Raw genomic sequence first — 72,089 nt, 5'->3', positions numbered from 1 at the left:
CTTGGTCTTTCTTATTAGAATACCCCGACAAGCTCTTAAGGACCTGTGCAATATTTATGTAGTTCATAGAATCATTGAATCATTGAGTTGGAAGAGACCTTGTGGGCCATCCAGTCCAACCCCCTGCCAAGAAGCAGGAAAATCACATTCAAAGCACCCCTAACAGATGGCCATCCAGCCTCTGTTTAAAAGTCTCCAAGGAGCCTTCCCCACACTCTGGGGCAGAGAGTTCCACTGCTGAACAGCTCTTCACCATTAGAAAGTTCTTCCTAATGTTCAGGTGGGATCTCCTTTCCTGTAGTTTGAAGCCATTGCTCCTCATCCTAGTCTCCAGGACAACAGAAAACAAGCTTGCTCCCTCCTCCTTATGACTTCCCCTGACATATTTATTCATGGCCTTAAATATATTCACCTTAAATATTTTTAGGATGAAGCAATCAAGGAAGTTTGGCCACTTTAAATATTTTTGATATAATGTAATTGAGAAAATTTGGCCAACTTAAATATTTTTAGCATAATGCAATTGAGGAAGTTTGGTCACCTTAAATACTTTTAGTATGATGCAATCAAGAAAGTTTGGTAATGTCACTGAAAAATATCTTACACTATTAATAAGACACATATATTGTTATGTATTTATTGTGTCAGAAGCAAATTGAGGGTACAGTTATACACCTATATTGTTGATTTAACAGTAATGTCTGAGCATTACACCAATATCCTTCGGTTTCCTGGGAAAAGGATTTCCTTAATTCTTTCATATATGTCTATAGAGTAATTTTGCTTCAGGAAAAGAGTCAGGCAGGGGGCTGAATGCTATGTAGCAAATTCATTTCCCATAATGTAGAGCCCTTAAGCAATTATCTTTTCATATTCAAACTTCTTTAATAATGTTTTTAAAAGACTGCAGTTTATTCACCGAATTCCGATCTATAATGTGCATGTGATTTTATGTTCATGTTCTCGGAATAGAAATAAAGTGCTTTTTAAAATACTGTGTGTGTGTGTGTGTGTGTGTGTATATATATATATATACATACATACATATATACACATACAAAGGCAAAAAATGATACATAAGATGTGTAATTCCAGCATCATACACCAGGGAGCAGATATGTGTTACTACAAATAGGATAAATGTTCATTTCTCCACTAAGAATGGAGGTCAGTGTTCCTTGGTTTGCAATTCTCATATTCTCATACTTTGGGGGTGCACTTTATATTTATATAATGGAGTCCAAGAAAGGAGAATATTGTATATACACAACATGCACACACATACAGTCATTGTTCAATTCAACACAAAAGTTATGTACTCCGACCTCAGTGGCTTCAAGTGTATTTAACTCAAGTTGCCTATGAACCTCAGCCCTATCAACATTTCTTAATGGTTTTATGCCTGAACTCCTACCACATTTTGTTTTGTGTTATCTAAATTTTATGTACGTGCACACAGAACAACAAACATTGAGAGGTAAAGACTATTTGGCCAGTCCAAATCCTAGGAAATTTCTTTTGGACTACAAGATCCAGAGTCCTCAGCCAACATGGTCATACTGGATGGCAATTACAAGGCCAGGATGTAGTAGTGGTATTGTGCTCCTGCATCCTCTAGTTGTGTAAATTGCTGTATCTTTTGAAAACATGTGCAAAAAGGTCTCCATGGGGGATGATGTGCCACCCCCAGCCTTTCACGATTCCTCTATTCCATGTCCAAACTCCAAACACAACAGAAACACTGTAGAACTCACACCTCAGAGATTTCCATTATGCTTCCATTACCCTGCCTGACCGCACCTATATTGCTTTGTTTGGATGAGGGCGAGCAAATTGAAGTTGAATCCAGACAAGACAGAGGTCCTCCTGGTCAGTCGCAAGGCCGAACAGGGTATAGGGTTACAGCTTGTGTTGGATGGGGTTATACTTCCTCAGAAGGCACAGGTTAGCAGCTTGGGAGTTCTGGACTCATGGCTGAGCCTGGAATCCCAGGTTACAGCAGTGGCTAGGGGAGCTTTCACACAATTAAAATTGGTGCGCCAGCTGCACCCGTACCTTGGGAAGTCAGACTTGGCCACAGTGGTCCATGCTCTTGTCACATCTAGGATAGACTACTGCAACACACTCTATGTGGGGTTGCCTTTGAAGACTTTTCAGAAGCTTCAAATAATCCAACGAGAGGCAGCCAGGTTAGTAACTTGGGTCCCATAACTCCCATGCAACATCAGCTCCACTGGTTGCCAATTTGCTACCAAGCACAATTCAAAGTGCTGGCTTTGGCCTATAAAGCCCTAAATGGCCCTGGCCCAATATACCTGTCTTAGCGCATCTCCCTCTATGAACCATCACAGAGATTAAGATCCTCCAGGGAGGCCCTGCTCTCCGTCCCACCACTGTCACAGGCACGATTGGCAGGGATGAGTTAGAGGGCCTTCTCAGTTATTGCCCCTCGGCTATGGAACTCCCTTCCAGGTGAGATTCAATCAGCGCCCTGTCCTTTAGAAGAATGGTAAAAACCTGGCCGTGGGACCAAGCTTTTGGGACAGTGCAATAAGGCAGCAACAGGAAACTTCACCATGCCAACTAGACTGAATCCGGATGATCGAGACGGTGAAACAGTGGATTTAAATGTCAAGATAAATGTTTTTAATGCTTATGTATGTGTAGAATCTATTTATGCACCGGCATTGAATGTTTGCCGTTTGTATGTTGTGATCCGCCCTTTGGGATGAGAAGGGTGGAATATAAATGTTTTAAATAAATAAATAAAGCAGGAAATATTCATGATGTTTCAATTACACTTAATGGTTGTCTGATTTTTGACCTCTATGGGTACATCTGCAGCATAAAATCAATGCAATTTGACACCCCTTTAAGTGCTATCGAATCCTAAGATTGGTAACTTTAAAATGTCTTAAGCCTCGTCTGTCAGAGTGTTGGTACCTCAATAAGCTGTAAACCCCAGACTTACACAGCATTTATCCATGGCAATCAATGTGATATTAAACTGCCTTAATACTACAGTGTAGATTACTCTTAGTCTGATGCTCTATTTTGATATTGTGTGTATGACTTTCAAAGTATATATTATGGTTCTTGTGTGTGAGTTGCCATTTTATATAATAAAAGTTCAGTTTTTTAAGTTAATATTTACAAAGGGCATTACCATGTTAATTAAAAAAATTAAAAAATGTTATAAATTGAGCTACACAATCCTGAATTTTAAGGAAACTCTGCTTTTTACCATCTTATTAAGCTCAGGTAAAAAGTGCTCAAAACAGAAGAAACCATCTACATTGTCAAACAAAGAAAATTGTTTTGTCTCCTCTGGTCTTTCATAGTATCAAGCAAACAAAATATTAATTAACACAAAAAGCCCTGAAAAAAAGTTAGGAATAGCAATGACCAGATAATGGACAATGTGTTGCAAAACAATCTGACAAAAATACCATAAATTTTAGAAATAATTTTGGTGGAGTAAATATTTTATTTAGTATTCTAAAATAAAATACTAATAAACTTTTTTATTCTTTGGAAAAAAAGGTTTTTTCCCCCCAAAATAGTTCATCTTTTACTTTGGGCATTCACATTTTTAGCCAAAACATGAAGAACTATTTGCTCCCTGAACTGCTGCCATTACAAAAGTTTCCATCCCACCTACTCCACAGTCTTGGCAGCCACTGATAAGGGCAATGAGACCTCTTAACACAGCTCATAAGATTACTTCCAAGTGGAAGATCACTCCTCAAGGGAAAGATATTTTCAGCAACATCACTATGGTGATTGTAGCATTTGCTTCAACCTTTGGTTAGCCAAGGAAACCTAGCCTTCTAAAAATGTCAGCTTATTTACTGCAAGCCTTAGTACAACACAACACCTGACCTTGGTTGAGATAAGCAGAAACAATTTTCAACATATCTCACCTAATTTGAAAACTTCTAGAGCTGAAACACTATATGTCATATGTTATATTTTAATGAATAACAGCAGTGTATCTTACAGTGGAGGAGGGCAAATTTGGTGGTTTAGGGGAGAAAAGAAGAAGCAGACACAGCCCCATCTTATCTAGGCCCAGAAGCAGATGAAAGGACTTCCATCCATTCCATCCCAGCTAACACTGCTCTGACGAGAACAAGAACAAGTGAGCGAGAGAGAGAGAGAGAAAGTGAAAGAGAGATAGGGGAAGAAGTTGGCACAGGTTGTTGTTTATTCGTTAAGTCTCTTCCGACTCTTTGTGACCTCATGGACCAGCCCACGACAGAGCTCCCTGTCAGCCGTGGCCACCCCCAGTTCCTTCAAAGTCAAGCCAGTCACTTCAAGGATATCATCCATCCATCTTGCTCTTGGTTGGCCCCTCTTCCTTTTTCCTTCCATTTTCCCCAGCATCATTGTCTTCTCCAAGCTTTCCTGTCTTCTCATTATGTGGCCAAAGTACTTCATCTTTGCCTCTAATATCCTTCTCTCCAGTGAGCAGTTGGCCTTTATTTCCTGTAAGGACTGGTTTAATCTTCTTGCAGTCCAAGGCACTCTCAGAATTTTCCTCCAGGACCAAAGTTCAAAAGTGTCTATCTTCCTTTGCTCAGCCTTCCTTATGGTCCAGCTCTCTCATCCATAGGTTACTATGGGGAATTCCATTTCTTTAACTATGCGGTTCTTCATTGCCAGTGTGATGTCTCTACTCTTCACTATTTTATCGAGATTGGTCATTGCTCTCCTCCCAAGAAATAAATGTCTTCTGATTTCCTGGCTGCAGTTTGCGTCTGCAGTAATCTTTGCACCTAGAAATACAAAGTCTGTCACTGCCTCCACATTTTCTCCCTCTATTTGCCAGTTATCAATCAGTCTAGTTGCCATAATCTTGGGTTTTTTTGATATTTAACTGCAACCCAGCTTTTGCATTTTCTTCTTTCACCTTGGTTAGAAGGCTTCTCAGCTCCTCCTTGCTTTTGGCCATCAAAGTGGTATCATCTGCATGTCTAAGGTTGTTAATGTTTCTTCCAGTAATTCGTCAAGCCCCACATGTTGTATGATGTCTTCTGCATACAAGTTGAATAGGTTGGATGAGAATATACAGCCCTGCTGAATTCCTTTCCCAATCTTGAACCAGTCGGTTGTTCTGTGGTCTGTTCTGACTGTTGCTACTTGGTCATTATACTTGGGTGTTGGTGGGACAGGACATCATTCCTAAGCACAGAACCAGGTAAAAGACCCCCTCTCCATCCTATCTGCCACTGCTTTGGAATCAGAAGGAAAGAAGGAGAGGCAGGCATAGCTCCATATCTATGTCCAGAAGCAGATGAAAAGCCCTTCATCCTAACTGCCACTACCCTGACTTTCAGGTAGAAAGACAAAAGCACAACTCTATATTTCCTATGTCCAGAAGCAGATAAAAAACCCTTCCTGCATCCCAATAATGACTGCCATGGCCTCAGAAGAAAAGAAGAAGCAGGCACCGCTCAATCATACCTAGATCTGGAAGCAGATGAAAGGCTCTGCCCTGGCTGTGGAGAGAGGGAAGAATACAGTCATTTCCTTTTCCTTGTGTGCCATGTCTTATTTAGACTGTAAGTCTAAGGACAGGGAATTGTTAAGTTAACAATTTAGAAACCACCCTGAAAACTTTTCTGGCTGAAAAGCTGGATAGACTTACTCTAAATTAGGGATCGCCAAACTAAGGCCTGTGGGCCAGATGTGACCTAATCAAAAGCTGAATTTCCACTTCTGGAAGTTTCCAGGGGGAAAAAAACTTTTTTTTTAAAAAAAAATTCTTTTTGCAAGAAAAAGGTGTCTGGAACTTCAAGGGTTTTTTCAAAGAAGGCTGAAGGCCACATTTTGTTCACCCTTACTTTACAGTGGCACACATGAGAAATCATAAAAGGTTAATACAGAGCATTTGACCCCTTGCTATAGTCTAATTACATATAATGTTGTATACGCACACAAACCAAAGCCTGCAGGTCTGTTCAGTAGATGCAGAATAATATTCTGTGTCTCCATGTCAAATGTATGTGGGTATCTAAGTAGTTTAACATTGAACTAATCTGTTCACCTGATTATTATGCACAAAATCATATATTTAAGGATACAGATCGGTGTTAGGAATCCATCTGTGAAATAGGAATGTTCAAATTCAAAACCTGTATTTCCCAAATTTCCAGTTACAAACTAGCAAGCAGGAAAAGCAATCAAGACAAGCAGACTCATACATTGCAACAGAAAAAACTGATAGATTTTCTGTAAAGCAGATGGACTGCAACTGACCAGTCATATTGTTTGTTTTAATAAAAAACTAGAATCAGACAAATGTCCCTGTTAGATTCTTACAAGATATATAAAACAATTTCTGTTTGGGTAGGATTCCAGCAAATTCTACATGCTTGTGTAATAATTTTATCATCATCATTATTATTCAGTTCTTGTGGGTTTTTTCGGGCTATATGGCCATGTTCTAGAGGCATTTCTCCTGACGTTTCGCCTGCATCTATGGCAAGCATCCTCAGAGGTGAGGTCTGCTGGAAATGGGAAAAAGGGGGTTTATATATCTGTGGAATGACCAGGGTGAGACAAAGGGCTTTTGTAAGTTGGGCTGGGTGTGAGTCTTTCCACTGACCACCTTGATTAGCATACAATGGGCTGACAGTGCCTGGAGCAAACTCTTCTTGAAAGGTGATTAGCTGTCCCTGCCTGATTTTCTCCCTGCTGTTTTGCTGTTGCAATTTTAGAATTTTTTAATACTGGTAGCCAGATTTTGTTCATTTTCATGGTTTCTTCCTTTCTGTTGAAATTGTCTACATGTTTGTGGATTTCAATGGCTTCTCTGCTTAGTCTGACATGGTGGTTGTGAGAGTGGTCCAGCATTTTTGTGTTCTCAAATAAAATGCTGTGTCCAGGTTGGTTCATCAGGTGCTCTGCTATGGCTGATTTCTCTGGTTGAAGTAGTCTGCAGTGCCTTTCATGTTCCTGGATTCTTGTTTGGGTGCTGCGTTTGGTGGTCCCTATGTAGACTTGTCCACAGCTGCATGGAATACGGTAGGCTCCTGCAGAAGTGAGAGGATCCCTCTTGTCCTTTGCTGAACGTAGCATTTGTTGGATTTTCTTGGTGGGTTTGTAGATTGTTTGTATGTTGTGTTTCCTCATCAGCTTCCCTATGCGGTCAGTGGTTCCCTTGATGTATGGCAGGAACACTTTTCCTCTGGGTGGATCTTCATCTTTACTCTCGTGGCTTGTTCTTGGTCTTGAAGCTCTTCTGATGTCTGAGGTGGAGTATCCATTGGACAGGAGAACCACCTCAACCACCAGTTGAGGTGGTTCAGTTCATCTTGGAGGAGGTGGGGTTCGCAGATTCTTTTTGCACAGTCTGCCAAGGCTTTAATGGTGCTTCTTTTTTGACTTGGGTGATGATTGGAGTTTTTATGTAGATATCTATCTGTGTGTTGGGTTTTCTGTAAACGGTGTGACCCAATTGTTGATCTGGTTTACGGATGACTAGGACATCTAGAAAAGGCAGTCTTCCTTCCTTTTCTTTTTCCATAGTGAACTGGATGTTTGGGTGGATGCTGTTAAGATGTTCCAGGAACCTGTTGAGTTCTTCTTCTCCATGGCTCCAAATGGAGACTCACACCCAGCCCAACTTACAAAAGCCCTTTGTCTCACCCTGGTCATTCCACAGATATATAAACCCCTTTTTTCCCATTTCCAGCAGACCTCACCTCTGAGGATGCTTGCCATAGATGCAGGCAAAACGTCAGGAGAAATGCCTCTAGAACATGGCCATATAGCCCGAAAAAACCCACAAGAACTGAGTGATTCCAGCCATGAAAGCCTTCAACAATACATCATTATTATTGTTATTATCGTCATATTTATTTATATCCTGCCTTTCTCCCCATGGAGACTCAAGGCAGCTAGTATCTATCCACAGTTTAAAAAGAGCAATACAAAAGTTAAAATAATATAGTATAATATAATAATATATAATAATGGTCTATTATATATTACATGCAATATTACTAATAATATTGCAGTGTAGTGGTACAGTACATTATAGTAATATGTAATACTAATATTGTGCTGTACTAATAATATAATATATTGTATACACCTATAATATTGATAATACAATATAATACAACACAATACTAATGATAATACAATATAATAATTTCATATTTCATATTGCATGTAATATTACTAATAATATTACAGTTTAGTGGTATATAGTACAATATAATAATATCTAATAATATAATAATGGTCTATTATATATTACATGTAATATTACTAATAATATTGCAGTATAGTGGTATAGTACATTATAGTAATATATAATACTAATATTGTGCTATGCTAATAATATAATGTATATACATATAATATTGATATTATAATGTAATACAATATAATAATACAATATAATATATAATAATATTTTAATATAGTTATGCTAATATATATAATTACTACTGATAATATATAATATTATAAGTTTTCAACTTGTTAGCCGTTCTGAGTCCCTCCACAGAGGTAGAGAAAAACAGGATATAAAAGTTCTAAATAATATAATATAATATAATATAATGATATACTATTTTATTATTGTATATTTGTATATTTTAAGTTGTAATGTTTTTTTATTGTGAGTTGTTTTGGAGAGATAAAGTGGGATATAAATAAATAAATACCATTAAATACACTAAAATGGCCTTTGAAAGTTATATCCTCCTCAATACCACTCAACCTCCTCAATAGGGCAATCATTTTTAATAAGTTACACTTGTCTATCATAATATATACATATATATTGATTCATAACAATAGCCATTATATCAGCAAAAGAGAAACCATAAAATGTGTCATACCAAGTGATGAAAATGAAAACCTCTAAGCAGTCCTGGCACCAGTGCTATTAATAGGGCTCAATTGTCAGCACGTTAAAAGACCCAGCGCGTCTCATGGATCTGAGTCACTCCCACTGAAGAGATAGTATCTGCCAGAGCTAAAAATGACAAGCTACCTCAGCTGATAAGCTACTTTATATGTGGACATACAACTGGAAAGGGTGTGGATTGTCCCAACTGGTGGACTGAACTCTTCCTACTAAAGAAAATAAAGCAGCAGATTATCAACATTATTTCAGCAATGGAGGGAGTAGTTATACGGCACTGGGTGGAAACTCCCATACGTTATCAGGAGTATTTTACTAATAAAGATCTGGAATCATGCAAGTTAAACCATTCTCTCTACGCCTTGCCGGGCCCAGCAGTGGCTGCACAGACAAAGGATGGGGGTGAAGTGGAAACAGCACAGAACAGCACAAATGAAGAAAAACCCAAATTTCAAGTCCTACTAGATGTTGTGCAGTTTCGTCCTGAAGATGTTATCATTCAAACCTTTGAAGGCTGGCTGCTAATCAAAGCTCAACATGGACCCAGGATGGATGAACATGGCTTTATAGCCAGAAGCTTTACTAGACAATACAAATTGCCTGATGGAGTTGAAACAAAAGATCTGACTGCTCTCTTCTGCCACGATGGCATTTTGGTTATTGAAACCAAGGCATTTGGCAGGATATGAACTGTAGACGTTTTGTTATGGGTGAGACAACATTGTGCCTACTTTAACTAGAACAATCGTGAATGGTGGTGATATGCATGCAGAGCTGTGTTCACAATGAAGATAAAGGCAAGCTTTTGCATATTTTACGCAGTGTGTTGAACTTGATTGTTTTGATGTCAAAGACAATACTTGCTCCTGTGAACTGCATGCACCCACACATTCATAACAAAACAATCTGACAAAGCTGAGAGAATGCTGTAAAACATGGATGGAGAAGAATGTGTGAAAGGAAGGTTCTATATATGGGAAAGGGTGTAAATGGGAAGTTGCATTCAGAATTTCATGTCACTTGAATTCAAGGATAAAGGCTGCTTTTCACTGATGTGTAATACTGAATTGTGAAACTGTTGGATTTATCGGCATTATGACTGTGATCAAAATAAATCCTTTACGCACAAGTAAACCAACAGGTGGAACTCCCTACTTCTAAAGAACAAGACAAGGCATTTAAAAAACTGAAATATATGACTGTTCAGTTCCAGATAAATTAGTATATTGCATAGCGGTATGTAAGGATATTTTTTTATAAGTATGTAACAACTGATCTTCAAAGTGTCCTTTTATTCTCCCAACAAAGATCTGCTACATGTGGTATTCAAAATATTTCAGCAGTCTTCTTTTGGGAAAAGAGCAGCTGTTTAAGTTTAGGATGTCTCCTTTCACGTCTTGTGAACTGTGAGCATGACTGCAGAGCTATGTATAGTAAAGGAATTCAGAGGAGAAGGAGCCAAACTAAATACAGGCTCTTGTTGCCATTTGGACACATTAAAAGAAAGAATGTGACTGTAATAAATGTATTCGCATGACTAAATGATGATCAAAACATTTTTTAAAAGCATGACCTCTATCTAAACATATGGACTCTCTTTTCAAAGAGAAGTTTTCAACTTGTCCATATTGTTTTTGTTTTAATCTAACTATATGATATAGGTTAAAAATATGGATGTTAAAATGCCAGAATCAAAGTATTATCTCAATAACTTTTGTTGCTGTCAGAGGGCATATTAGGGAGCTTGTGAAGTGAAAAAGACTGCCCAAAAAGGGTCGCTAAACCTATATTTCTTCAGCTTACAGATGGGAAATATTGGCCCCCATCTACACATGCTGTAAAATTCCAGAATTATGTAGATTATAGGGGGGCTTCAAAATGCACACCCCTAATGCACACTGCAACACACATCCACATGAAAACATGTAAAAAAAAGGTCAGGAGTAAGTCCAAAACTGGCAATAAATGTGCTGCAGCTGATCAGTGTATGGTTTCTGCTGAGCAGAAACTTGAGAGGAACATGTGCAGCCCTCATGTAAACAGCGCAACTGCTTGAAAATTCGAATAAAGGAACCAGATATGGTGCTCTCAGGAAGGTAAACAAGCACCTTTTTCCTTCCTTCCCAAGAAGAAATCACTTTCCACTTCTTGTATTTGAGTTGGAAGGTGATGATTCCCATCCGATGGGCTGCTGCTGTTCAGCACATTTCTCCAAACAGGGTAAGAAAACAAATTATGTCATTCTGTTAGATCGATTTAACACAAAGGGAGCTTTGTGGATGCTGCAGTAGTTTTTTCACTGTTCCCAGGGTGCATGTAGACTCTCTGGGGCAGAACTGGATTTCTTTAATTCACATTCAGATTTGGATTATGTGGCTGTGTAGAAGCAGCTATTGTGACAGGTGCCAATTTCAAGTATGCTTGGTATGAATAATACCGGGATGTTGAGCTGAAGTAATCATCTGTCATCCATATCTACCTACCCAGACTATCGCCTCATTTGTCATGTACTGTATATACTCGAGTATAAGCCTAGTTTTTCAGCCCATTTTTAAGGCTAAAAAAGTCCCCCTTGTCTTATACTCGAGTCAAGTTATTTATTATTTTACTCTGTTTATTATTATTATTTTAATTTCATTTATTACTTTATTCTATTTGTTATTATTACATTTATCATTTTACTCTATTATTATACATTTATTATTTTACTGTATAATTGTTATTGCTACATTCATTATTTTACTCTTTTTATTATTGTTGTTATTACATTCATTAAGTTACTCTATTATTATTGGAAGGATACGTAAGCACATTTATACTGAAGAAGCTAAATAATAATTTAATCAAAGTTGGACAGTCTTATCTTAAATTACCATTTTTGTAAATATTCAAAAATATATAACCTACTGATTCCTCAATTATAGAATCATAGAATCAAAGAGTTGGAAGAGACCTCATGGGCCATCCAGTCCAACCCCCTGCCAGGAAGCAGGAATATTGCATTCAAATCACCCCTGACAGATGGCCATCAAGCCTCTGTTTAAAAGCTTCCAAAGAAGGAGCCTCCACCACACTCCGGGGCAGAGAGTTCCACTGCTGAATGGCTCTCATAGTCAGGAAGTTCTTTCTCACGTTCAGATGGAATCTCCTCTCTTGTAGTTTGAAGCCATTGTTCCGCGTCCTAGTCTCCAGGGAAGCAGAAAACAAGCTTGCTCCCTCCTCCCTGTGGCTTCCTCTCACATATTTATATATGGCTATCATATCTCCTCTCAGCCTTCTTAAATTAAATGTAATTTAATTGGTATCTATTTTTATTTTGCAATTTACCAGTAGCTGCTGTATTTCCCACCCTAGGCTTATACTCGAGCCAATCCGTTTTCTCAGTTTTTTTATGGTAAAATTAGGTGCCTCAGTTTATATTTGGGTCAGCTTATACTCGAGTATATACGGTATATATTGAAGATGGATCAGGCCTACAGTAACCATAAACACACATGGTCATTCTATATATTTGCTAATCAGGGTAAAGATGCACACAGATTAACGAAACAGCTACTACTTACAATAAAACAACTGGTAGGGAAAGGATGTCTCTTTCTCCTAACTTTTCACCTTTAAATTTCTTTCTTTGCACTGGTTTTGCTCTCTAAAATGTAGCACTGGCATCTCTGAAATCATAAATATGTGTACTATATACTGTATCAATACTGTGGACCACCAATGGTTCCCAAGAGCTAAAATATGGTCTGCGGCCTCACCGTTACTACACCATTGCAATGAGAGCGACTGGTCTCACAAAACCCTCTTAGAGTGCTGAGGCAATGGGCATATCAGGAGGGGAGAAGCTGACTACCCACGAAAGGCATGACAACAAGCCTCCTGACTGATGCTTCTCCTCTTCCTCCCTCCCCCTGAGCGGAGTCATTCCATGTGGCACCTGAGGTTATTTGGGGTGCTGATTCAGAAAATTGCATTGGATAGACCACATCATCTCTAGATAATAAAATATGGTTTTCTGTGGGCGAACAGATGGCGACTACTGGATAGCATGTGTTCTGTATCAGAAACTTGAGCTGATGTGGTCTAGCCAATGCAATTTTTCTGAATGAGCACCCCAAATAACCAAACCGAATCTAAAGTTGACCAAAAACTGATTTGTAACCCTTTTGGTACTAATATTGAAGAGTGGCCTCTGGTCAAATTGTACCCTGGTCAAAATGGTCCCTGGTCCAAAAAAAAAAAAAAAAAAACAGGTTGGGAACCACTGCTCTATATCAGTAGATTAAAAATGGCTAAGAAAATAATATTTAGAAACATAATTCCAATTCTTGATTATTTTTTTTACTATGGACAAAATAGCCACACATAAGGAAAATCAAATCTCCAACAAAACCTTTCTTATTAGATGAATGGTAATAAGTTATGAGCAATGCTATTTTATTGACCAAAAAGTACTCATTTTCTGATGGCGATAGTTCTACTGACATTTTTATTCTAGTTCTTTTTTTTGCTCTCTTTCATATAATTAATTTCATAATTAATACATTAAACATATATATTTATTTATTTTATTTATTTATTTGCTGCATTTGTTGACCGCCGTTCTCAGCCCTAGGGCGACTCACGGCGGTGTACAACATATAAAAACAATTTACAATAAAGCAATATCACTAATACACAATAATATAATTACACTAAATGATCCGCTCCGTCTTATCGTAGAATCATAACCAATCTCGTAAACCATATTCCGTTCCAGTTGTCGTTACCAGTTAATGTAGCACTCAGTTAAATGCCTTCTCAAACAGCCATGTCTTTAGGCTCTTACGGAAAGACATAAGGGAGGGCGCTTGTCTGATGTCAACAGGGAGGGTGTTCCATAGCCGGGGGGCCACCACCGAATGATGACATGGTAATGTTTTGTGAAATATTTGCCAATGGAATTCCAAGGGCTGATACACTGCAAAGAGTGTAGAGAATAGCAACATGTCTGAAACATTTCTGAAATTAACAATATGAAAATAGGTAAATAGTGTTCCTGAACTGAATTTTGAGCGTGTTATGTTTGTCATCTAACTGAGTAAAATAAATGACTTAAGGCATGGCTGGAAACATTTGTATACTGTGAATTGTGTGTGTCTGTTGTGTCTACATTCTTTCTAGGCCATGAATACAAACAGATACTATCCAAAAAAAAAACTTCAAAGCAGATGTTATGTAGCAATATCAAAGTGTGGTATCTCTACAATCACAAAAACTGCTCTTAGTGGTTCTAAGATTATATCCTCGACTGATACAAAGCAAGTTGAAAACGTTTTCTTTTGAAGACACAATATGGCAACTTCTAAAGAATCATAATGCTCCCCATCCAAGGATTGTCACCTTGCAAGTGCCAGCAACCTTTCAAATACTAATAAAAAAACCCTTCATGTTTAGCAGTAAAATTAAACCTTGTTTCCACAACAAGTCATTTTGTTGTGGAGGGTGTTAACCCTTCCTTATGCTATCCAAAGCTTGAACATATATACATTTGGATTGAGTTACACTTAAAATAGGTACCTGTTCCGGTTTACATGCAAATTCAACTTAAGAACAAACCTACAGAATTTATTTATTTATTTACTATATTTATATACTGCTCTTCTCAGTCCTCGGGCGACTCAGAGTGGTTAACAGTAGCAAAATTCGTAATTTGGGGACTGCCTGTGCTTGAAAAATCCCAACTTACCTTTTTTAGTTCTTTCTCCTAAGAGACAAGTTTACTCTATCAGAAGTTTAGGACTTTATTGCACAAAGAAGGAAACAGCACAACACAGTAGCAGGACCATAACTTCTGGTGATTGTAGCTATCAGACAATGTAATGCAATATCCATTGCCAATCTGCCACCTTCCCACAATAAAGCCATCAGGGATATGTTTCTAACCATGCCACCATCCTGGAATTTATCTCATGTGATGAATCTAGACACATCTGTAGCATCATCTTCTGCTCTCCTAGGTGGAATTTAAAAGATTTTTTTTAATCCAGCACTATACAATTGCCCTGGCAGAAGCTGCACTTCTAGGTGTGCAGTGTAATTTCAGGGGAGCTGATATCGCAAAGTGCCTACATTAAAACTAAACACACAAATGGGGAACCAGCACAGTGGGGGGTTGGAGTTGTGCCACTCATCCAGAAGTGCGGCTTTGCACTGCTGAGGCATTGCAGTAATGCAATGCCAGTGCCTGTGCAGTGTCACCCCCATCATGCTGGTAATTGCTATCCTGTGTTGTTCAAACATTGCAAGATAGGGACTCTTGTGCAATAATATCCTTAATAAAATATTTTTTACACAAAACATAATTTTTCATTACATAGATCTAGAACTTCAAACTGAATGATTTTATTTATTGTATCAGGAGCGAACCAAGGATACAGCTGTAAAAAACACAAAGCTTAAAAACTTGTCATTATATTAAATGTCCTTTGACCAGTAGCTGGCCACTTGGAGTGCCTCTGGTGTTGCTACAAGAAGGTCCTCCATTGTGCATGTGGCAGGGTTCAGACTGCATTGTAATAGGTGGTCTGGTTTGCTCTTCCCACATTTGTATGTTGTGGACTCCATTTTTTTGGCCCCATATCTTAAACTGAATGATGACTTACTTAATAATGAGATGTGAGGTAATCCAACACGTATTTATACATAAACACAAGTCCTGGGATTAGCAAGTGTTGCCATCTAAGTAATTCACACACTGTACTGTTTTGCATGGAAAAGAAACAGCCTTTATGCGTTTTATATATCCAAATCATTTGGCCTTTTGACTTCAGGTCATTTATAATAAAATAAATATTCTGACATATTTTATCACAATACAATTGCTTTATTTTGGAGTGTTAAATAGTAATCCTTGCCTATTTGAGGACAAATGAATGATTCACATTTCCTCAGCAAAGCTGCACAATATAATTTATAATTTGTTTGATTCATGAGTAATAGCAATAATTAAGTGATAATTTAGAGGCAAAGGAAAAAGAGATCTTATAAAGAATGTATTACCTTGTAGCAGTGTACTCCTGAAATTGAACTGTATGTTTCTCCACAGTGTTTCATCAGGAAAAAAAATCAAATCTGTTGGAGAGAATGAATGCACCAACATAAATGTCATACGTTTTAAATTGACCTGTTAATGTTAATTAATACCTAATATTTAAAATCAACATTAGTCTCCCTCTAATCACCATTAGATTTGCTTTAAAAACATATCATGCTTTCCTGTACACTGAAATTCATTTCATAAAATATTTTTGAATCAATCCAAACTTATGAAAAACTCACACGTGTGCACACAAAAAATCATTTAACAATTGGGCCAGTTCATCTGCATACAATTCTATGAGATTTCAGAACCAAAATCTAGCAAAACCTCTGGATCAGATGATAAGGAGAGGGACTACAAAGGGAATCTGTTTAGAACCTAGCTAACCAAGTACAGGCAGTCCCCAAGTTACAAACAAGATGAGTTCTGTAGGTTTGTTCTTAAGTTAAATTTGCATGTAAGTCGGAACAGGTACATTTTTAAAGCGTAACTCCACATCATCTATCTATATAAGCTATGGATAGCATAGGGAAGGGCTAACACCCATGTTTGTTTTGCCCTATGTGCCCCTGTTCAGAAGATGTCACCTCACTTTCTGTCCCTGTGATAATTGGATTTTGAAAAGAAAAAAAACAGGTTTGTTGTGGAAAAATGAATTGGCGATAAAGCTTCAGTTGAGACACCTTTCCCCCATGATAACTTTCAGGACTGATTTTTCCTTTCTAGGGGTATATTTCTTTCACTTTCTGTTGTCTCACACTCATTCTTGACTATGAGTTATTTGTAAGTCGGATGTGGGGAATGCAGAAACCACTGTGTGCTGACTACTGTACTGTACATGAAGCAAAATGCATAAACAGCTGCAATGTTTAATGCTGTGATGATGATGATGATGATGACGATGATGATGATGAAACAATAGATCACATCTTCAGCTGCTACAAGAAGATCTGCAGACAGACTACAAGCAGAGGCATAACACCGTTGCTCAGATGATTCATTGGAACTTGTGCCACAAATACCATCTGCCTGTGATAAAGAACTGGTGGGATCACAAGCCGGAAAACGTTACAGAGAACAAACACATCAAGCTACTCTGGGACTTCTGAATTCAGACAGAGTTTTGGAGCACAATACTTCTGATCTCACGATCGTGTTAAAAAACAAAGGATGGATTGTCGATGTTGCAATCCCAGGTGACAGCAGGATTGAAGAGAAACAACTGGAAAAGCTGACACGATATGAGGATTTAAAGATCAAACTGCAAAGACTCTGGCACAAGCCAGTCAAGGTGGTCCCAGTGGTGATTGGCACACTGGGTACAGTGCCTAAAGTCCTTGGCCTGCACTTAAACACAATCGGCGCTGACAAAATTACCATCTGCCAGCTGCAGAAGGCCACCTTACTGGGATCTGCCCGCATTATTCGCCGATATATCACACACTCCTAGACACTTGGGAAGTGTCCGACGTGTGATCCAATACAACAGCCAGCAGAGTGTCTGCTGTGGACTCATCTTGTTGAATTTCTAATAATAATAATAATAATTATTATTATTATTATTATTTATGTATATCCCGCTTTTCTCCCACAAATGTACCCAAAGCAGTTTCCAACGTATTAAATGCAGTACTCAAATTTTGCATCCCATGCAGTCTTCCCTATAGCAGATATGAGACACAGAGATTTTTCAAGCCCAGTGTTGCAGTTGAAGTTAGCAGAAGTCTCACTGCAGATTAAAATGCACTTTAGACTACACTTCATAAGCCACACCACCAGACAGACCTGCTAAAGGAAACATAAACTGGGATCTAAACACCCTATTTGTAATCTCTGTAATCCATCACTTTTGAAACTGCAAATCTAGTGGGATCTGAACAGTATTTAAACACAGACACACAGCCCTTTACATCCAACGATATTCTTTATAGTGCCAGGTATTTTTCCACTCATACAAATTTTTTGGAAGAGAATTATTTCATGTTAAACAAAACTCTTCATGCAGTTCTGTATCCATAGATTCTGCATCCACCAATTCAAGTATTCACGATATGAAAAAAAAATTAAAATGAAAAAAGGAAAACTTTATTTTACTGTTCAATATAAGTGACATCATGTTACTATGCCATTGTATATAATGGGACTTGGGCATCCGTGGAATTTAGTACCCACAGGGGGTCCTGGAAGCAAATAGCAGAAGATACCAAGAACCCACTATAACAAAATAAACCCCTGATTTATCACACATGGCTTACTTGGGTGGGTAGCAATTATATGAAAACTGTAACCATGTTTAGCAAATGTAACCTGTCTGAAAAATTGAGTACATATATATCCTATGGTAAAGATCTGAGGATATATGTTTTGTTTTGAACTGAGCTAAATGATCATTGAATTTCAGTATGCAAAGGTATATTGTAGCTTAGAGAGAACAAAGTTGGTAACATAATCTTTTGTACATTCAGGGCAGATGGACACTGACTCATTACTCCAGGGCCATTCCAACATGATGTATACTGGACTGGACCTGGGATGGTTTACACCCCCTGCTAAGCTGCTGCAGAGGCAGGAGGGAATCCTGACTGCCCAATGGAGCTGAATTTGGTTCAGCATCACCAGATGGCCACCCTTTATTATCAGCTCCCACTCCTTGTCTCAGAGGTTTCTGGGCGCAAAATCCTGCCAGTTGGCCATCATCTACAGTGATGTCAGCCAAAGCAACAAGAAAGAACCATTATACGGTCAGTGTGGACTAGGCATGAGCAAACTTCAGCTTTCCAGGTGTTTTGGACTTCAACTCCCACAGTTCTTAACAGCCAGTTAAAGAATTGTGGAAGTTGAAGTCCAAAACACCTGGAGGGATGAAGTTTGCCCATGCCTGGTGTAGACTCGTATAATGCAGTTCAGTGCAGTTACACTGTATTATATGGGTTTACATTGACTAAATAGGTCATTGTTATATTTTCAGTCCGAGAAAATCTGCATTAAAGTGAACACACTCCAACTTCTTTAAACCCTTCTTAATTTGAAATGAAAATACCACACACAGTTCCAAGAAAATGATTACACAGCCCAACAAAAAACATTTATTGGTGCCTTAGTTCCTGGGATCATTTGGGGTGCTGACTCAGAAAATTGCATTGGATAAACAGCGTCAGCTCTAGTTTCTTAGATATGGTTACTCTGATTTTCTATGGATGAACAGATTACGAGTGGTAGATGGCATATGTTTTATATCTCAAAATCTAGAACTGATAGGGGGAAACTGGTGCCATTTTTGGAATTAGCAGGTCAAATGTACCCAGGGCTAAAATGTAAGGAACCAAAATGTGTTTTGGCCAGTGTATCCATGTTTGAAATAATACCTGCAGAACTCATATGGTTTCCAAGGTGATGGTCTGTTAACATTCTTTCAATATTCTAAAACATGCTGCTGGAACTAAACAACTCACCTTCCACAATGCACAGTGGGATTTACAGTAAGAATTGGGAACTTCTGACTCTCCAGATGGTACTAAAACTTTAACTTGCCAACATAGCCAACAATTAAAAAAAATAATTGAGTTACAGTTCAATGCCTAGAATGAAAGTGTACTGAGGATGCACAGTGAAGATGTACTTGCATATACCCTATTTCCCCAAAATAAAATCTAACTGAAAAATAAGTCCTGGCATGATTTTTCAGGATGCTCATAATATTAGCCCTACCCCAAAAATAAGCCTGTAAAGATCACCAGCCAGAAGGATGCATTTAGTATGTCTGTTGCAAAACCCGACAGACATATTGAATTAGAAAAAATAATATATTATTAAATATTTAAAAATAATATTATTGACACTAATACTTAAAATAAATGATCATATAAATTATAATTGAGTATTTGTAAATACCCAAGTAGGTGCCTTTGGATGAGAGGTAAGTGCCTATGTAAACAGATGAACTTATTACCAAATGACCAATTATACAGACACAACGCACAAATAATGTGAACACTTGATAATGAACAGACGTGGTTGTGTCTAATATGATTTTTTGTAATTCAATACATTGTGTATTGTAACGGATGTACTTAATCACTGATATCTGTGTTACCAATGCACTACAAGTAGGCTACATGGACAAGAAGTGTCCATTTAAGGATTACCTGGTGGCACAGCTGGTTAAACTGCTGAGCTGCTGAACTTGCTGATTGAAAGGTTGGTGGTTCGAATCTGGAGAGCAGGGTGAGCTCCAGCTGTTAGGCCCAGCTTCTGCCAACCTAGCAGTTTGAAAATATGCATATATAAGTAGATCAATAGGTAGTGCTCCGGCAGGAAGGTAACGGCGTTCCATGCAGTCATGCTGGCCAGATGACTTTGGAGGTGTCTATGGGCAAAGCAGGCTCTTTGGCTTAGAAATGGAGGTGAGCAACCCCCCCCCCCCCCCACTAAGTCGAACACAACTAGACTTAATGTCAGGGAAAACCTTTACCTTTACTTATAGCTGGATTTAATAATAATAATAAACTTAATTTATATTCAACTTTATCTCCCCGGAGGGACTCAGAGAGGATTATAATATACACACATGAGGCAAACATTCAATGCCTTTTACACACAGTGAACAATGACATACAACACAGACAAAGGTAAAGGCCTTCCCCTTTTTCCATCTCCGGCATCTGGAGGTAATGCTCAACTCTAGCCATGGGGAGATGCTCTTGTTCCATTTTTCCATGCCAAGGAGCGTGTTGTCCATAGACATCTCCAATTGTGTTGACGGCAAGTCTGCATATCTGCATGAGGCGCCCTTTTCCCTTCCCGCCAAAGAAGTACCTATTGATCTACTTGCATTGCATGATTTTGAATTGCTAGGTTGGCAGGAGCTGGGCTGAGAGTTGGAAGCTCACCCCAACTTGTGGCTTCGAACTGCCAACCTTCCGGTCAGCAGATTTCCTGCAGCTAGTGGTTTAACCTGCTGTACTACCGGGACATGAGAAATTAGGACTAATGGCTCTACAGGAAATGGAGTCACAACAAATTTAGGTCAGAATTTGGAGTTTGGAGAGTTATGATGATGTGCCAAAAGATGACATGACTGTACATGAATAAATGTAGATAGTTTTACATGGCATCCCTTGAAAATAAGCCCCAATGAGCCTTATGGAGCAAAAATTAATACAAACCCTATTCTTATTTTTGAGGAAACATGACAGTAAGCAAAACATCTTTATTTGTTAAACTCACAATCCCATCTTTAGACATTTCAGAGAGTAAATGTGGAGCAGAGAGGCTTCAGATTCCTGTTACCTTGACAGTCAAATTGCACCTGATGCTAAGTGCTCTCTTAGCGTCAGGTGCAATTTGCATGGCACTTTCAAGAAATGCAGCTGCAGGAGAGCAAGCCAACAGGCTCAGATCTGTGGTGAAAAGGAAGAAGAATCTTCTGATTTAATGAAAAATGCTGCTTCAGAATTGCTGTTGGCATTCAAAAGTATTGTCTATAAACACCAACTCTTTTCATTATATCAAGTCATATTGGAAACAGCTGCGGCTGTTATTATCAAAGCAAAACTGAAATATAAGTAAAAAGGGAGGCTAGAGATGAGCACTCTGATTCTTTCCTTGAACTAGAAAATCATATTTTCTGTATAACATCTCCATCATCTCATAACCTTTTGACATGTAAAGAAAGGAAAGTATTGAAATCTGCAAGATCTTGTGTCATCTGTTTCCATATCAAGCACTTCTAGTAATGTTACTAGGATCTTTCTTTACAGGGTTCATTTCAGATTTGAAAAAAACAGCAATTCTGTCTGTATCTCTCATAACCAAGTCCTTTCTATTTCAGATCCCTCACCCCCCATAACACTGTAAACCATGTTATTAAAAGTTCTTTTATCTCAGAAGCATTTTTCAAAACGACCCACTGCCCTCTAGTGATATTACATATTAGGAGTTGTTGCTACCATTTTAATTAGAAAGAGAGTATTTTAAAGCACAGCAGTGATAGATTGAAAGTTTCCTCTGGTTCTCAAGAAAGGAAGGAAGGAAGGAAGGAAGGAAAGGAGGAAGGAAGGAAGGAGGGAGGGAAGGAGGGAGGGATGTTTTAATTTCATTTTTTGAAATAAGAAAATGGCATCAACATCTTAACGTATTAGGCCATGCAACAAAAATAATTTGATTCAGTTTCTTTGGGGGGGAAGCAGATTAATTATATTGGTGGGGTTAAGAATGCTCTTTGATTGTAAGTAAACTATAAATCCCAGAAAATACAACTCCCAAATGTCAAGTCTATTTTCCCCAAACTCCACCAATGTTCACATTTGGTCACTGAAATGGAGAAAAGATCAAGGTCATTACTCTTTAGTAATGAGTGTGCAAGTACATGATCACAACAAAAATGGTTGTTATCATGTAATGAGTGTTTGAGCGAATTAATCCATTTTAGTCCGCATCTCTCAACCTGGGGGTCGCGACCCCTGGGCAGGGGTCGCCAAAGACCATCATAAAACACATATTTCTGATGTTCTTAGGAACCAAGTTTAGTCCAGATCCATCATTGTTTGAGTCCACGGTGCTCTCTGGATATAGGTGAACTACAACTCCAAAACACAAGGTCAATCCCCACCAAACACTTGCAGTGTTTTCTGTTGGTCATGGGAGTTCTGTGTGCCAAATTTGGTTCAATTCCATTGTCGGTGAAGTTCAGAATGCTCTTTGATTGTAGGTGAACTATAAATGACAGCAACTACAACTCCCAAATGAAAAAATCAATCCACCCCCCCCCCCCCCAATCTCCCCCCACCAGCACCAGTTTTCAAATTTGCGCGTATCGGGTATTTGTGCCAAATGTGATCCAATGAATGAAAATAGATCCTGCATATCACATATTTACATTACAATTCATAACAGTAGCAAAATTACAGTTATGAAGTAGCAATGAAAATAATTTTATGTTTGGGAGTCATCACAACATGAGGGACTCTATTTAGGGGCCGCAGCATTAGGAAGGTTGAGAACCACTGGCTTATACAGTATATCTATAGACCTAACCTGCTTACCCCATATTCGGACTGCATTGTTAGCTCTCTCCTGACCTCTGGTGACAAAAATACATTTCAACAGGATAGAGTGAAATGCAGCAAAATCTACTACAAGTTGACAACAAAGGCCTCTATTAAGTCTGGGATTCAAACTCCCAAAGGGACAAGGGGTGTGCGTGAAGGTGGACTCAACTCCCACCTAAAACTTAAGTTAGGAACAGTGAGCCCTCCACCCTGAAATAATCAGGCAATCATTAGATTATTGTGATACTTAATTAGTTGAAACCTTTCAGGAAGTGTACTAAATGATAATTATTTTGCAATTGCTTTCATGGTACTCAACTTTGTACCAGCTTCAGCTGTATTGTGATGCTGATGAATGCTTTAATACAACGTATTTGGTGTTTTCATTGTTTTGTTAAAACATACCTGTCAACAGTCAGAATAACCTGCCTTGCCAATGTTCAATCCTTGCCACCTAAATAATAATAATATAAGACTGTCCAGGATAAAGGAGAACTTTTGTAAATCCAATCCAATCTGATGTCATTCTCTCAGATACTCCCAATCCAGGTCCATTAACTTGACCAGCCAAGGAGTCTGCACAGCAGTAACATGCCAACAAAGATTGGCATGTGGTTGAAGAAGTGGTAAAGTTGGATATGCAGGTGCTTATCCTCACTGGCACCCTCTCAAGGAGAGTTCAGAAATTTGTATTGATCCATATCAACAAACCAGACGTAATTGTTTTAATTTCTACCCGGAACAAGTCTCTTGTAAATGAAAGGATTTCATTGCTCATTGAAGGCCATTCCTACCAAAATACTTTACACAAAGAAGAAAGGAATTGTTCCAGTTGTTGTGTACTTTCAAGTTATTTATGACTTCAGATGACCCTAAGGCAAATATCATAGGTTTTTCCTGGCAACGTTTGTTCAGGGGTGTTTGCCTTTGCCTTTCTCTGAGGCTGACAGTATGTGGCTGGAATAACACCCCCCAAAAATGAATTTTATGCACCTAATGTGAGAATTCTAGATAAACTCAGAAGGAACAGGGTGGTTTGAATGGAATGGCAGATTATACTATTATCCCTTCTCATTAAAAAAAAAGTCCCCGTGCTTCCACCACTATACCACTGGGGAGGAGATACTTCATTTCACTCTTCCCTGCCTTAACTTCAGATTCCACTGTTGATTCTTTAAAAAAAACAACACAATTATTAGACCTAACCTGGGCATCATCTACACCAGGCATGGGGAACCTTCGGCCCTCCAGGTGTGGTGGACTTCAACTCCCACAATTCCTTGAGGCTCGGCATTTGCCCCAAAGGCTTACCTTGGCCCAAGGAATTGTGGGAGTTGAAGTCCACCACACCTGGAGGGCCGAAGGTTCCTGACCCCTGATCTACACTATTTCTTTTTTCATGTCAGGAGCAATTTGAGAAAGTGCAGGTTGCTTCTGGTGTGAGAAAATTGGCAGTTTGCAAGGATGTTGCCCAGGGGATTCCTGGATGTTTTGATGTTTTACCTTCCTTGTGGGAGACTCTGTCATGTCCCCCCATGAAAAGCTGGAGCTGAGAAAGGGAGCTCAACCCACTCACCCTGGATTTGAACCGCTGACCTATCGGTCAGCAGTCCTGCTGGCACAAGAGTTTAACCCATTGCGCCACTGGGGGCTCCATCTACACTGATAATTTCATAAAGTTCGGAGCTAACTTCAAACTGGCAGCCAGACAACAAAATCCCACAAAAACGTCATGTGCATCAGTGCTCTGTAGTCTGTGGGCCCTTTCACACAGCCATATAATCCAGAATAGCAAGGTAGATAATCCACAATATCTGCTTTGAACTGGATTATCTGAGTCCACACTGCCATATAATCCAGTTCAATGTAGATTTTATACAGCTGTGTGGAAGGGGCCTGTGTAATCACTAGGCCTGGGTAACAATGCAAAAATTTGTTTCTAAAATCGATTTGTATTTGGGGGTTTTTTTTGTTTCGATATTTAAAATAATTACAAAATTTTCCCTTAAAAAAGTTCGGTATTTACGAAATTTCGTTAATATTTACAAAACATTTTGTAAAGATGGCGCCCTTTTTTTCAATATTTTAAAATATTTTTTAATTTAATTATTAATTTAGTAGAATAGGGAGGAGAAATTATTATTAAGGAGGGAAGGCAGGCACTCACTCTGGCGGGCCCTCAAGCGCTGCCGCCGAGTTGGGCCCGGCTCCTCCGAAGCAATGCGAAATTGGGAGAAGGGCTCCCCAAAGGCCATCTAGCCCAGCCCTCCGCTAAGGAATTGGGAGAACGAAGCACACCCACCGCAAAGGTGAGGAAGGAGGGACGTATCGTGTGTATCATGGAGGACCCCCTAAACCGAATTGAGGAATTGTGACATGCTATAGAAACTTTTGGCTCAGTCTCCGGCTTCAAAATAAACAAAGACAAAACACAAATGCTAACAATGAACATCTCCCAAAAGAAAAAAGAAGAACTGCAAGCAAAGACGGAGGTGCAAATAGTCAAGAAAGTTAAATATCTAGGGATTATTCTAACAACTAAAAACATCCAACTATTCCAAAATAATTACGAGAAAAAATGGACTCTAATCAAAGAGAAACTCAAGAGATGGGAACCTCTGAATCTCTCCCTCTTGGGTAGGATTGCTGCAGTCCAGATGAATATCCTACCCGAGATGTTATATCTATTTCGAACCCTACCAATAATAAAAACCAAGACAATATTTAGAACATGGCAAAAAGATATCATGAGATTTATATGGATGGGGGGAAGACATAGGATAAGCTATACGAACATGTGTGACAGCAGAAAGAGAGGTGGCCTTGCCCTCCCCAACCTTCAACTTTACCACGACGACGCCGCCCTCTGCTGGGTCAAAGACTGGATCAGTCTGAAAGAGAAAAAATTACTGGCCCTAGAAGGATTCGATCTTATGCGAGGATGGCATGGATATCTATGGAGAGGGAAGGCGAAAATAGAGAAAAAATTTTCAAATCACTTTGTGAGAGCTCCTCTCATTCGAATATGGGACAACTATAAAACAAGATTCTACCAAAAAAAACCCCTATGGTTTTCACCGAATGAGGCCAGCCAGATAAAGGGAACATCAAGAGAGGTATGGCTGACCTATAAAGAAATACTAAAAGGGAAAATAAGCGAACCAACTCTAGAGTCACAAGAGGAACTCAAAACATACGACACCTCGATCTCCTGGTATCAATACTATCAAATAAAAGAGAGCTACGAGAAGGACAGCAAAATAGGCTTTGAAAATGGGAAATCCCTCTGGACCCAACTAATCAACTCGGAGGGGAAATGTATAAGGAAAATCTACCAACAACTCCTACAGTGGGAAACAGAGAAAGAACAAGTGAAAGAAAATATGATAAAATGGGCCAGGGACATCGGTCGCCTGATAAACTTAAAGGAATGGGAAGAAATTTGGTGTAAAAAACTTAAATATACATACTCAATAGAATACAAAGAGAACTGGTACAAGATCTTTTTTAGATGGTACCTCACACCAAACCAGCTAGCGAAATTCAATAAAAACAACCCAGACGGGAGATGTTGGAAATGTAGGAAATCAATTGGAGTCTACAAACACATGTGGTGGGGGTGTAAAAAGGCCAAAGCGTACTGGCTACGGATACACAAAGAAGTGGGAAACATTCTGTGTAAACCATTCCCCCTAAGAATAGAATACTACTTACTAGGTTTAATAGACTTTGACCTAGATGTAAATGAGAGTAAGCTTTTCTTTTATCTTTCTACAGCTGCCAGGATCAAATGGGCGCAATACTGGAAATCTAGAGAAGTCCCAACTATAGAACAGTGGATTTTAAAGGTCTATGATATTATGAATATGGATCTCCTGACACAGAGAATATCCGAAAATAACACCAAGACAACAGACTGGAGCAGCTTCCTAAATTACCTTGATAGTAGGAAAAAAGAATAAATGACATTGCTAAGGACAAGAAATCTCCTATAGATATAGAAATATGGACATATATCTTCTCAAAAAGAGGTCCGACAGGCCCACTAAGTAACAACTACAGAAGGCCAAGGACTACGTGGACTACGTGGACTACGTAGACCATACTGAATCAAGTGGAAAAGACTTACCCCACAGCACTGGCGCACCGGGAAGCACTTTTCTCTCACTTCCCCCCCCCCCCCTCCCCAACTCACCTCCCCCTGTTCTAACTCTCCCCCTTCTCATTCCTCTTGTTTGAATGATACATGGTTATTGAAGTAAGTTACGTACGCTTGGTTAGAGTGAGAGAGCCCCTCTCCCTTCCCCCCTTCGCTCCCCATCCCGCATTCCCCCCACTCTCGCTTTTGAGAGACTCTCTTTTTCTACTTCCCCTCTGTTTTTTAATGTATATGGAAAAATCAATAAACAGATATTTTTTTTAAAAAAACCTCATGTTCATCAGTGCTCTGTAGTCTGTGGGCCCTTTCACACAGCCATATAATCCAGAATAGCAAGGTAGATAATCCACAATATCTGCTTTGAACTGGATTATCTGAGTCCACACTGCCATATAATCCAGTTCAATGTGGATTTTATACAGCTGTGTGGAAGGGGCCTGTGTAATCACTAGGCCTGGGTAACAACGCAAAAATTTGTTTCTAAAATCGATTTGTATTTGGGGGTTTTTTTTGTTTCGATATTTAAAATAATTACAAAATTTTCCCTTAAAAAAGTTCGGTATTTACGAAATTTCGTTAATATTTACAAAACATTTTGTAAAGATGGCGCCCTTTTTTTCAATATTTTTAAAATATTTTTTAATTTAATTATTAATTTAGTAGAATAGGGAGGAGAAATTATTATTAAGGAGGGAAGGCAGGCACTCACTCTGGCGGGCCCTCAAGCGCTGCCGCCGAGTTGGGCCCGGCTCCTCCGAAGCAATGCGAAATTGGGAGAAGGGCTCCCCAAAGGCCATCTAGCCCAGCCCTCCGCTAAGGAATTGGGAGAACGAAGCACACCCACCGCAAAGGTGAGGAAGGAGGGACGGGCCGCCTTCCTGCTGAGGGTCGCTCGCCCTCTCGCTCGCCCTCTCGCTCGCTTGCTCAGCCGGCGCCTTCCCCGCCCTCTCCTCCTCCTCCTCCTCCTCCTCTTTCAGGCTCTGCCTCTGACTGGCTAAGAGAGGAGAGAGAGGAGAGCTCCCAGCAAGCATCTAGCCAGGCCATCTTATGTATTTCCGAAATGGACGGAAATACAAAATTTTTTGGCGCCTGCCGTTTTGATATTTAAAAACACTTCCGGGTTTAAAAATAAGTTTTGTAATCGTTTTGTAATTGCTAAAATTAACGAATATTTAACGAATTACAAAATTAATGAACGAAACCGCCCAGGCCTAGTAATCACCACCTGGGCCTCTTAACTGGTTTTATGATTTCCTATATTATCATCTTCACATGAAACCACTTTCTTCAGAACTGGTTTGGAACTGTATTAAACAGTCAGTATAGATGGTGTCTTAAAATAAATATATTTATGCTATTCTACTAGCCATAAGGCTAAAGATAGGAGACGTGAGTGATATATTCTCCTCTCTTTTATAATCTTCATAGCAAATTTGTTCTGTAGGTGAAGATCAAAGCTTGGAATGTTACTCTTTAAAATGAACTAGTTATTTACTTATTACTAAGTAAATATAAGTTATTGCAGTCCTGAAAAGTAACCCATTACTGGTACATTGTTGTTTCTGTTGTAGTGCTTTTGGAAAATATAGAAAAATGATATCTACTTCCCCCATGTGGCCATATCAGATGTTGCACCTTTACAATCCTAAAAAAAATAAAAAAATAAAATATGGGTTACAAAGCAAGGCTTCCCAGTTGCAATGTAAGGCAGCCAACTATGTGAGTCTTTCTCCCCATCTGCTCCAATTACTCTGGTTGAATGCTTATAGATACCAGTAATGGGTAACAGATGCACAATCCATTCCTCTTCCACTAAAAAGAAAGGAATTGCAGCCCTGTTATTACAGGCAACTCTCCTCCCCATTCCAGTTCATTACCACAAACAGAAAGGAACTAGTTAACCAAGTTCACCCCTCAAAAAGTAGTTAAGTTTTGGTTAGGCTGATATATGGCCAAAGTCTTGGTCAAAGGCCCCATCTGCACTGCCATATGAAATCCTGATTATCTGCATTGAACTGGATTATATGGCAGTGTAGACTTAGGGCCAGGCTTTAGCACAGCAGATTAACTGCCAGCTGCAGCAATAAATCTTGCCAAGCGAAAGGTTGACAGATCGAAGCCCAGGTTGGGATGAGCTCCTGACCTTCAGCCCAGCATCTGCCTACCTAACAGATCAAAAACAATTGTGAGTAGATATATAGGTACCACTTTAAGCAGGGAGGTATTTAAAGGCACCCATAAGGAAATGCCAGAAAAGTGCCACCAATTTGACCAAGAAGGAAGTTCATGAACAAAAGCTCTTTGGCAGGGAAGATGAAGCGACAGCACGCTCCTGTGACCATAACCAAGCTGTCTCCAAGATGCCAAAGATGGGAAAGCCTATATACATCTATCTATGTACAGTTGTCTGTCTTGACATTATATAACAACATTGGATGTTTGCCATATATGTGTTCTGTGATCCACTCTGAGTTCCCTTCTGGGTGAGAAGGGCGGAATAAAAATACTGTAAATAAATAAATATAATGCAGTTCAAAGAAAATAACCTGGATTATCTTCTTTGATAATCTGGAGTATATGATAATGTAGAAGGGACCACCACTAAAGATACCAGACTGACAATTGTAAAAACAATAATAGAAGGAACTGTCTGGTTTTATTATAGTTTTCTCTAGGATATTAATAGATGGGCTGGGGAGGGAAGAAGAAAGAGGCAGTGATGAAAAATGGGGAATACGCTCAAGTGGAGATAACAAGGCTTAATCATTACTAGGTCCAGGTCCCTTCTACACTGACATATAATCCACATTATCTACTTTGAACTGGCTTACATGTGTCTGACAATCTGGGTTTTATATGGCAATGTAGAAGGGGCTCCAGATAGTCTTGTACAAACGACAACCTAATAATCACAAGAAATGCAAAACTATAGATTATGAGCCCTTCCAGACAGCCCCTTTATTGTGGAAACTTCTAAAATAAAAAAGGAGCTGTCCAGATGATGTTCTGAGCAACCTGCAACTAATTTGCCACAAACCAGGAAAACCACGAAAACCCTGGTTTGTGGTGAATTAATTAGATAGTCGATTTATTCCGCGTCTTCTTGGAAAGCGAGGGATAAACCCACTACTTCTGGTGTCTACTTCCATTCCCACAGTTTTCCGGATTACTACTTCTATTCCCACAGTTTTCCGGATTAAATTAGTTTGAAAAACTGTGGGAATCCCTCCCCCCAAGACCCAAACCCCTTTAAAAAGTAAAATAAACTTACCTGGCCTCTATTACAGTCTTGCTAGAACTCTCCCGGTGCATAGAAATGATTTTCCTCCCCCTCAGAAAATAAGTAGAAAATTATGTCTTCGTACCTATATTACTATTATCAACCTCTTAGAAAATGTGATCTTAAAACTGAAAGAGAAAACATTATTTGATTAACAATTAATTTACATGAACGGCAAGAAGCCTCTGGTAGCGCAGAGGGTTAAACCGCGGAGCTGCTAAACTTGCTGACCGAAAGGTCAGTGATTTGAATCCAGGGAGTGGGGCGAGCTCCTGCTGTTAGCCCCAGCTTCTGCCAACCTAGCAGTTCAAAACATGCAAATGTGAGTACATCAATAGGTACCACTTCAGCAGGAAGGTAATAGCTCTCCATGCAGTCACGCCAGCCACATGACCTTGGAGGTGTCTATGGACAACAGTGGCTCTTTGTCTTAAAAATGGAGATGTGCACCACCCCCCAGAGTCAGACATGGCTAGACTGGCAAGAGTTACCTTCACTTTTATGAATGAGACAGGATTGTGGCATGTATCTAAGTGGAACCCCATGTTACATATTTTACTGGTCATAAATCTATGTTCTGTATTTCTAAGCAAATAAAAACATCAAAGAAAAGGGCAGAAGCATAGCGCAAGCAAGACAGGAATGGACTCCAGATTCCATATAAAAATATTATGCCAGAAGCAGGATCAAAGTCTACGTCACTAGACTCATAATCTAGGTCACAATCTATGATAGCAGTCAATAAAAGGGAGGAAGAGCTGTTAATACAAACAGCCCTCCTACTTCAAATAAGAGCAGTTCTCACACCATTGAGAAACAAGCTTTGAGGTCAGGCTTTTTAAGTCTTTGAGAATTGGTCTGTGGCTCACAGGGGGTGCATCTACATTGCAGAATTAATGCAGTTTGATCTTGCTTTAATTGCCATGGCTCAATGTTATGGAATCTAACCAAATCAATGTCAACAGGGAGAATGTGAGGTACTACAATTAGGCAATAGAAATGAAATGCACCTGGCTTCAAAACAGTACATGCGAAAGGGGTGTAGGAGTCTTAGGGCCCTTCCACACAGCCATATAACCCATATAAACCATATATCAAGGCAGAAAATCCCACAATATCTGCTTTGAACTGGGGGCCCATCCAGACAGTACCTTTATCCCAGGAGCTCCTGCTGCAAACGGGAGGGTGGCCAGATGCCATTCCCTGTAAACCTGGAAGCAATCTCTACAAAAGTAAAAAAACATGAGATTTCTAGGAGCGGGAATATCACGTTTTTGAGCCGAATATGCGGATCTTTGCATGTCTGTATGTCCCTGAAATCTGAAATAATGGGCTTTTTTTATCTGGGTTTGTTCCCAGGTTTTAGATTGGTTGATTCCTAAAAAGAAGGTGACACTTTGTTTGTGTGCCAGAAACTTCATGAAATGAAGTTTCAAATGTTGGTGCCTGGGGAACACAGAGTAACATTTGTACGGCCATAAAAATTGCAAGGGGATGACATGTGGCCCACAGGCTGGGTTTTCCCCCATACCTAATCTAGACTTTGAGTGACAGCTTTAACTTAAGACTGCCACCTACAATAAACCTCTTTGCTATGTGATATTATTATTTGCTTTTTTGTTAACTTCAGTTTATGGCGACCCTATGAATGATAAGAGCTAGCATGGATTGAGAATTGGACTATGATCCCAAGTTTGACTATAGTTTCAGTTCGATCAATTAACCCATAGTGTGAACTCTCACTTTTTCTACTGCCTTCAAGCATTATTATTTCCCAACAGGGCCCCTTCCACACAACTGAATAAAATCCCACATTTTCAGCTTTGAACTGGAATATGTGAACTCAGATATCCCAGTTCAAAGCAGATATTGTGGGATTTTCTGCCTAGATATTCCGGGTTATATGGCTGTGTGGAAAGGCCCCAAGTCACATGCAAGCTACAGGTCTTAAACAAGCTGCAACTTAGATCTCTTTAAACCACTCTATCTCCCACGACTTGCAGAGGAACCATGACTGTTTATCTCATTACATGTATTAACCCACTCACCTAAGCAAGATTATCTTTGTAACGATCCAACCTTTCCTTCTTATATAACATCTTGAGGCACTGCTTGTATTGTTTGTTAAAATTAAGAAACCTATTCAGTAAAATTGGGCAAGTCACACTCTCAGGGACCTTCCACACAGCCATGTAACCCAGAATATCATGGCCGAAAGTCCCACAGTATCTGCTTAGGACTGGGTTATCTGAGTCCACATATATTTCAGTTCAAAGCAGAACATGTGGGATTGTGTATTGTCGAAGGCTTTCATGGCCGGAATCATTGGGTTGTTGTAGGTTTTTCGGGCTGTATGGCTATGTTCTAGAAGCATTCTCTCCTGACATTTCACCTGCATCTTTGGCAGGCATCCTCAGAGCTTGTGAGGTCTGTTGGAAACTAGGCAAATGGGGTTTATACAGTATATCTGTGGAATGTCCAGTGTGGGAGAAAGAACTCTAGTCTGCTTGAGGCAAGTGTGAATGTTGCAATTGGCCACCTTGATTAGCATTGAATGGCCTTGCAGCTTCAAAGCCTGGCTGCTTCCTGCCTGGAGAAATCCTTTGTAAGGAGGTGATAAGCTGGACCTGATTGTTTCATGCCTGGAATTCCCCTGGTTTTTTTTAGTGTTCCTCTTTATTTACTCTCCTAATTTTAGAGTTTTTTAATACTGGTAGCCAGATTTTGTTCGTTTTCATGGTTTCCTCCTTTCTGTTGAAATTGTCCACATGCTTGTGGATTTCAGTGGCTTCTCTGTGTAGCCTGACATGGTAGTTGTTAGAGTAGTCCAGCATGTTTGTGTGCTCAAATAATATGCTGTGTCCAGGTTGGTTCATCAGTTGCTCTGCTATGGCTGACTTCTCTGATTGAAGTAGTCTGCAGTGCCTTTCATGTTCCTTGATTTGTGTTTGGGTGATGCTGCGTTTGGTGGTCCCTATGTAGACTTCTCCATAGCTGCATGGTATAGGGTAAATTCCTACAGAGGTGAGAGGATCCCTCTTGTCCTTTGTTGAACATAGCATTTGTTTGATTTTCTTAGTGGGTCTGTAGATAGTTTGTGGGTTGCATTTCTTCATCATCGTCCCTATGCGGTCAGTGGTTTCCTTGATGTATAGTAAGAACACTTTTCCTCTGGGGGGATCTGTGTCTTTACTCTCGTGGTTTGTTCTTGGCCTTGCAGCTCTTCTGAAGCTGAAAAGCCATTCAATGCTAATCAAGGTGCTCAGTTGCAACATTCACACTTGCCTCAAACAGACAAGAGTTCTTTCTCCCACCCTGGACCTTCCACAGATATATAAACCCCTCTTGTGCAGTTTCCAATAGACCTCACAACCTCTGAGGATGCCTGACATAGATGCAGCCAAAACATCAGAGAGAATGCTTCTAGAATATGGCCATACAGCCCAAAAAAAACCTATAACAACCCATGTGGGATTTTATTCAGATGTGTGGAAGAGGCCTCGGGCTCTAGCTACAGTGTCATATCATGCATCTACACCAGGCATGGACAACCTTGGGCCCTCCAGGTGTTTTGGACTTCAACTGAGATGCCCATACCTGGTGTACACTGCCACATCATGCTGTTATTAAATTGCACATTGAAACTGTGTGATATGGCAGTGTAGGCCAGGCATGGGCAACTTCCACAGGACCCTTCCACACAGGTTTTGAAGTGGGCTATCTGAGTCCACGGCCATATATCCCAGTTCAAAGCAGATAATGTGGACTGTAGTCTCGTAGGCCAGGCATGGGCAACTTCCACAGGACCCTTCCACACAGGTTTTGAAGTGGGCTATCTGAGTCCACACGGCCATATATCCCAGTTCAAAGCAGATAATGTGGACTGTAGTCTCGTAGGCCAGGCATGGGCAACTTCCACAAGGGCCTTTCCACACAGGTTTTGAAGTGGGCTATCTGAGTCCACACGGCCATATATCCCAGTTCAAAGCAGATAATGTGGACTGTAGTCTCGTAGGCCAGGCATGGGCAACTTCCACAAGGGCCTTTCCACACAGGTTTTGAAGTGGGCTGAGTCCACACAGCCATATATCCCAGCTCAAAGCAGATGTGAGACTGTAGTCTTGTAGACCAGGCATGGGCAACTTCCACAGGGCCCTTTCACACAGGTGTATGCTTTGAAGTGGGTTATCTGAGTCCACACGGCCATATATTGTGTCCAATTCAGGGCACCACAATTGAAGAGAGGTATTGACAATCTGGAATGTGTCCAGAGGAGGGCGACTAAAATGATCAAAGGTCTGGAGAACAAGCCCTATGAGGAGCAGCTTAAAGAACTGGGCATGTTTAGCCTGAAGAAGAGAAGGCTGAGAGAAGACATGATAACCATGTATAAATACATGAGAGGAAGTCACAGGGAGGAGGGAGAGAACTTGTTTTCTGCTGTCCTGGAGACTAGGACGCAGAACAATGAAAAAAGGAGATTCCATCTGAATATTAGGAAGAACTTCCTGACTGTGAGAGCTGTTCAGCAGTGGAACTCTCTGCCACAGAGTGTGGTAGAGTCTCCTTCTTTGGAAGGTTTTAAATAGAGACTGGATAGCCATCTGTTAGCAGTGCTTTGAATGCAATTTTCCTGCTTCTTGGCAGGGGGTTGGACTGGATGGCCCATGAGGTCTCTTCCAACTCTATGATTCTCTATATTCCAGTTCAAAGCAGATAATGTGGGGCTGTAGTCTCATAGGCCAGGCATGGGCAACTTCCACAGGGCCCTTCCACACAGGGATATGCTTTGAAGTGGGTTATCTGAGTCCACACGGCCTTTTATCCCAGTGCAAAGCAGATAATGTGGAACTGTATTCTCCTCTGCTTGCCTTGTATCCATCCATCCTATTCTTTCTTTCTTTCCTTCCTTTTTCCCGCCCCGCCTCTTTCTTTCTTTCTTTCCTTCCTTCCATTCTTCCGTCTGTCTTTCTTTCCTTCCTTCCATCTTTCCTTCCTTCCGTCCGTCTTTCTTTCCTTCCTTCCTTCCATCTTTCCCTCCCTTTTCCTTACTTCCTTCTTTCTTTCCTCCCTTCTGTCTTTCCTTCCTTCCGTCCGTCTTTCTTTCTTTCCTTCCTTCCTTCTCTCCCTCCCTCTTTTTTCCTTTTTTCTTTCCTTCCTTTTTTCCTTCTTTCCCTATCTACTCCCTCTTTCTTTCCTTCCTTCTGTCCGTCTTTCTTTCTTTCCTTCTGTCCTTCCTTCTTTCCCTCTTCCTTTCCTTCCCCTTCCTTCCGTCCTTCCTTCCTTCTCTTTCTTTCTTTCTCTCTCTCTCTTTCCTTCCTTTTTCCCGCCCCGCCTCTTTCCTTCTTTCTTTCCTTCCTTCCGTCTGTCTTTCTTTCCTTCCATCTTTCCCTCCCTCCCTCCCTCTTTCCTTCTTTCTTTCCTTCCTTCCTTCCGTCCGTCTTTCTTTCTTTCCTTCCTTCCATCTTTCCTTTTTCCCTCCCTCCCTCTTTCTTTCCTTCTTTCTTTCCTCCTTCCTTTCCTTCCTTCCATCTTTCCCTCCCTCCCTCTTTCTTTCCCTCCTTCTTTCTTTCCTTCCGTCTTTCCTTCCTTCCGTCCGTCTTTCTTTCCTTCCATCTTTCCTTTTTCCCCTCCCTCTTTCTTTCCTTCTTCCTTTCTTTCCTTCCTACCGTCTTTCCTTCCTTCCTTCCTTCTGTCTTTCTTTCTTTCCTTTCCTTTCCTTCCTTCCTTCTCTCTCTTTCCTTCCTTCCTTTTCCCCGCCCCGCCTCTTTCTTCCTCCCTTCCCTTCCCCTCAAGAGGCGGGGAAAGAGAGAGAGGGGGAGGGCGGGACGGAGGCCTGGAGCTGCGCCAGAGGGCAGGCGGGGCGCAGAAGCCGACGGGAGAGCAGGAGCAGAAGAAAGGCCTCCCTCTCTCTCCCAATCCCTCTCTCTGTCTCTCTCCCTCCGGCGCCGCGATCGATGGGGGCGGCCCCTCTGCGCTCGGCTTCTCGGCCCTGGAGGAGCCCGACTGGCGACGTGGTGGTGGTGGGGCCGGCCGCCGGGCCCGGGCTGAGGAAGAGCTCCTGAGGGAAGAAGGAGAAAGCAAGCAAGAGACAGAGGAGAATAAAGGCGAAGGAAGGCGAAGGGAAGAAGGAGAGCTGCCCGTTCCCGCCTCCTTTCCTCCCTTTTCTCCCGGGCGATGGCGCTGCTCCGGGCCCGCGCCTTGTACGACTTCAAGTCGGAGAACCCGGGCGAGATCTCCCTGCGAGAGCACGAGGTGCTGAGCCTGTGCAGCGAGCAGGAGATCGAGGGCTGGCTGGAGGGCGTCAACAGCCGCGGGGACCGAGGCCTCTTCCCGGCCTCCTACGTCCAAGTCCTGAGGGCCCCCGCCGGCCTGGACCCCCCTCCACCCACCCGCTACGCCAACGTGCCCACGGGGGGCCTCGAACCCGCGCCGGCTTGCACCACAACGCCGCGCCCGCTCCAGCTCCCGCTCCAGTCCGCGGAGCCTTTCCAGTTGCCGCCCCCTCCCGCGCTCTCCTTCCCTCCCTCCTCCTCTTTCCAAACAGCGCCTCCTTATGGCGGCTCTGCGTACCAAACCAGCCAAGGCAGCGACGACGACTGGGACGACGACTGGGATGACAGCTCCACCGTCGCCGACGAGCCCGGTGTCGTCGTCGACCCGCGGCACCTTTCCTACCGCCTCTCCGCCCACTCCGATATGTCGCTGGGCTCGCGAGGGGGGCCGCTCCACACGCAGCCCAAGAGCTCGGCCACCGTGGGACGCAACCTGAACCGCTTCTCCACCTTCGTGAAGTCCGGCGGTGAAGCCTTCGTCTTGGGTGAGGCGTCGGGCTTCGTGAAGGACGGCGACAAGCTGTGCGTGGTGCCGGGCGCCCACGGTCCGGAGTGGCAGGAGAACCCCTACCCATTTCTGTGCTCCATCGAAGACCCCACCAAGCAGACCAAGTTCAAGGGGATGAAGAGCTACATCGCGTACAAGTTGGTGCCCAGCCACACCGGGCAGCAGGTCCACCGGCGCTACAAGCACTTTGATTGGCTCTACGGGCGCCTAGTGGAGAAGTTCCCCGTCATCTCGGTGCCCCACTTGCCAGAGAAGCAGGCCACGGGGCGCTTTGAGGAGGACTTCATCTCCAAGCGGCGCAAAGGCCTGGCTTGGTGGATGGACCACATGTGCAGCCACCCTGTCCTGGCCCAATGTGACGCCTTCCAGCACTTCCTCACTTGCCCCAGCACCGACGAGAAGGCCTGGAAGCAGGGCAAGCGGAAGGCCGAGAAGGATGAGATGGTGGGCGCCAACTTCTTCCTCACCATCAGCGTCCCCGCGTGCGGCCCGGCGGCCCTGGACCTGCAGGAGGTGGAGAGCAAGGTGGACGGCTTCAAGAGCTTCACCAAGAAGATGGACGAGAGCACCATTCAGCTGAACCAGACGGTCAACGAGTTCGCCCGCAAGCAAGTGACGGGCTTCAAGAAGGAGTACCAGAAAGTGGGGCACTCCTTCCGGGGCCTCAGCCAGGCCTTTGAGATGGACCAGCAGGCTTTCTCGGTCAGGCTCAACCAGGCCATTGCCTTCACTGGGGAAGCTTACGATGCTATTGGGGAACTCTTCGCAGACCAACCCAGACAGGACCTGGACCCAGTGATGGATTTGTTAGCTCTGTATCAGGGACATCTCGCCAATTTCCCAGACATAATCCATGTCCAGAAAGGTAACGTAACTAACCATCTGAATGTGCTTTTTTTCTCCTGACGTAACAGTTGTGCATGCAAACTGGTCCTCCCTTAGCATTTTCTTTTGCCTTGAAGGCTGTTGATAAAACGTTCCAGAAAGTTGCCATGTAATCTCATACAGCAAAAGCAACACATTTGGTTTATTTGGTCTAAGATTTATTTAGTCTAAGACTGCAGGCCGCTTCCATCAGATTCATTTGATAAAGTGGGCTGCAGTTCACCAAAGTTGAATTTGTTAAGGTGCCACCAAATCAAACAATTATTATGCTCCATAAAAGCCACTATATTTATTGTTGCAAAATGGTGTTTTATGTGCCTTCAGGAGCATATTGCTTTTCAGCCCATTATATTTTACATCTCTGGGTGTGAACATCTGTAAATCAATGGCTGAAGATATCTATCAGAAGAAGTAGCCTATATACACCAACTTATAGAATCATAGAACTTGGATGTAAATTCCACTGAAAGTAGTGAGTGTTACTTTTGTGAAGACTGCACTGTTGTCATTTCAAGCATATGCTACTGCAAACCAGTCTATGGGATGGGCAACTGTGGAAAGCTTTGGGCTGTATTAGCTCTCCCCCCCCCCCCCCGAGTCCTTGGAGGGCTGCAGACCCCCCTAAACACTAAAAATATTCCTCCAAAATGACTTCTGGGGAACATGGGGTCCTGCTCAACATATTTTTGGGCCTTCCTAGGTCTCTAAAATAAATAAGAGACAATTTTAAGGCAACAATAATAGTTGAAAAATGTTTTGATAGTAGTGGGTTCCTCTTCCCCCCTTGGAAGTCTTGTAGGGGCATTTTGGAGGTCCTATTTACCTGGGAGGTAGCCATAGGCCACTATTTATCCACCCCTGCTTTTGAGATGTGCCTAAATAAATTCTAAAATTCTGAAATGAAATTGAGAATGCATGTTTTGATCTAACAAGGATACCATAACCATTGCTCTCCCTATCAAGAAACTATACCTGCATATGGTTTGAGTGTATGTCTATGTGTGTACAAACACACTACATACATTACTTCTTGTTTTCCAAGCAAGGGTATAACAAGGCACTACCATGTATAAGCCAAGTTATTCTAACCTTTTTTAGGCTGAAAAAGTCCCCCTCATCTTATACTCGAGTCAAAGTTATTTATTATTTTACTCTGTTATTATTATGATTATTACATTTATTATTTTACTCTTTAATATTATTATTTTATTTACATTTACATTATTTTACTCTATTATTATTTTTATTACATTTATTATTTACTCTGGAGCCCCTGATGGTGCAGTGGGTTAAACCCTTGTGCCAGCAGGACTGAAAACTGACAGGTCAGAGGTTTGAATCCAGGGAGAGTGTGGATGAGCTCCCTATGTCAGCTCCAGCTCCCCATGTGGGGACATGAGAGAAGCCTCCCACAAGGATGGTAAAACATCAAAACATCCTGGGCAACGTCCTTGCAACCAGACCATTGTCTCACACCAGGAGCAACTTGCAGTTTCTCAAGTCACTCATGACATGAAAAAAAATACTCGAGTGTTTATTACATTTATTATTTTACTCTGTTTTTATTATTATTACAGTTATTATTTTACTTTATTATTACATTTCCATTATTTTTCTCTATTATTTTTATTACATTTATTATTTTACTCTTATTACTGGAAAGGTACATAAGCACATTTACATTGAAGAAGGTTAAAATAATGTTTAATCAGAGTTGGACAGTCTTATTTTAAATTACAGTTTTATGTAAATATTCAAAAACATTTAACCTACTGATGCCTCAATTAATGTAATTTTATAAGTATCTGTTTTTATTTTGAAATATACCAGTAGATCCTGCATTTCCCACCCTCAGTTTATACTCAAGTCAGTACGTTTTACCAGGGTTTTTGTTGTTGTTGTTGTTGTTGTTGTTGTTGTAAAATTAGGTGCCTGGGCTTATATTCAGGTTGGCTTATACTCGAATATATACGGTATATAGATATAGGGCAGGATTTCAGAAACTATTCTCAGACAGACTCCTTTGAGTCACAGAAATCTGGTGTTTCATATCTCTATCTATCTATCTATCTATCTATCTATCAAATGTAAAATAAGTGACAATATGTATTGCATCCTAATACATAAATTAGTTGGTTGATCAACAAAATGAGCAATTTCTGATATTACACAAGATGTTAATTTTTTAAGGAAACTGTGCTGTCTTGATATGGAGGCTGGCATAATTAACCTTTGCTCCTGTGTGATTGTTGAGGTTATTGTTATCTAAAGTCATCTGATCATACTTACATTCAAATCAGTGGAATTAAGTCATGGCTTACTTAAGCCCTATTGATTTTGTGGTACTTTAATCTAGATCCAATCCTTGTAGTTAATAGTTTTTGTTCTTTATCTCTAAAGATATGCTTGCATCTTTGTCATTTCTTCTTATTGATCTAAAGTTTCTCTGTGTAGCCTTTCACCCAGTTTGTGTATATGTTGAAAACTACAGAATTGAAATATAATACATTGTAATTAAGAACTGTGTGAAGAGATGTTTGGTTTCACCTGGGCAGGTAAACTAATGAAGCCAGTGGCCATTTTTGCCAATATGTTAGTTTTCTTGGTGTCTTGTTTCCCTTTTCCTTTCTAAGAGCCCTTCCACACAGCCATATAACCCAGAATATCAAGACAGAAAATCTCACAATATCTGCTTTGAACTGGGTTATCTGAGTCCACACTGACATATATTCCAGTTCAAAGCAGATAATGTGGGATTTCATTCAGCTGTGTGGAGGGGGCCTAATTAGTTAATATATTTAGGTGAGATGAGAATTGACACTTCTCACTTATTTATTTATCGTGTCAGCAGCAACCAGACATTTGTATTATATTTTTAACAAAAACAAAGAGACAAAACACAAAGTTTGCAGGCTTGGTAGTTGATTAAATTTCCTTTGACCAGTCAGTATCTGGCCACTTGGAGTGCCTCTGGTGTTGCTGCAAGGAGGTCCTCCACTGTGCATGTGGCAGGGCTCAGGTTGCATTGCAGCAGGTGGTCAGTGGTTTGCTCTTCTCCACACTTGCATGTTGTGGATTCCACTTTGTAACCCCATTTCTTAAGATTGGCTCTGCATCTCGTGGTGCCAGAGTGCAGTCTGTTCAGCGCCTTTCAAGTCACCCAGTTTTCTGTGTGCCCAGGAAGGAGTCTCTCATTGGGTATCAGCCATTGATTGAGGTTCTGGGTTTGAGCCTGCCACTTTTGGACTCTCGCTTGCTGAGGTGTTCCAGCGAGTGTCTCTGTAGATCTTAGAAAATTATGTGTTGATGAGTCTAAATCAAGACTTCTCACTAAACTTGTTGAAATAGCCAAGGAGATGGCTGTTTCTGAGACTCCAAGCAGGAAGGGAAGAGCAGGCATGCTCGGCGTATAGCAGCATGGTGCGCAAGTGTGGGCAAGGGAGAGTGTGCAAGGCTGGAGGGAGGCTTGTATCCCTTCAAGGCAGAAGAAAAAGCGCTCTTTGATTATAGCTTTACTATAAATCCCAACAACTACAACTACCAAATGAAAAAAATCAATCCCCCCCACCAACCCCACCAGTATTTAAATTTTGGCGGATTGCAGTGGTTCTCAACCTGGGGGTCCCCAGATGTTTTTGGCCTACAACTCCCAGAAATCCCAGCCAGTTTACCAGCTGTTAGGATTTCTTGGAGTTGAAGGCCAAAAACATCTGGGGACCCCAGGTTGAGAACCACTGGCGTATTGGTTATTTTTGCCCAATTTGGTCCAGTGAATGAAAATACATCTTGCATATCAGATATTTACATTACGATTCATAACAGTAGCAAAATTACAGTTATGAAGTGGCAACAAAAATAATTTTATGGTTGGGGTCACCACAACATGAGGAACTGTATTAAGAGGTCGCAGCATTCGGAAACTTGAGAACCACTGCTTTAGTGCAGTGGTGTCAAACTTGTGGCTCTCCAGGTGTTTTGGACTCCCGCTCCCAGAATTCCATGATTTGACAACCTAGCCAGGGCTTCTTGGAATTGGAGGCCCAAACATCTGGAGAGCCACAAGTTTGACACTTCTGCTTTAGTGGAAAGCTGTTTAAGTCAGAGTAAAAAAATTCCCCTGCCCTCCCCATTCATTTATGGCTCACTGTTATAAACACACACCACTTTAGCGTCTCAGAAACCCTCTTGAGCAAAATGGGATAGGAGGCTGCAGTAGGTGAAGAACAGATGTTTCAGATTAAGTGAGAGAAAACATGTAAGTAAGGCAAAGCCATTACTGAATATAATCCATAGAAACATTTTTCAAATGGTGATAGAGATGGGGAGAATATGAATTAAAAGCAATATGAAATATGGGTTGTTGAAGGCTTTCATAGCTGGAATCATTGGGTTGCTGTGAGTTTTCTAGACTGTATAGCCATGTTCCAGGAGCATTATCTCCTGAAGTTTCTGCCACATCTATGGCAAGCATCCTCAGAGGTTGTGAGGTTTGTTGGAAACTAGACAAGTGAGGTTTATATATCTGTGTAATGTCCAGGGTGAGAGAAAGCACCCTTGTCTGTTGGAGGCAGGTGTGAATGTTGCAATTAATCATCTTGATTAGCATTGAATAACCTTGCAGCTTCAAGACCTGGCTGATTCCTACTGGGGAATCCTTTATTGGGAGGTGTTAGCTGGCTTTGATTGCCAGATAACACCTGGAATTCCCCTTGATTAGCTGGCCTTGATTGGCCAGCTAATGCCTGGAATTCCCCTGTTTTCAGAGTGTTCTTTATTTATTATCCTGATTTTATAGGGTTTTAATACTGATAGCCAGATTTTGTTCATTTTCATTGTTTCCTCCTTTCTGTTGAAATTGTCCACATAATTATGGATTTCAATTGCTTCTCTGTGTAGTCTGACATGATGATTGTTAGAGTGGTCCAGCATTTCTGTATTCTCAAATAATATACCGTGTTCAGGTTGGTTCATCAAGTGCTCTGCTATGGCTGACTTCTCTGGTTGAGGTGATTAATTGCAACATTCACACTTGCCTCCAACAGACAAGAGTTCTTTTTCCTACTCTGGACATTCCACAGATATATAAACCTAATTTTCCTAGTTTCCAACAGACCTCACAACTTCTGAGGATGCCTGCCATAGATGTGGGCAAAACGTCAGGAGAGAATGCTTCTGGAACTTGGCCATACAGCCCGGAAAACTCACAGCAACCCAAATATGAAATAAATAAGCAAGCTATTGACTTAGGCTCTATTACACTGCAATTTTATTCTTCAGACTCATTTCAGATGCTTCCGACACTGACAGTGACAATATGATTACCACCTAAATGAGGATACAGTAGTGTAACATAAAATGATTTATGAACTCTATGCATTCTAGACAAATATCATAATTTGGAGAACTTTTACAATATGCATTTATATGGCCATTTTTTTGCTACCTAAATAGAACACTCTCTCATGGGATAGCGCTTGCACCTAAAATATTGGCTAAAATCCCAATCAGAATTTCTCAGTTGTGGGCTAGGTATATATTGAAGTAAAAGCAATAATGAATGGCTGCCAGCTCTTGAAAAGAGGTGCATGTAAGTCAGTCCATTGTAGAAGAATTAATGTATGTTACAAGTTCGTGTTAGCAGACTATTAGAAGCGGGGAAGTAGTTGTAGTTTGACATTGTCACATTGTTCTGTGACTGACATACATTTGTTACTTGTGTGCACAAGTACTGTAAATCAAGCTGAATTTAACATCACTGCAGAGTTTCCTTCTGATTATCACAAAGCACAGTAGCCTAGATTAGGCCTGTACAATTGGTGCACACACCAAACTAAACAAAACCTACCAGCCATATTCTGTGCATTATAAATCTCTCTTTACACAGGCCTGAATAAGCAGGAAAAATAAAGAGAGAAACCAAAACCCAAGAGGGTTATCGAATTTTTGGTAGGCAGTGGCTTGTTGAGCCATAAAGTATGCAGACAGAGCCAAGTCCTCAAGAATTTGCCAGTGCTTTGTGATTTAATCAGGTCTTTACTTAATGCTTGATTGCTTAAGACTTTGTAGGTACTTTGATCCCTGAGATGAGATAAACACCGAACTTTGCAGAAAAAGTTGTATTTCTAAACATAGAATAAACCCAAACGTGAGGCCCGTGTGATCTTTTCCCATCAGTCCAAGCTACTGGTCACCATAACATGAGGAATTGTATTGAGGGGTCATGGCACTAGGAAAGTTGGGAAACACTGTTCTAAAGAAAAGTGCTGGAGATGGAAAACCAGAATTTCAATCACTACTCAGGCTTCAATTTTGCTGGGTTGCCTTGAATATATATCTTATCTACCTAATCCTGTCTCAAAGGTTGCTGTTCACTGGGAAGAAAAAATAGAATGGATAAAATAGGATAGATATCATCCCCAGATTCTCTTTGAAGAAGATTAAAATACAGATAACTAGAACCTTTTGGGTTGTGGATGTGTCTTAAAGGGAGGGCAATGTGTTGCTAAGGAATATTACTTTGAAGCAGTAATACTACTTCTATGTAGTAGCACTTAGTCAAGTCATTAAGAACCTTAGGATGATGAAAGTAAGATGCCTGCTGGAGTCCAAGCAGTGGAAAACTTGGCAGCCAGTCAGACAAAGAACCAATGAGAGCTCTTTATTCGTGCTGTGATGTCGGCAAAAAAACAATTATTTTCTATGTATTGTCGAAGGCTTTCATGGCCGGAATCTCTGAGGATGCTTGCCATAGATGCAGGCGAAACGTCAGGAGAGAATGCCTCTAGAACAGGGCCATATAGCCCGAAAAAACCTACAACAACCCAATTATTTTCTAACATCACTGCATTTTCACAGGATCATTTAGAAGCACTTTACTGTCTGATTTGGAGCTTTTTTAGTCTGGCCCATCTGGCAATGTTAGCCAAGCTATTGAAACCAGCTGTGATATGTTTTCAAGGCACTTGGAGGGCAGAATTGTTAATATCCATCAGGACAAGGATTGAAATAATTAAATCAGAGTAATCATCTCCCCAAGGAAATGGCATCCATACTTGATAGTGTTGACATTCAACCTCACAGTGCCCAAGTCTCAAGTCCTCAATGAGGAGAAGTTAGCATTAGAATAGTCTGAGGGTTTCCCTTCTCCTGTGTCTCCTGTATGACCGTTGGGAATGTATTTTGTTCTCTCTCTCTCTCTCTCTCTCTGTTTCTGCTCTCATTCTGATTGGTTATATAAAATGGACTTCTGTTTCTTTCTTTGTATGTACTGTGTGCTTTGAGAGCTCTCTCTGCTTGTGTGTCAAAGAGATGTAGTGCATGGATGATTTCCCCCCCTCTCTTGAAATCTTAGAAGAGATGGATGTTAGAGTAGCTCAAACCAAGTTCTTGATTATTAAGAAATGCAGTTATTTTTTTTATTATTGTAAATAAAACTTTAGTAATTTTTAAGATTGGACTCTGCATCTTTGCTTGTCTAAGTTCTTAATTCCTACAGCCACAACCAATGGCACTTCATGCTCTGCTCGCTAATGAGCTGTTGCTCAACTTCTGTATCCTGTTTGTTTTGGGATGCTCTGCTATATTTTAGGGTAGTTTTCCCTAACAGAGAGATGGTGTTGCATTTGCTCTAAAAGAACAGATTCACAGACTGGAGGTGATCACCGATCCACCTTTCTCACTGGAACCCCACATTGCTTCTGTGGCATGTCAAGACTTTTTATCACTTGAGGCAGTATGCCAGATGCAACCTTGGTAACTGTTCGAAGATAACATGATCTCAAGTATCCATGCTGTGGTAACCCATAGATTAGATTCACAGCATTGTGTCCAAGATTGCTTTTGAAAACTTTTCAGAAGCTGTTCATTTAGTGCCAAATGCAGCAAGTACTGTGACTGGGGTGTTATTGTCATACTGCACTTGTGCTCTCAATCTGTTTCAGCTTCATTCAAGTGTTGTTTTCAGGCCCTTCATGGCTTAAGACCAGAGGAATTGAAGGATTCTGTGTCTCCATATAGATTTACAAAAACATTAAGCTGTTCAAAGGAAAGCCTGAAGTGAGACAATTGGCAATCGGGGCAATGGCCTTCTGATGGTTGTTTTCCCATTGTGAAATACTTTCCCCAGAGAGAGGTCCACTTAGCCCCCATCTTATTTTCCTCTTTGCTTTTAAGTAGTGAGCATTCCAACACTATTTTTGTTATGCTCTTATGATTTTGTACCTTTAGGTCATGATGTTTGTCATATTTGCATAATATTGTTTTATGAATTGCTTTGGAAATATGACTTTAAAAACCCATCAGTAGCTCTGGAAATGTGGTTGAAAGCATTAAGTAAATAGGGGGTTTATTTAGGTGTAATTTGATTTAATCTGTTGTAATCCACATTGGGTACTGTGCCAAGGAGTGGGGTGGGGGCAAATAAATAGATAACTATAACCTGTTTTGTGTGTGTATGTCAGGGGTGACTTGAGAAACTGCAAATCGCTTCTAGTGTAAGAGAATGGTGTCTGCAAGGATGTTGCCCAGGGGACACCCAGATGTTTTGCTATCCTTTTGGAGGCTTCTGTCATGTCTCCCATGAGAAGCTGGAGCTGACAGATGGGATCTCATCCCACTCCCCAGATTAGAGCCGCTGACCATTCGGTCAACAGTCCTCGGTACAAGGGTTTAACCCAGGAGTCCTCAAACTTTTTAAACAGAGGGCCAGGTCACAGTCCCTCAAACTGTTGGAGGGCCGGATTATAATTTGAGGAAAAAAAATGAATGAATTCCTATGCACAGTGGACATATCATATTTGTAGTGCAAAAAAAAAAACCCAACAACACTTATTAGTATTTCAATGGGAAGTGTGGGCCTGCTTTTGGCTGATGAGATAGGATTGTTGTTGTTGTTGTGCTTTCAAGTCGTTTCAGACTTAGGTTGACCCTGAGTGAGAGCCAGGTAAATTACCTTGGAGGGCCTTATCTGGCCCCCAAGCCTTAGTTTGAGGACCCCTGGTTTAATCCATTGAACCACCGGGGCTCCTTATATAACCCTTTTCTGAGGATACTGGCAGGTGGAAAGAAGGAGGGCTATTGAAATTCATGTGCTTCTAATATAACCTGTTGTTATAAGTGCATGGATTTCAGTAGCCCTCCTCCTTTCCACCTGCCAGTATCTCCGGAAAAGCTCAAGACAAGACACCAGCTGATAATTTATGCCAGTATTATCATTTCTTGTCCCTGATATTATTTCATGATCTGCCATTCAAATACTAACAAACTTAGCTTCTGAAATCAGGCAGCTTTGGGTGTATTCAGGATGGTATGATGGGGATGTAACAATATAATTTCACTGTTGGGTTTTCCTGGAAGCACTAACAGTTGGGTATTTGTGCATTTTCAGTGGTAGTTATAGATAGAGTTCTGGTCTTGGGTAAAGAATCAATTTTGGTATGTTGAATTCCTAGTAATAGGATAATGCTTTGTGCCAACCCATAGGTGTTTTGACATCTTCCTTCTATAATGTAGTATATAATTTTTTCTTCGTGTTGTTGAAGGATTTCATGGCCTGAATCACTGGGTTGCTGTGAGTTTTTCGGGCTGTATGACCATGTTCCAGAAGCATTCGCTCCTGACATTTCACTCACATCTATGACAGGCATCCTTAGAGGTTGAGGAGTATGTTGAAAACTAGGCAAGTGAGGTTTATATATCTGTGAAATGTCCAGGATTGAAGAAAGAACTCTTGTCTATTTGCGGCAAGTGTGAATGTTGGAATTGGTCATCTTGATTAGCATTGAATGGCCTTGCAGCTTCAAAGCTTGACTGATTCCTGCCTGGGAGAATCCTTTGTTGGGAGGTAATTAGCTGATCCTGATTGTTTCTTGTCTGGATTTTTTTTCTTCCTCTTTTAGCTCTATTTTGCTGCTTATGGATAGATATAGAAGATACTGGTAGCTTTTTCACATACTAAAAGAGCACAGGGAAATGAGAATTCAATAAGCACATGAAGTTTGATTGCCAGGTATTTAAGAGTATCCAAGATTCCTGCTGCCCTAGGCAGCACTTATCCATAAAGAGCATGGCAGGGTTTAAGTGTATTGCCAGCCAAATATGGGCTACTAGACCCCAAAATGTGGGAAGCATGCCCCCCTTGGTTACTGTATATAGATAAGAATGGCGTTATCTACAATTGAGCAAGATTTTCTTCTGTAAAGGAAATCTAATTTGTAGAATAATGTGGTTTTGGTGAAAGGATTATCAAGGTCACTTAATTTTAGGATTAACAGAGCGAGTGGCTTGGGTACAGCTGAATGTATGCCAGGACAAAATTTAGAGTGTTGTCAATTTAAGCAGGAGACATTTTGTCAGTGTTCTCACCAGTGTTGTGAAAGCCTAAACATTTTGACACAGTTAATTTGGTACACTTTTCTTGTGACCTGGTTCACATATCCAGCCTTGCTGTATATCAGTGTTCAGTTCGCATCATGTTTTATGTAAATTCTCTCCAGGAATGGGGATAGGCAAAAATGAGGGCTGTGGTTTGTTTCTTCATCAGAAAATTGTTTTTCCTGTTATAGTCTTCCACTCTTGTGAGATGATACTGTTGGATTTTTTTGCTGTGCTTTGTTTGCCCACAAATAATCATTAGGTTGATGTTGTCTTTTGCTTGTAAAACTTCATTTGCTAAATTACGGGGCTTGCAGTAATTTGGGCAAGTAAAATAAAAACTTAGAATAGGCTAATACAAAGTTTTGATATTTAAAAACAATGATGTGCCAGTAATTTACCTTGATACGTTATGAACTTCTTTTATTTATTTGAGGTTTGTAAGGACATGGCAGTAAAGTAACTAGTACAGTGGTTCTCAACCTATGGGTCCTCAGTTGTTTTGACCTTCAACTCCCAGAAATCCCAACAACAGGTAAACTAGCTAGGAAAAAAATTCAGGGAGGGTTGAAACTTTTTTTTTATCATGAGGAGTAGTTCGATAGCACAACAACATTTTTAATACAGTCCAAAGACCCTTACTGCTCCGTAAAAGGTATAAGATACAAGGTATGCAAGGTTAGTAAGGCCAAAATTAGCCAAAACTGATTAAAACACACGATATGGGTGAAATTAACAGCAGATAAAACTGATAAAACAAGGGTTAAAACTTATAACCAGCATTTAAGATAGTAATGACCTAGGTAAAAGACTACAAAGGGTAACAGGCATGTTTCATCGTCCCATAACATAAAATACTTTAAATTATATGGTTTCACGTATATTTTATATAGACTTCATTAAATCAATTTTCTGTTTTAGTTAAAGTTTCAAGTCTTAAAATAACTGAAAATGATTGCTAATCTATAATTTATAGTTACAAAGGAATACCACAATGTTTGTTAGAAAACTGTGTCAATACACTTTGACAGAAATCAGGCTCTATTGATAAACTTTGGTGGACACTCAAGAGTGCAAGTCCAGTCAGTCTTTCTTGCCTCATTGTGCTTCTTGTGTATGTTTTCAAACGTTTAAGGGTTGAAAACGACCTTTCATTTGTAGCTGTTGACACTGGCAATGTTGCAGAAATCTGAAGAAGTTTCTTCACATTCGGAAAAAAACTGTCCATCACAGACAAGATAAGATATGCTTCCAGTGCATTTGATGGTTTTTCTGAAGGTGCAATCTCATAGACTTAGCATGAGGATTTGGTTAACCAGTTAAAATTCATGAGTAAACCAGTTTTTTTTAACCTGAAAATTTTCGGGGGGGGGGGGTTTGAACCTCTAACCCCCCCCCCCCCTCCTGACACGGAAAAAAAAGTACTATGGTTAGGATTAATTAAAATGAAAGCAAGGATCTAGGACAGTTTTCCAAAATTTAATGTTAGTGACATACAATTTAGACATGCATTATTTTGCGAAAGAGTAATTCAATTTTACTAGCAAACCAGAGTTAAACCAGCCTCTTATAAGAGTTACAACACATACATAATTTTTTTTCATTGTGATAATGAAATAAATGGAGACACAACATATCTCATATTTATTTATCGTGTCATCCGCAACCAGTAACCACAAACATATCTCATGAAAATCTTTCATTTATATATTTTTTAATTATGATTTTTTGCTTCTTTCACATAGACCCAGAGGTCTCTCGTTACATTCACGTGACACACCTACGCACTGCAGCCAACACACTGATATGTCATCACATACAGTTTGGAAAGTTCTGCTCGAGGATCTTACTGCCATCCTTTATATTTACAGCAGTTACATTTATTAACACAGTATATGTGGGTATATATTTTAAAACAAGTTGCAGGTTTAAGTTTACCAAAGTGGTCCAAAAGAAGTTGTGTAAACATCTGATTTAGTCTACAATTTCCTTTTTTTCTTTTAGACTAGCAGCCTTAGACCCATTGGTATACTAGGTGTATTTGCAAAGGCTGATAGATACTGCCCAAGCTTTTCTTCTATTTATCTTGATAGCCTGTGCTTGTCATTACCAACTCCATTAAGGCCTAAAGCTGATTTAAAGTCCATGCTTAGCACTGTAATATAGCTTAGACTAATTAAACCTTCTCCATGTGGAATAGCTTGCCAAAAGTAAGACAGACTACATGCGAAAATCTTTCTAACAGCTTCCATTGACACACCTTTCTTCAATTCACAACAACTATGGAACGAGCAACCCTCCACAAATTCACTAGCCATCAAAAATCCATCTCCTCAAATAGCCATAATAAGCCCTCATATCCAGGTTTGAAGCATAAGGAATAATCTTGTGTCTTACAGTAAGTTTTGCAGCTGGCAGAAGGAGCACAAATATGTTTCACATAAGTATGAGACCACATTTCCTGTCCTCTGAATTTTTTGAAATGTTTAGAGGTTTTACTGGTCTTTTGAAACTATACAAGCAAACCAAAACCTATGAATCTTCGGAAATGAAGTTTTGTGTTTCATTAAAAGAATCACGACATCAGTCTTAACGGCAGACATGTAATTTGATTGATTCAAAGCCCTTTCTGTTTACACAACTAATTCCCATGCATCATCATTTCTGCCTGCAAGGAAAAGTTCAATTCATTGCAGGGGACAGATACTGTATATACTAATGCAGAGGTGTCAAACTTGTGCCCCTCCAGGCGTTTGTGCCTCCAACTTCCAGAAGCTCTAGCCAGCTTGTCCAGTGGCCAGGAATTATGGGAACTGAAGTCCAAAACACCTGAAGGGCCACTAGTTTGACAATACTGTACCAATGCATACACAGTAGAGTCTCGCTTATCCAACATAAATGGGCTGGCGGAATGTTGGATAAGGGAAAACGTAGGCAGAAAGACATTTCTGAATGCATGCTCATGTTTAGCATCTATCATAACAGGGTGCAATGCATGTTAAAGAGTGGGATGTTACCACAAGTAAGTGAAAAGATATAGTTACTAGCACCAGACTTAGACTTCAGACTTAGAGAAACACTTGCAGAATCCACTGAAGTACATCAAATGAGATAATTGCTTCCATCTGCGGTATCTACAGATGGGAAGGGCCAATTTTTCCTTCCTATTGCAGCCTCCCATGCAATCAAAAACGTGCTCAGAAAGGGAAGGGAATCCATCAGCCAGTTTTCAGGTTGCATGGAGGGCTCTGGGGGTAAGAGGAGCAGAAAGCTGTGCCCTATTTCATCGCCGGATGCAGGGCATTGCATAGTTATACACAATTTTTATATATATATATATATATATATATATATATATATTCAAGCAGTGGATGGTAGAATCTGTAGGTGCAGAAGGCCAGTTGTAATCTCAATAAAACAGAATATAGCATCAATATTAGCAACAGAGAGAATTTTTTGGTGGTTTTATTTATTACCAGAGCCCCCGGTGGCGCAGTGGGTTAAAGCGCTAAGCTGCTGAACTTGCAGGTTCAAATCTGGGGAATGGCATGAGCACCCGCTGCAAAATGTAATTAGATAAATAGGTACCGCTCTGGTGGGACAGTAACGGTGCTCCTTGCGGTCATGCCAGCCGCATGACCTAGGAGGTCTCTATGGACAACGCCAGCTCTTTGGCTTAGAAAAGGAGATGAGCACCACACCCCAGAGTCGGACATGACTGGACTTAATGTCAGGGGAAAACCTTTACCTTTTACCTATTTATTATCCAGAGTGTCAAACAAATGGTTTTAGGATCAAATTCTCTAATGCTTAGTCTTTGTGTAAATTGGATATCATTGGATTGCTATTATTGCTTTTAAAACAGAACTAAGATTAATTTCCATATTCTGTATAAGCATATGGATATTTTATTTATTTTCAGTTTGCTGTCCAGAATCTCAAAGTGTTCAGCGTCTTTTTCCAGAATATAGTTGGGGGATATTTTATCCACAAATGGTTTAAAAGGAGTCTCAATGCAGTTTTGAGAATGCTGTAGATCAATGGTTACCAACCAATGGTCTGTGAATCACCAGTGGTCCACAAAGAGCGAAAATGTGATCCGCGGCCACGCCATTACTACACTGTTGCCTCGAAACCACACAGCAATGAGAGCGACTGGTCTCGTGGAACCCTCTTATAGTGTTGAGATTGTCGGGAGGGGAGAGGCTGACTACCCACAAAAGATTACTACTACCACATCAGCTCTTGGTTATTAAATATGGTTTTCTCTGGGCGAGTAGATAGCAATTACTGGATGGCATATGTTCTGTATCAGAAACTAGTGCTGATGTGGTTTATGTCAATGGTTCTCAACCTTTCTAATACCACAACCTCTTAATACAATCCCTCATGTTGTGGTGACGCCCAAGCATAAAATTATTTTCGTTGCTACTTCATAACTCTAATTTTGCTACTGTTATGAATCATAATGTAAATATCTGATATGCAGGATAGTTTTAGTTTTACAAGGCCTTTAGTGTACTGGTGCCTCATCAAATTACAAGTCTCCGAATTTCATACCATTGAGTCATGGCAGTTAAAATGTTGCCAAATTGTATTGATTTTACAGTGTAGATACATTTTTATTTATACTTATGAGTTTCTTTTGTGTGCCTTCAGGTCATTCACAATTTATGGCAACACTGTCATGAGGTATGGCAACTCTATCATGACATGGCAACCCTATCACTGGGTAACAGGGCTGCTGAACTGCTGACCTGAAGGTCAGTGGTTCGAATCTGCGAGATGGGGTGAGCTCCCGTCTGTCAGCTCCAGCTTTCCGTGTGGGAACATGAGAGAAGTCTCCCACAGGATGGTAAAACATCCAGGCGTCCCCTGGGCAATGTTCTTGCAGTTTCCCAAGTCACATTTGACATAAAAAATCACTAGGTTTTCTTGGCAAGATTTGTTTGGGGGATGGGTTGCCTTTGCTTTCCTCTGAGGCTGAGAATTTGTGACTTGCCCAGGGCCATCCACTGGTTTATATTGAGGAGGGGGATTTGAACCCTGATCTCCAGAGTCATAGCCCAATGCTCAAACCACTATACCATGCTGGTTCTCCATACTTAGAGAAGACATACTAAAATTAATGGCCCTAACCAAAGACTATTTGATTACAGCTGGTGTATTTTAGGCAAGACTAATATGATAAAGATGCAAACCTTCAACCGTTTGCTGAAGAACCACAACTGTAAGATTCTGTATATTACAATCACTGAATAGACTAGATATGACATGCTTACATTTTAATGGGTTATGACTAATTTACAATTTATAAGGCAAATTAAATTGAGAATGATAGGTCAAAGACAGAAAAATCAGCCACTCTCATTCAGTAATTTCAAACATCTCAGTGAATAACATTTATCATTATAGATTATGCCTAATGTATTGCTTGATAGCATTCTTATACAAAGTCTAATTACAGTGAAAAACATTGATGCTTCATTTACCCACTCTGAAAAGGCACAAAATCACATGCAAGATCATAGAATCATAGAGTTGGAAGAGACCTTGTGGACCATCCAGTCCAATCCCCTGACAAGAAGCAGGAAAGTATCATTGTAGTGAAAGGATGGTACACTTACTTATGCTTTTTCCAAAAGTGACTTTTGTACATTTGCAGTGAGTTTTATTAGCTAGCAGAACAGGAAAATGAGAAAACCAAAGTCCTATTAAGCTTACTTCAGCCATACATGCCAAGTTGTAATACAGAACATTAAATAAAGAACATAGCATATTTTTATGCAAAAAATGCTTCTAGTAATTCAAAGCAAAGACTTAATGTAATGATGTTAGATTTTCAGATTTACATTAGATATATTTGAAGAATGCAAATCACTGATTTATCAAGCATGCCTCAATATTCCATTGATGACTAAACTGATAGCATGTTTCAATTCATCATGAAACAGAAATGGAACTAAACTTGCAAAACAATTTTTGCAACATTATGCATCTAATTAAATGGGCTCCAATCAACCTAAGTCTGTGCTGAATAAAATGTCTTCGTCTTTAAGGTACCATAATTTGGCAAATAAGGAAAAAGGCAAAGTCTTGCCTTAAGGCAATACAAATATATGCAGGCCATTTGCATATAAAGCAACACGGAACTACTTATTACTTACTTACTTATATGGCTACCACATGTGTAAGCTAAGGGCGGGTCTTGGGGCCAAAATTATGTAATTTATATGAATCTGCGGAAAGTGTTAAGTTCCCCTAGTCCATCATCTCCCAACCAGGCATTCAAAATTCCTACCAGTTAAAAACATTTACCTTTTAAAAAAATGAAATGTAATTGGACTCAAGAGCAGCCTAATAGAAACAAAGAGTAAAATACAATGCATACAAATTGAAGTTTTTATAATGGCTCCACTCTGAAGAAGACAGTGCTTGTGTTCCCACAGCTGTGGTTCCAAACCTTTTTCCGACCAGATACCACTTTGACCAAGGACCACTTGAACAGGGACCACTCTCCAACATTAGTACCAAACAGTTTACAAATACGTTTTTGGTCAACCTTAGATTCAGTTTGGTTATTTGGGGTGATGATTCAGAAAATTGCATTGGATAGACCAGTGTTTCTCAACCTGGGAGTCTGGACCCCTGGGGTGTTGCGAGGGGGTGTCAGAGGGGTCACCAAAGACCATCAGAAAACACAATGATACAGATCCATCATTGTTTGAGTCTACAGTGCTTTCTGGATGTAGGTGAACTACAACTCCAAAACTCAAGGTTAATGCCCACCAAACCCTTCCAGTATTTTCTGTTGCTCGTGGGAGTTCTGTGTGCCAAGTTTGGTTCAATTCAGTCATTGCTGGAGTTCAGAATGCTCTTTGATTGTAGGTGAACTATAAATCCCAGCAACTACAGCTCCCAAATGACAAAATCAATCCCCCTACAACCCCACCAGTATTCACATTTGGGCGTATGGGATACTTGTGCCAAATTTGGTCCAATGAAAGAAACATGATTCCATTCCATTGAGTTATGGCAGTTAAAATGATTCTGAAGTGTAAATGCAACATAAGTTTGTATATAACCATTGTTTCCTGCCCAAAATAACCTTTTAATCAGCAGAGTTCTGATATGTTGTGTCAGTATGCAAAGAGACCTTGTAGCGCCTCTGAGACTAAATTAGAGAAAGAAGTTGGTAGCATAAGCATTTGTACACTTAGGTGTACTTCATTAGTTGCTTCTGGTAAGTAAGCATTCTAGCAAGAGTGATAGTGAACCCAGATAATATAGTGCTTTGTATACATATATACTGCATATTGCTATCTAATAAACCACAATTATTTGAACTGACATTCTTTCAAAGATTTTAAACATTCAGCATCTTTTGGGATACAGTATATACAACATGAATGTAGCCCATGTTCAGATGATTTCAAGAGGCAGCAGCTCCACTGACCAGTCTCTTAATATTGACAGCTTGTGATTTGGCCCCAGTGGGTTTTTTTCTGTTTCTGATTCTGTGTGCTTATAAAAATAATACTTTACAAACTTAAAATGCTAATTTTACCATTCTGTCCCCCGTCCTATCAACCATTAAATATATATTATCCTCCCATTCCAATCTCTAGTCTTGTCCAAATCTGAAATCTATTAAAATATAATATTGCAGAGAAGCAGATAAACTCAGAAGAGTTAATCCCTTATTTATTTATTTTAAGAGAACTATCTGCTACTAAGATAACACATCTTGAAATACTCAAAAGAAAACAGCTTGAAACAAGTACAGGAAACTGGAATGTCATGTGGAAAGGATAGAGGAATGCATTTTTAGCCAATTGTGTCATATCTTCCTACTATGTAGTATATACTGCTGTATGATGATTGCGTAACAGAGACTGGATAATGTATATGTTATATGGTCTTTTCGTGCAAAAATATTGTCTCTAATTTAATATGGAATGGCCTAAGTTATTAAAACCTATTGGTGAAAGTTAGCAAGGCCCTTAATTTCAGATGGTTATATGCCCCCATTGTGTAGTATACACAGTGTAGTAGGGTTTCTCAAACTTAACACTTTGCTTCCTACAACAGCCAATGAGATACCCATGTAAAGACCAAAATCAAGGCGTGAAGGAAATAGTTTTAAGAATGTGGGTTGCTGGGAGTTTTCCAGGCTGTGTGGCATTCTCTCCTGACATTTCACCCACATCTGTGACAGGCATCCTCAAAGGTGAGGTCTGTTGGAAACTAGGCAAGTGAGGCAAGTGAGGTTTATTTATCTGTGGATGAGAGAAAGAACTCTTATCTGTTTGAGGCAAGTGTCAATGTTGCAATTGACCACCTTGATTAACCTTTAATGGCCTTGCAGCTTCAAAGCCTGGCTGGTTGCTACCTGAGGCCATTAAAGCTGCAAAGCCATTAAATGCTAATCAAGGTGGCCAATTGCAACAATCACACTTGCCTCAAGCAGACAAGAGTTCTTTTTCCCACCCTGGACATTCCTCAGATATATAAACCTCACTTGCCCAGTTTCCTCTGAGGATGCCTGCCATAGATGTGGGTGAAACATCAGGAGAGAATGCTTCTAGAACATGGCTGTACAGCCTGGAAAACTCACAGCAACCTAGTGACTCCAGCTATGAAAGCCTTCAACAACAGAGTTTTAAGAATGCTTGCGTTGTTCGCTTGAAGAAGTCCCACTTTTCCCATTTATAGTACAGGAGGGGAGTGGATGAAACAAATTAGACATCTGCAAAGCTTAAATGAACATGAAGAGCTCACTACTACTTTAGTTCAGCGCCCATACTTTATGGCGATTCATTTTTGTTCAGTAAACAACATGGGAAACTTTTGAAAACAGGATGACTGAAAGGAAAACAAAATCCCATGTAATGTTTTCAGAGATCATATCATAAGCTGTGAGTCTTGTGAGTTTACAGAAGTGATGATGGAGAACGTGTGACTGACATCTAACCATTCAGCATTTAATCTTTTGTATGCATCTTCTAGTAAATGCACTCCAAATTTAAGAGATTTTTTTTGTCTTCCAGAACCAATTAGCTTATTCATTTATTTGTTACGCTTACATTATTGTTCCATCCTTCAACTCTATAGTGGTGGTTTTCAGACTGTTCTTGGGGCCAAAGGACCCTGTGGCTATTTGGAAGCTTATCTGGGCTTCACAGTGACTGAATTAGCAATGGCTGGCAAATTTCAATGAAAGGCAACTTGGCAGCTCTGTGCCCCCCCCCCTTCCATGCATAGCCTGGGGGAGTGTTGCCTGTGTGCCGACTGTGCTCTGAGGCTTGGCAGTCTTCCTGCAAGCTGACTGCGCATCTGAAAACATATCCCAGAATCCCCTGCAATCTGCAAGAGTTGCTTTGGTTGATGAACTGATCAGGGAAGATTAAAAAAGTTTTAAAGAACTGCTTTAAGGGAGGTCATTATGACATACATATAGTTTCCACATGGTCTCCCAGAATTGTTCAGGAAGTGGCTTTGGTCAATCTGGTAGCAGTTGCATCCTATTCGAATCAAGTAATCAAGTTTCCCCTGTAATTAAAATCTTGCTATAGCTATTCATTTTAAAAAATAAAGATGTGATTGGTTATACCACAGAAGCAGATGAATAGTTGTTTCAGAGTAGCTTATTCAGATGGTAAAAGCTACACATGTTTTTCTCCCAATCTCAGCATGCTGAACTACGAGGGACACTCATTAAATATTTCCCCTGACCCACTTCTTGTGGACTGAGAGCAGTGAAACTTGGTACAGTCATTAGTCCTTCTCTACATAGGTGCCATCTAGGGACATACACTTTCCCATCTTTTTAAGCAACTGTAAACACCTTGCTTGTAGAAGTCGACAGGTTGCTCCAAAAGCCATGTTGTGACTTTGGAAATCAGAGTCTCATCATCTGAAAAATACTTGCCCTTCAAAAATAACTTCATTGTTGGAAAGAGGTGGAAGTCCAAAGTTGGAAAGATGGTGCGAGGTCGGGGGAATAAGGGGGATGGGGTAGAATTTCAAATCTACAGGAGCATGCTTCCATTTGGGAAACATGTGAGTTGTGAACTGGTGCATTGTCTTCCAGAAGGTGGACACCTTTGTTGAGCATACTATGACTCTTGGTTTTGATGGCCTCCCACAATTTCCACAGCAGTGAAGCGTAGTATGCCCCAGTCATAGTACCCTTTGCTAAGAAATCCATCAATACTCCTCCATGCTCGTCCCAAAATACTGTGAGTCATGATGCTTCCATTGCATCGACTGGACTTTAGTCTCAGGATCATAGCAATGGACCCAGCTTTCATCCTGTGTGATCAGTCTGTTCAAAAAGTCCTCCTGGTTTAAATTGCACATTGTCAATAGAGCCTGAGAGCATTCAACTGGTTTCTGCTTCTGGAAAAGTGTGAGCAGCTGGGGGTCCCAGCCAGCAGATACCTTATGCATGTCTTGGATTATTTTTTCCACAGACCCCACACTAATCTTGACATTTTAGGGTAAGTGGCAAGTGTTTATGCAGCAATTTTCCAAAATGGCAACCTCCACTTGCTGGATAATGTGTTCATTAATAGCAGAGTAGGGTCACCCTGTAATTGGAGCTGTTTACACTGAAGTCCAATCACATTTGAATCGATGATGCCAGTTCTTGACTAGATCATATGATGGGGAATCATCACCACAAACCTCTTTCATCTCATCTAATGTCTCCTTTGGTGTGTGGCCTTTCAAGTCAAGGAACTTGATGACTGCTCTGTATTCCACTGGATCCATTATCAAACCTCACACCACTTCAGCACCTGTAAAATCAAGACCGTTATCAGTTCTGAGTTGTAAATGGACACATGTAACCTATAGAAACTTATATCATTACGCAAGTGTGGTTTCGGCATCCTGTGATAAATAGAAGTGGGTCGGGGAAAAACTTTCATGAATGCCCCTCGTATTAACTGCATGATCTAGAATACGCTTTAATAGCATATATTCCTTTCACACACACTCTTTAGTGAATAAGTGCCTGTACATTGACCCTCTTTACCCAAAACAGGCATACTTCTCCATCTGAGCTTTTTCAGAATTTCAAAATTTGCTAATTTAGCTGCACCCAGTGTCATATTAGAGGTGTCACAATGTGTTCAGAGCTGTTCTCATAAAAGAAAACATGAAGAAAACTGCAAAAGAGTATTAGGAATACTTCTCAAGGATGATTTAAATATTCTAAAGAATTGGATTCCAGTGAAAACACTTTTCAGGTTCAAGACCATTTGTAAAGTTTGATCTTAGTTACTTTACCAGAGGCTGTACATTCAGGAGGCATTAGACTGAAAGTCTTTTTAGGGAAGGAGAGAATTCCAGGAAGTTCTTGACTGTCCTGCTCAGCACCTCAGCCCACAGTGCTTCCACTGAATTAATCACCCTTTAGTAAACATGTTTACAATGCTACCTGTCCTGAAACAAATAGAGCTGAATCAGCAATCAGGATCTGTTCCTCGCATATAATTTCTCTTCCTGGTTTACCTTTCAGTGTGTAAGTACATAAGGCATGATAGCTAACCAAGTCTTTAACAGTTGGGTTGTTGTAAGTTTTTTGGGCTGTACGGCCATGTTCCAGAAGCATTCTCTCCTGACATCTATGGCAGGCATCCTCCGAGGTTGTGTGTTATGTTAAGTTAAGCAGCAGTTAAGTTATGAAAGTGAAAATAATGGGTTCCATGTTAAAGCATATCTTGCATTCTCTTTCAAAGTAATGCAGGTGCACTATAAAACAGTTGTATTCAAATATTGAGACGCCAAATTTGGCCATGGTAGTCCACGCCTAGACTACTGCAATGCTTTCTACATGGGGCTGCCTTTGAAGGTAGTTCGGAAGCTTCAAGTGCTTCAGAGATCAGCAGCCAGATTACTAAGTGGAGCTTCATACAGGGAGAGGTCCACTTCCATGCTATGGCAGCTCCACTAGCTGCAGGTCTGCTTTCGGGCTAAATACAAAGTTCTGGTGATTACCTTTAAAGCCCCAAAGGACTCGGGTCCAGGCTATTTGACTAATCACATCTCTGCCTACAAACCAACTCGGGCACCGTGGTAACTGGAGGAGGCCTTGCTCTTGGTCCCACACCTACTCAAGCACGGCTGATGGGAATGAGAGAGCCTTCTCCATGATTGCCCCCCTCCTCTGTAACTCCCTCCCTAAAGCAGTGATTCCCAACCTTTGGACCTCCAGGTGTTTTGGACCTCAACTCCCAGAAATCCCAGCCAGTTTACTAGCTGTTAGGAACTGTGCTGAAATCCAGAACACCTGGAGGCCCAAAAGTTGGGAACCACTACCCTAAAGAAATAAAGCTGCCCCCTCCCTTCTCTCTTTCAAAAAAGCAGCTGAAAACCCATCTTTGCTCACAAGCATATGGAGAGGAGGAGGATTAGATGAAGAGAGACTATTACCAGGCTGCTGACTGGAAAGAATAAATGCATTTGGGCCTTGTTAGACTACACTAGCCCATTTAACATCATTGGCCATACAGTCAATGTACACATAAACCTTTGTGGTGCTTTTGTAAATTAATTCAGATGTTTTATGTTCACGTTTTATGTTAGTTATAATTTTTGATAGATAACATTTTATTTAAGTTATAGTTATGTTTAAGATGTCTTTTATGTGGGGTTATTCTAGGTTATTCTATTTGTACTTATTTTCATTGAAGTATTGAATGTTTGCCTTTTTCTTTGTTAGTGTCTGCTCTGAGTTCCCCAGGGGAGATAGGGTGGAATATAAATAAAGTATTATTATTGCTATTACTACTGTGTATATTGCATTTATTGGGTTTTATTTATTTATTTATCTAAACAGTTATTTATATATTTTACACCAATCTCTGAGCCTAAAGCTTACAAGTAAGCATTGTAAAATAGATCAAGGTTCGCCTGTCTATGTAATTTGTTTAGTATGACACATCATTTTTTGTCAATTTTAGAACTAAACTTCTGTCAGCAAGCATAATTAGTACTATATTTTTAATTTGTTAAAGTCAGTTTTTAATTCCAGTATTACTTGTTTTTTACTATGCAGGGGCCCTTACCAAAGTGAAGGAAAGTAAGCGGCATGTTGAAGAAGGGAAGATGGAGGTCCAGAAGGCTGATGGTATTCAAGATCGTTGTAACATTATTTCTTTTGCCACCCTGGCAGAAATTCACCATTTCCACAAAATTCGAGTGAGGGACTTCAAATCACAGATGCAGCATTTTTTACAACAGCAAATACTTTTTTTCCAAAAAGTAACACAAAAGTTAGAAGAAGCTCTTCACAAGTATGACAGTGTTTAATATTCCTTAATTTTTAGACTTTGACTGATGGATGTTTCTTGGCTTGCAAATGGGATCCGCAACAGAGGCAAACACCGCTCTCAAATACCTGTTGACACCTCTTGAGATGCTTTACAAGAACTACTTTGTAATCTGTTCTGGATTCCAGTTGAACCTAATCATTGCATAAGGAGGAAATAATTATGCCTATTTAGTTGAGACTGTACTACAATTGTAACTAAGTTATACTCCAAATGCCTACACTACCATTGTAATGTTTTTGAAATAATGATTATACTATTTGCCTTATTGCTTTTTTGAAGTATGATATTTTAGTGCATATGCTGTAGACCTCAAAACCTGTTGGGTCTTTAAGGAAGTTGGCAAGATAAAAGCCTGCTTCGGATGCCTTTTTAAAATTCTCTTCAGTTTGAATTTTCTAAATTCAAACAATTCTCTGTTTACAAATTCCTATTAGAGCAGCTAAGCTATTTTGTGCCTTTAGACTTACAACTTTTCATTATTATTATTTTTTTCCTAGTAAACCACATTTTTATGACTGATTGAATGAAGGATTGGCACCCCTGGCAGGGCCTGATTTCAAACCTCATTAGTGACTGAAAAGTAACTAGACCTGTAACTTGCACACTAGACGTTATGATAAATGTTGATTGAAAGAAAATACTTAAAATCATTTTAGACTTTGTACTGATTAAAAATATTATTTATTATTCGTACCAGAACCTTAAACACACAGGTGAGAATTCAGCACTGCTGTTAGTTCCTTTTCTTAACATGGCACCACAAAACCTTTCAGTGTAAGACATCTTTGGGTAGAATCTTGGACCACTTAAAACAGTGGTTCTCAACCCTGGGTCCCCAGATGTTTTTGGCCTTCAACTCCCAGAAATCCTAACAGCTAGTAAACCGGCTGGGATTTCTGGGAGTTGTAAGCCAAAAACATCTGGGGACCCCAGTTTGAGAACCACTGACTTAAAAGAATATTGAAGTGTATTTGTGGGGTGAAAGCAGAGGATCAGTGGTTCATGCTTGTACATGTGTGTAATACTTGCAAGTCTTGTGAGACTCTTGCTTTATTTCATTTTAAACGTGGCCCTGTTTTGCTACTTGGCTTAAAACTGTTGCAGATTGCAAATGGTCAATGCTGTTTAGTTGAAATTAGTGGTTTATTGGGAGGGAAATACGAAGACTACAGAGCAGAGGTGCCAATTGGGAATAATGCATTTTCCTTTTCTGTTTCTCCTCCCTGTGTTTCAAATCGTACATACTAACACACACTTGGTGGCTTTTTTCCTCTGTAGGATTTCAAATTATTTGGGAACACCTCAAATGTGCATTCCTATAACTGTGAGGTCATAATTTTAGTAGAGACTGTGAGGAATTTCTCTGTAGAATTCTGCAGATTTCAACTACTCCTATGCAACTTGGACATCTGTGAGTGTTTCGGTACACTTGCTAGGTTTCAGAAAATCCATCAGGCCTTTTACACCTTTACAATGCTCTCTGAGCATCCGATTGTACAAGAACTTCCACAAATGTTGATTTTGGCAATAAATTGCATACCATTAAAACCAATAATTTGTCCAAGAAAGTAGTTATTTATAATATTAAATTTATTTATTTATTTATTTATTTATTTATTTATTTATGCACACATTCCATATTGTATGCTTACATGTAGAAGAGATACTGTGTGTGTATGCGTTGGAGAGTGGTGCTGGCAGTTCTGCTCTAGCAAGATACAGCAATTACACAATAGTGTTGGGCTTTTTGGTTTTAAGTATTGCTAGAATCCAAACAAGGAAGTAAACGTTTGGTAAAAGACTAAAAGTTTGTTAACCTTTTGTTAAAAGGAAGTGGGTAATAGGCCAACCCAAAGTTCCAGTGATCTAATTATGAAGGCACTTGAATATTTTTTTCATGTGCATAAGAAAGAACAATATTTTATTTCATTCACAATGTGTATGTATTTTATGTTCATTTGGAAATAGGCATGGCATTGTAGAGTGTGTCAGTGCAGTTTTGCTTTTAAAATATGCCAGTGTATTTTGAGGGAAGGGGAAACAGTTTGTATGTAAGATATCTTTCGGCTACTTTCAACTACCCTATGGGATTGTTATGCGTCCCATTTTTAAAAATCTGAATCACTTGTTTCTTGACTTATCACTCAGTGTAGAATGCAGATGCTGGGGAATACAATTAATTGCTAAAATTAATTGCCAAAGGGATAGCTATGTTTGTCTCTCGCAATGATAAAACAAAGGGTTCTTTCACACTCTGATGAACACGTTTAGTATACAATGAGGTTTCATAGGGAGAGAGTTTCTTGAACTTTGGATTGCTCCATTTTTGGTCTTTAACAAAATATTGGCCAATCTATAATCTCCATATGGGGCTACAAGTCTTCTGACCTTTCAAATAAGTGATGTGGTAGTCAGCATTATCTAAAGCTTTCCAGTTGTGCTTTGAAGTGGAAAGATGACAAATCAGTCCCACCAACCACAGCATGCATAAAAGTGCCTGCATATGACGTTTCTAAGAACCAAAACTTGCATATACAAGCTTTTGTCTTTTTTTGTATTATGAAAAACTTGTACAGTCAGCCCTCACTATTCACTGGGATTAGGAGCACATGATCCCTGTGATAGTAAAAATAATAATAATGAAATTGATATTTTAACCAGGGAGAACATCTCTCCATAGATTTCTAGGTCTTCCAGCATGACTCTGTGGTTGAATTCACTTGGAAACTGACCACAGAATCACACCAGAAAGATGTTTGCTCTAGAAAATCTTATTAGTCCTCCTGGATGACTGAAGAAAGTTGACCATAGAATCTGACTGGAGGACTTAGAGATCCCTAGAGAAAACATTTTTAATCAAAACCATTAATTATCAAAACCACAAATGTGGAGGGACTACTGCTTTTATTCTGTGGTGTCTGCAGTAGAAATGCTGACATTCTTTAACAGGACAAAGCATTGAAAAGTTACTTTGAAGGCCTACAATTCACAAATGAGGCATTCCAAGAGTTGCAGTCACGTGTCAAAATTAAGTCCTAGGAGCACACTGTTTTCCACTAAAAGAGAAATCTTATCTAAGTTCTGCAAATATAATGAAATAGCCGTGAAGAACAGGTTTGAAGAGTTTTAGGATCTCTGTACTCTGACTTATAAGAAGCATTGCTTGACTATCAAGCAAAAAGTGGGCACTAGAAATAATGACTGGCACAACCTGAGGATCACAACCAGACACAGTGAAGATACCTGTCCTTGTGTTTTGCTACTCTGCTGCTGAATACGTATGCCCAACGTGGAACACATGTCACCACATTAAGAGAGTGGATATGGCTCTTAATGAGACATGCCGCATTATCACAGGATGTCTACGCCCTACAACACTGGAGAAATTATACTGTTTAGCTGGTATTGCACCACCTGACAACCGCCAGGAAGTAGCAGCCAATAATGAACAAGGCAGTGACATCTCTGGCCCACCCCTGTTTGGACATCAGCCAGCACGCCAATGCCATAAATCAAGAAAAAGCTTTCTAAGATCTACAGAGATACTGGCAGGAACACCTCAGCAAGTGAGAGTCCAAAAATGGCAGGCTAAAACCTGGAACCTCAATCAATGGCTTATAGTGAATGAGAGACTCCCTCCTGGGCACACAGAAGACTAGGTGACTTGAAAGGCACTGTTCAGACTGCTCTGGCACCACGAGATGCAGAGCCAACCTTAAGAAATAGGGCTACAGAGTGGAGTCCACGACATGCGAGTGTGGAGAAGAGCAAACCACAGACCACCTATTACAATGCAGTCTGAGCCCTGCCACATGCACAATGGAGGACCTTCTTATAGCAACACCAGAGGCACTCCAAGTAGCCAGATATTGGTCAAAGGACATTTAGTATAATGCCAAAATTTAAAATTTGTGTTTAAATACATTAGAACTGTACCCTCAATTCACTTCTGATACAATAAATAAATAAATAAATAAGCAGCTCTATATGAATATGGTATAAATCCACACCCACCCACCCCAACTTCTTTGTGATAAAAAAAACTTTTTAGATGCTATACAAGTTCTATATGTATACCAAGGCTTGTGGGTAGCAATTCATATACATTTTAGTGAGTTTGTTCATTGCATCTTGCCAAGAAACTTCTGGGTGGTAGGAATATCAGATTTGAGATGTGGGTAAAGGGACTTAGGCATGTAGCTTACTGATGTAGCTTTGGGAGAGCAACTCAGTTTAGTTGCATTCCTAAACCTTATTGCTATTTTCAGTGGAATGTTTTCTATTGCCTGTGACCACAAATGAATTCTCATCCAGAACGCCTTGTTTCTTTTCATGGGAACTGGGTAACTTTCCATCTTTAGCGTATTCTGTTCTTTAAGTCATATAGTGCTAAGAAGCTTCAACATTTCAAGCGGACTTCAGTTGGATTGCTAAATTCAGCCACAAGGCCCTCTGCAGTATGAAGCAACAGGAAATAGGACATCGTCTTTACCATGTGCACGTCCCAGCTGTCTGTTGTGCGCTTTCTGTAGCATTTAGGGCAGGAGGCAAACTAGATTCCAAATAATTGTGCTTATACATTTTTAAAAGATCTATATGCTGTGGTGCTAACAATAGCAAAGCAAGCTTTTGGATTTCTCAATGTCATCTTGGCAAAAATATTAAACAGGTGAGCCAATCCACTGCATCTGGAGCTGTTTTTCAGCCGCAGGAATCCTCCAAGGAGTCATAGACTTTAAAAACCCACCCTCAACCTCCTGTTCACCTGACTGATAAATTTATGGCAGAAGTGGGCAAGCTTCAAATACTGGGCTGCAACACCTGGCATCTTTCACCATTGACTACACTGGCTAAAACAGATTGGAGTGGTAAGTCCAACATCTGGTAAGCCATAAATAGCTCACCTTTTTAATAGCCTACTTTTAATAGCAGGAGTGAGAAATTATCAAAGAATAAAAATGCAGTAGCAAGAAGAGGGGCAGATTAAAATCCAAGCTATTATACAAATACACTCCATAGAAACCTTTCTCTCTAGTAAGATCCACGAAAGAGCTATTGTAGTGTAATGGGTTGAGTGTTGGATTAGCATTCTTTGGCCCCTTCTACCCAACTGCATAAAACCGAAATTATTTGCTTTGAACTGGATTATATGGCAGTGCAGACTCAAATAATCCAGTTCAAAGCAGATAATGTGGATTATCTGCCTTGATATCCTGGATTATATGGCAATGTAGAAGGGCCCTCTGAAAGTCCAAGGTTCAAATCAATGCTCAGCCTTGAAAACTCACAGTGTGACTTTAGAGGAACCACACCTTGTCAGCTTTCAAGGAAAGCGATGGCAAACCTCTGGACAAACTTTGCCAAGACGAACTGATGATGAGACTTCTTTGTTGCTCATTCGTTCAGTCATCTCCGACTCTTTGTGACCTCATGGACCAGCCTACGCCAGAGCTCCCTGTCGGCCGTTACCACCCCCAGCTCCCTCAAGGTCAGTCCAGTCACTTCAAGGATGCCATCCATCCATCTTGCCCTTGGTCGGCCCCTCTTCCTTTTGCCTTCCACTTTCCCCAGCATAATTGTCTTCTCTAGGCTTTCCTGTCTCCTCATGATGTGGCCAAAGTACTTCAACTTTGTCTCTAGTATCTTTCCCTCCAGTGAGCAGTCGGGCTTTATTTCCTGGAGGATGGACTGGTTGGATCTTCTCGCAGTCCAAGGCACTCTCAGCACTTTCCTCCAACACCACAGCTCAAAAGCATCGATCTTCCTTCGCTCAGCCTTCCCTAAGGTCCAGCTCTCACATCCGTAGGTTACTACAGGGAATACCATGGCTTTGACTAGGCGGATCTTTGTTGCCAGTGTGATGTCTCTACTCTTCACTATTTTATCGAGACTGGACATTGCTCTCCTCCCAAGAAGTAAGCGTCTTCTGATTTCCTGGCTACAGTCTGCATCTGCAGTAATCTTTGCACCTAGAAATACAAAGTCTGTCACGGCCTCCATGGTTTCTCCCTCTATTTTCCAGTTGTCAATCATTCTTGTTGCCATAATCTTGGTTTTTTTGACGTTTAGCTGCAACCCGGCTTTTGCGCTTTCTTCTTTCACCTTGATGAGAAGGCTCCTCAGCTCCTCCTCGCTTTCGGCCATCAGAGTGGTGTCATCTGCATATCTGAGGTTGTTAATGTTTCTTCCAGCAATTTTCACCCCAGTTTTGCATTCATCAAGCCCCGCACATCGCATGATGTGTTCTGCATACAAGTTAAAAAGGTTGGGTGAGAGTATGCAGCCTTGCCGTACGCCTTTCCCAATCTTGAACCAGTCTGTTGTTCCGTGGTCAGTCCTGACTGTTGCTACTTGGTCCTTGTACAGATTCCTCAGGAGAGAGACAAGGTGGCTTGGTATGCCCATCCCACCAAGAACTTGCCACAATTTATTATGATCCACACAGTCAAAGGCTTCTTTAGTGTTCGTGTAAATCAGAAATGATTTGACCATTCTCAACAAGAAGAACATGTTCCAAATACAGTTAGTCTATAGAATCTGCTGGGGTTTGGTTCCTGGAGGCATTTTCTCAGTCTTCCAATCAGATTCTATCATTTGATTCTGGTGGAATTGGTTCATTTCAATAGGATTCACTATTATATGCAGTTTGCATTTTTCCAGTAAATACAGGACTATATCCCCGGCACATACAGGGGGTGTATTGTAATGTAGCTCTCATACTTTCTTCAGCTATAAAATTACTCCTGGGAACCTGGACTTATTGGCAAGCATATTCTACCCAAGAAAGCTTTCTAAAGTCAAAATGAGGCTTTTGTAAAAAGTGCTACGTGCCATAGATTCTTCAGCCTATAATTTTTCAAACTAGATAACATGAGCTAAAGATTCAATTTTACCGAATCTAATAGCCTGGCACCTTCTTCCGTTAATTAAATGTTGTCTCAAGATACTTCTGTAAAGTTTTCTGAGGAAATGGTCAAGACCTGAAGATAGCTTGTAACTTTAGTTCCTCTTTAAGGGGTGTATGGTTAGAATGCCATTTCTTTCATGTTTCCACTTCCTTCTACAAAAAAAGCATTCACTATCCAGTACTGTTACTGTCTTCCTTCAAGTTGTTTCTGAGTTATGGCTACCGCATCAAAGGGTTTTCTCAGAAATATGTGTTCAGAGAAGGATGTTCCTGGCCTTCCTTTGAGGCTATGAGAGCAGACTTCCAGCAGGTTTCCATATCATAGCGGAGATTTGAATATCAAGGCAGAAAATCCCACAATATCTGCATTGAACTGTGTTATCTGAGTCCACACTCAGATAATGTGAGATTTTCTGCCTTGATATTCTGGGATATAGGGCTATGTTGAAGGGCCCAGGGTCTTAGTCCAACACTCAATCTGCTGTACCAGACTACAGAGTAGATATATTGAATCACCATAAGTCAGAATTGACTTTGTGGCATTCAACAACTACTACTTTTACAACTACTACTAGGCACAGTGGCTATCTAATTCAAGAAGTAGAGACCAGTCTGGTTAAAGTGGTGTCAAGTTCAAGTTTGACATCACGTTAACTGCCATGGTTCAGTGCTATGGAATCATGGAAGTAACCATTTTACAAAGTATTATGCCTTCTCTGCTAAAATGCTGGTGCCTCCCCAAGCTACAAATCCCATGGTTCCATAGCATTATGCCCTGCCAGTTAAAGAGGTATCAAACTGCATTGTTTCTACAGTGTAGATGCACACTTAAAATGCAGCATAGGGAAATGCCTCCTGTCTTAAGCAAAAAAAAGTTCACAAGGCTGCATAGAATAGAATATGGAGAACTATCACAGATCTTTTCCAGGAAAGCTAGAGATTAAATTATGGGTGGTATCACCCAAATGCAGAGGTCTGGGGAAAATTGGGAGGATTTGGGAAATAGTACATCTGGTTAGTTGGTGACGTTCCAGGAGAGTTGCCTTGAACACACTCCCTGATTCATATAACTAGCAGCAAGGCCCATTTACTTTACAGCCAGGAGATGAAAAGCTGCTCTGAGTTGAACCTTGTTATGACATCTTTGAATTTTGCTGACAGTTTCTGATGACTAAGTGGCGCACGGGTTTTTGTGTTGAGCTATGATTATTCTTGTATCAGGAACCTTGTGAGCGTGAACGAGCAACAAGGAGAAAATCTTACAACGCACACTGTCTGGTTTCCTGCATTCCTGGGCTGGCAACTTTCCAAGCTCAGCCTCTCGTGTGAAACAGAAAACTGAGCACTTTATGGCAGCAAGGCTCTGAAAGCACTGGAATTTTCTTCCCATCCCAATGTGAAGAATAGCTTAAGCAGAAGCCATAGTGTAAAACTATATTGTGTGACATCAATGGAATCAGAAATAGTGTGTGGGTTCTTAGAGAGCAGCCATACCCAAGCTTCACACGGTTTTTCAGGAGAGGTTGTGGAAATGTTTGCAGTAATCCCAATTTTATATGTCACTTTTACAGCATTCAGCTGTGAAGGCTCTACTTTGTGTTTCTTTAACCCAGTGATGGGAATAGTGTGACCCTTGTGGTATTGTTAGACTTAGCTTTGTCAGTCATCAAGGACTGGCACTGAGACTTCAGTTTTTGTGGCTCATCTTCAGACAGGAAGCAAGGATGCAAATTCTCCAGTTTCGATAAAATCAGCTCCAGCCAAAAGGAAACAACTTGTGTAAATCTTCAGCTGAGCTGATAAAGCAGCCACTTGGTACAATTTGCAAGGCTTCATTCGTTTGTTGCGTAGCTCAGAGCCCTCAAACACGGAGTTCTCTGTCCTGGTAAATGGTCCCCTGGGATCCAAAAAGGTTTGGTTATAGCAGATTTTGTTAGGAATTGTGGGAGCTGGAGTCCAAAACACTAGGAAAGTCCAAGTTTGCCCATGCTTGATATAGACTATACCATGAAGGATTGTGCATGTTTTCTTTCTTTCTTTCTTTCTTTCTTTCTTTCTTTCTTTTTTGGTCTGTTAAGACAAGAATTTGGCAAGCTTTATGGAAGCCAGTTCTAATTATATCTTTCAAGGTCAGTTTGTTATAACATTTTGGCCAATGGATGTTGGAGACTCTGATGAAAGAAGCAAATAGAATTTGCAGTAAAACAGGATCGATATTACAACTCACATTGACTGCCTCCAACTGCCTGCAGGGGAAAACATTTTTCCCCTCAATGAGAAAGAGCCAACTCAGAAATAAAACCAGTAGGCTTTTCCTCATTGGCAGTCATAAAAGAGATGAGATTCACAGCTGTGGCAATATGTTCCCCAAATGAAGAAAGTCCATGTTAATTGGGAAGCACTGCAGCTTTTCCAAGTGCATTTTAATGTCCTGTCAGTGCCAAAAGCATGATTGGATACAAAGTCAGCTGCATCACAACAAGCAATATTCTGATAACAAGTCAAATCCAATTCACTTTGGTTCCTGAACAGCCAGTGTGCCTCAACCTATATGGCCATCATGCTGGCTGGAGGATGCTGGAACTTTTTATCTTCCCTTAAAAAAACATATTTCTAATCTTTGCATAGTACCAAAAGCTAGCGAAGTTACTATTCAAGCAACAGTATCCTTGTTGCTTGAAATGTACTGGCTGTAAAATTGTGTATTCATGTAAAATCACTATTCATTTCTGCTTGTTTGAACCGGAAGCTCCCCGTTCCCATTTTTGCATGCCTCCCAAAGCGGATGCATTTCCGAATTTACATTTTTATTCCACATATAAAAACATGATTTTTTTTTTACCCTTTGGCAACAACAGGGTTAAGGAAGCACATAAACAACCGCTCTTTCTGGGCTTGTTTATCCTTATATCCTTCATTAAGAACTGGATTAAAAGCATCAGAGTTAGGATACCATTCTTTCTGGATCCTTTACCTTTTGTTTGTAGAGGAGACCAGGTTAAATGCTTCTTAAAGCTGTCTCTACTCTTTAGGAGAAGGAGGTGCGCCTTCTTTCTTTCAACAGCACCAGAAGCCACACAGCTTTGCAAGATGCATTTCAAGGAGGCCCAGGGAAGGATGACCCAGAGCTCAGTTGAGCTAGGAGCACTTATGTGGTCACAAAAGCAGAGGGGGAGCCCAGTGATCGGCTCCACTTGCTTTCGTGTTGAGCTGATTTTCGTACCAGGAGGGGACTTCCTGTTACGTGCTCCTGAAGGTAACGAAAGGAATGAAAGAACGAATGAAAC

At 40.3% G+C, this 72,089-nt stretch overlaps 2 protein-coding genes across 2 annotated transcripts; both read left to right on the top strand.

Moving 5' to 3' along the window:
• Positions 1-8,956: 8,956 nt before the first annotated feature.
• HSPB3 (heat shock protein family B (small) member 3) lies at positions 8,957-10,426 on the top strand. The gene has a single exon (XM_060760804.2). It carries the CDS (start codon positions 9,139-9,141, stop codon positions 9,571-9,573), a length of 435 nt encoding a protein of 144 aa, XP_060616787.2. The 5' UTR covers positions 8,957-9,138; the 3' UTR covers positions 9,574-10,426.
• A 25,835-nt stretch (positions 10,427-36,261) lies between these two features.
• SNX18 (sorting nexin 18) lies at positions 36,262-63,450 on the top strand. The gene is made up of 2 exons (XM_060761484.2): positions 36,262-38,161; positions 61,619-63,450. The coding sequence occupies exons 1-2, from the start codon at positions 36,631-36,633 to the stop codon at positions 61,870-61,872; spliced, it is 1,785 nt and encodes a 594-aa protein (XP_060617467.2). The 5' UTR covers positions 36,262-36,630; the 3' UTR covers positions 61,873-63,450.
• Positions 63,451-72,089: the final 8,639 nt, after the last annotated feature.

Source organism: Anolis sagrei, chromosome 2 (assembly GCF_037176765.1).
Source record: "Anolis sagrei isolate rAnoSag1 chromosome 2, rAnoSag1.mat, whole genome shotgun sequence".
Lineage (NCBI taxonomy): Eukaryota > Metazoa > Chordata > Lepidosauria > Squamata > Dactyloidae > Anolis > Anolis sagrei.
The sequence above is the reverse complement of the archived record's forward strand: the minus strand, read 5'-3'. Positions and strand labels throughout refer to the sequence as shown.

Bases quoted from the DNA above. Each gene is read 5' to 3' on its own strand.
- HSPB3 (XM_060760804.2), top strand. From the start codon at position 9,139: ATGGAGGGAGTAGTTATACGGCACTGGGTGGAAACTCCCATACGTTAT.
- SNX18 (XM_060761484.2), top strand. From the start codon at position 36,631: ATGGCGCTGCTCCGGGCCCGCGCCTTGTACGACTTCAAGTCGGAGAAC. The intron at 38,162-61,618 runs GTAACGTAACTA...TTTACTATGCAG, and splicing joins CATAATCCATGTCCAGAAAG to GGGCCCTTACCAAAGTGAAG.